This window comes from Alosa pseudoharengus, unplaced genomic scaffold (assembly GCF_046254945.1).
Source record: "Alosa pseudoharengus isolate Yale_2024_CS ecotype anadromous, Long Island Sound unplaced genomic scaffold, YU_APseudo_1.1 YU_APseudo_1.1_scf_1, whole genome shotgun sequence".
NCBI classification, from domain to species: Eukaryota; Metazoa; Chordata; class Actinopteri; order Clupeiformes; family Clupeidae; genus Alosa; species Alosa pseudoharengus.
Window position 1 is genome coordinate 58,584,043 of NW_027468564.1, and position 54,791 is coordinate 58,638,833.

At 39.7% G+C, this 54,791-nt stretch overlaps 6 protein-coding genes across 6 annotated transcripts; 3 read left to right on the top strand and 3 right to left on the bottom strand.

Moving 5' to 3' along the window:
* The first annotated feature begins 2,191 nt into the window (after positions 1-2,191).
* Positions 2,192-3,630, top strand: LOC143119626 (rho-related GTP-binding protein RhoU-like). The gene is made up of 3 exons (XM_076281250.1): positions 2,192-2,435; positions 2,668-2,726; positions 3,160-3,630. The coding sequence occupies exons 1-3, from the start codon at positions 2,192-2,194 to the stop codon at positions 3,628-3,630; spliced, it is 774 nt and encodes a 257-aa protein (XP_076137365.1).
* Positions 3,631-13,495: 9,865 nt separating this feature from the next.
* On the bottom strand, positions 13,496-14,986 carry ccsapa (centriole, cilia and spindle-associated protein a). The gene is made up of 3 exons (XM_076277736.1): positions 14,635-14,986; positions 14,113-14,405; positions 13,496-13,672 (listed from the first exon to the last, which is right to left on the bottom strand). Exons 1-3 carry the CDS (start codon positions 14,984-14,986, stop codon positions 13,496-13,498), a joined length of 822 nt encoding a protein of 273 aa, XP_076133851.1.
* Positions 14,987-16,406: 1,420 nt separating this feature from the next.
* Positions 16,407-19,939, bottom strand: LOC143134913 (actin, alpha skeletal muscle 2). Its single transcript, XM_076295629.1, has 7 exons — positions 19,852-19,939; positions 18,276-18,415; positions 17,818-18,142; positions 17,516-17,677; positions 17,229-17,420; positions 16,944-17,125; positions 16,407-16,843 (listed from the first exon to the last, which is right to left on the bottom strand). The coding sequence occupies exons 2-7, from the start codon at positions 18,402-18,404 to the stop codon at positions 16,700-16,702; spliced, it is 1,134 nt and encodes a 377-aa protein (XP_076151744.1). The 5' UTR covers positions 18,405-18,415; positions 19,852-19,939; the 3' UTR covers positions 16,407-16,699.
* A 1,475-nt stretch (positions 19,940-21,414) lies between these two features.
* Positions 21,415-44,276, bottom strand: nup133 (nucleoporin 133). Its single transcript, XM_076295643.1, has 26 exons — positions 44,071-44,276; positions 43,836-43,951; positions 43,632-43,735; positions 42,721-42,825; positions 42,266-42,397; positions 36,302-36,472; positions 36,018-36,173; positions 35,755-35,825; positions 35,294-35,441; positions 34,727-34,877; positions 34,315-34,472; positions 33,996-34,084; positions 33,663-33,826; positions 33,104-33,198; positions 32,378-32,602; positions 31,839-31,961; positions 31,154-31,253; positions 30,496-30,738; positions 26,218-26,351; positions 25,946-26,104; positions 24,783-24,918; positions 23,326-23,444; positions 23,085-23,165; positions 22,669-22,733; positions 21,798-21,886; positions 21,415-21,642 (listed from the first exon to the last, which is right to left on the bottom strand). The coding sequence occupies exons 1-26, from the start codon at positions 44,193-44,195 to the stop codon at positions 21,512-21,514; spliced, it is 3,390 nt and encodes a 1,129-aa protein (XP_076151758.1). The 5' UTR covers positions 44,196-44,276; the 3' UTR covers positions 21,415-21,511.
* Positions 44,277-44,327: 51 nt separating this feature from the next.
* pigl (phosphatidylinositol glycan anchor biosynthesis, class L) lies at positions 44,328-45,765 on the top strand. The gene has a single exon (XM_076277737.1). The coding sequence runs from the start codon at positions 44,350-44,352 to the stop codon at positions 45,184-45,186; it is 837 nt and encodes a 278-aa protein (XP_076133852.1). The 5' UTR covers positions 44,328-44,349; the 3' UTR covers positions 45,187-45,765.
* A 1,783-nt stretch (positions 45,766-47,548) lies between these two features.
* On the top strand, positions 47,549-54,204 carry soul4 (heme-binding protein soul4). The gene is made up of 6 exons (XM_076295654.1): positions 47,549-47,628; positions 50,688-50,882; positions 51,103-51,194; positions 51,868-52,006; positions 52,258-52,441; positions 52,740-54,204. Exons 2-6 carry the CDS (start codon positions 50,723-50,725, stop codon positions 52,912-52,914), a joined length of 750 nt encoding a protein of 249 aa, XP_076151769.1. The 5' UTR covers positions 47,549-47,628; positions 50,688-50,722; the 3' UTR covers positions 52,915-54,204.
* Positions 54,205-54,791: the final 587 nt, after the last annotated feature.

The window sequence follows — 54,791 nt, forward strand, 5'->3', positions numbered from 1 at the left end:
TGTCACATCCATATTTAGCCTAGTTGGTGTTACGGACGTGACAGTTTTGTGTGGTATTGCCCCCGTATCGTTATATAAAGCTCTGTTCTCGCTGTCTAGCTTCCTCCTCTTTGAGCAATCGATGATAGCCTATAACTTATCGTTAACTTAGATATCCATCTGATTGTTTCTCGTCCCGTCTCCTCTCCTCGCTCGTTTCAGGCTATCAGTCTCTTCCCCATAGTAGGCTACTTTACTCACTGACTCGACTTTATCAGAATTCACAGATTTCACTGGCTGAGTAGCAGCAAGCAAAATGATGGTTCAGCAAGCTCCTGAAGTAAATGCTGTTATCCTAACCAACAAAACATTTAGCGCAGATTTGAAATCTTACGTGAAAATCTAAATTAGGCTATTATGGTCTGGGTCCGTATAGGATCACGTCACGGTCCGGACTCGGACCGCGGTCCGCCATTTGGTGATCCCTGCTCTACACAAACGACTGTACTTTCAAAGACCCAGCTGTTAAACTCTTAAAATTTGCAGTGTCAAATGTGGACTCATTCAAGGTCCTGGGCTCCATCATTTCCCAGGATCTGAAGTGGGAGTCCAACATCAACGCCATCCTTAAAGAGGCTCAGCAGAGGATGTACTTCCTATGGCAGCTGTGAAAGCATGGCCTACCACAAGATCTGCTGGCCATCTTCTACAATGCTGCCATTGAATCCATCCTCTGCACATCCATCACCGTTTGGTTTGGGGCAGCCACAAAACAGGACAAATGCAGATTACAACGCATAATTAGGACAGCTGAAAAAATCTTTGGTGCCCCCCTGTCCTCCCTCCAGGACTTGTACACTGGTAGGACCAGGAAGCGGGTAGAAAACATCATCAAAGACCCCACACACCCTGCACACACCCTCTTTAACCTCCTCCCCTCTAGCAGGCGCTACAGATCCCTGCAAAACAACCCGACACAAGAACAGCTTCTTTCCCTCTGCCATCACTGTACTGAACTGCAGTTAAGTGGGGTCATCCACTCTTTGACCATTCACCCACTTATCCCTCACATTACATACCTATCATCCCAATATGCATCTTGCACACATTACATGCATACATTTGCACTATTACTTCTGCAATTTATATCCACTCCATGTGTACTTGTCTTGATACTATGCTTATTTGTATATTGTATTTTGTATATTATGTATATACGTTGTTATGTGCCTACATGTATATTGTGTCTATATTGTACAGTATGTGTCTTTATTACTATTGTTTATTGAATGTTTACTACTACATGTCTATTTGTACTACTAGATGTCTATTTGTTAAATGTACAGAGAGTTTAACATCTACTGAGCGTCCCCTTAGAATTATAAGGTTCTATCTGACATTTTTGTCAAAATTGAGTTATTTACATAATCTTATTCTGTGACACCTTAAGAAGATGAGGTGAGGTGTTTCTTGTAGTTGTATACATTTTTGGACATTATATCTGAAGAGGTTTGTTCCACTTATCAGTAAAAGTCTATGGAATTCTAAGACTTTGAAGCTCAATATCTCAGAACTACTCAGAACGTAGATAGAACCCTATAATTCTAAGGGGACGTGAGGTCAAATTCCTTGTAAGTATATTTGGCCAATAATAACTGATTCTGATTCTGTAGGCGAACAACCAAAAAATGTATATGAAGTCATTATTCTCTAGTTCATTGGTGCAGTGGTGGAAATGTCCTATAGGGGGCGGTATTGTCAAGCAAACACCCTAAATCGTTGCACGATGACGGTTTCAGAGCGACCAACAGCCCACACGTAAGCGCACAGTTATTGTTTTATTGAGTTAATCTGTATTCTACTACAGCTAGTCTGACTATCACAATTATTTACTGCGTCTGGAAGCACAGCCTAGGCTACATAGCCGACAGTGTTTTTTTTTTTTTTTTTTAATCTTCTTAAGGTCCTCGGGCTCAGCAGATGCATCGGTTGTCAGTCAAGAGTAAACTCGTGAATAGAGAGTGACTTCTAGCAATGGCAACTACTCGCGCAGCAGGTGTTCGGTATCACCTGAAGAGATCATCGCAAATCGGATAGGGACAAGAGCAATCACTGCGCAAGGCTAATAGTTTACGACCAGCGACCTCAGTGAAGACACAGCTGAGTAAAAGTGTTAAGAAACTGTGCCATCTCTGTTTAGCGTGGCATGAAAATGCCGTCGCTCCACGGCAAAGAAGACGATGGGGCATCATTAATTGCGCCTCCGGTACCTCAGCGGCGAGCTTCCCGCCTAGAAATGCAAATGCAAAAGCACAAGTCTTTATTTCTACCTGAGAGGAAGGTGACTTGTGTGTTAGTGGGCGATGGTGCTGTGGGCAAGACAAGCCTTGTCGTGAGTTATACCACAAATGGTTTTCCATCAGAGTACATCCCTACAACTTTGGACAATTTTGCAGGTAAGCTGAAGCATTCGCATTAAGGGTAGCCTTCAATGAGATTTCTTTTGTAATTAGTGTGAAGCCTGGAGTTTGTTGGAAGAGACTAATAGTTAAAAACTCATTGCAGCTCTTAAACATAACCAATAGGTTTTTTCAATGTGCATAGGCCTACTGCAACCTATTTTTTTATATATATATAAGACCCTGAATATCTGACGTTATTTTAATCACGTCTACGTCTTACCTTCAGCATTGGTAGTGGTGGATGGGAAGCCTGTGAGACTGCAGCTCTGTGATGTTTCTGGAGAGGTAGGCCCACTAAGAATGTTCATTCTGATGTTAATTTAGTTTCATTATAATAAAATGTATCTTTTTGTATACAGTAGCTATACTATAATAGATTACATGTATTGCACAATGTTGTTTGTACTGTGAATGCTAATATCTGTGTCCCTCTACTATTTCCGAATGGCAGAGATGGCTTACACCCACTGGAGAGCACAATGTACGTCTGTGTTTATTTGCTTTATTTTCTAAATAGGTCACATTCAGCCAGTTTGATTTCAACTGGTGTTTTGGTATACATTAGACCACTGTGATCATTATGTAAAATATATTTATGTGGATGCACATATTGCAAAGACCATTTCAGCCACATTTTGCAAGTAGTATAAAATATGAAAGTTTTAAAGGTGGATTCCATGGAGGCTTTCCCCTGACTCTGCCTCTGTCCCCCGTGCAGGAGGAGTTTGCCCAGCTGCGCTCTCTCTGCTACAAGAATGCTGACATTTTCCTGCTGTGCTACAGTGTTGTCCTGCCGTCCTCCTTCCATAGCGTGACTTCCAGGTGGGCATCTGAGATCCATCGGCTCTGCCCAGACGCGCCCATCATTCTTGTGGGCACACAATCAGATCTCCGTGAGGACGTTCACGTCCTGATCCAGCTAGCACAGAACCAAGAGCAGCCCATAACAACAGAGGAGGCCCGGGTCTGCGCACAGCAAATAAACGCTGTGACTTTCACTGAATGCTCAGCACTGACCCAAAAGAACTTGAAAGAGGTGTTTGACACAGCGATCTTGGCAAGCATGCAGGACAATGAAATACTTCAACAGAACCACTGCCTAACCAAAACACCCAAGAAGATCCGGAAACTCTCTGAGTCATGGTGGAAGAAGTTCAGCTGCATAGGTGGAACAAACATGCCACAGTAGCAGCCTGTCCTACAGCAGGACAAATCTCAGACATTATTTATGGACAAGCAGCCTACCTTCACACTTATAGGCTACTGCTGCGATACCTCACTCACATCTCATCAAAAAGACGTTGCAGTTCTTTTATGAACAATACAAGAGCATTTTTTAATTTCTAGTTTATCTATAATTGTTAAAAGTAGCTCAATGCTTCCACATGCCACACAATAGCTTCATGCACGAGACACTTTGCATTTTACATTTCATAATTAAATGAGGGCCCTAAATATTTTCCATCAACAGATTTGTTAATTGATCAGAGAAAGAATGATATATATTTTTTTGCATAAAATTTCCTGAATGACACAATGACACTGGATTTTACAATTAAGCAGTAAGGCCTGGTAAACTGATGTTTACAAGCTTTGCGTTTCAGTCAGTGAAGAAGCAGATAGTGTACAGTATGTTGTGAATATTTCCATTGTTTATGTTGTAGCATTTATTTATTAATGGTATTTTTGTACTTGAAATATAAAGTATTGATATTTTAATTACAGAGTTAGTGTAACTACGTCCCATGATTGTCATTGACTGTCAGTGGATTGATATTTAGTATTTGCATAACCTTCTTCCAGTTAAGCCGTAGTTTATATAAAAACAAACATTTAACATCCTGTTCCTCATAATTGTGCTGTGACACTGTAAGTAGTTTAGTTTAAAAACAAAATCCATAACATTGAGTATGATCTAGATTTTACACATTGTGGGACAATGGCTTATCGATTTCTAAAAATACAATTATTATTCTATTTAGTGTATTCCCTTCTCTATTTCCTTTAATTGTGATGTTGTAGAAAATCCAACATTTTAAATTGGTGCACTAAAAATGCTTGAAACAGATAATGCTGAAGAATATTCTTTTCTCAAATGGCCTAGTGACATGTAATTGCATGTTTGATCCACTGGAATTGAAGTATGTTAAGTTTGGAGATCAAGAAATCACATTTGTGTGAATACGGATTGGTTTACCTCTCTCCCACTGATACGGGACAGCTGTCATGGGACTTTATCAAGTGTATTAGCGGAGGTTCGCCACTCTGCAGTGGCACTGCTGATCCGGTAATAGGACAAGACAGGACCACCTGTAATGGATTAGTTCGCAATATGGCGCTTCGTGTTGCTTCTTGTAATGCCATTACACCATGCTTGCTCACAGAAGTCAAGCATTCATGCTCAGTAATGTTCAGCTACTCTTTTTGAAGTGGACAATGATGAGGTGTTACCAAATGTACTGAATCCGTTCAGTCACAATATATAAAATCTGTCCTGTGTAGGCTGCAATGTGGATGTGAACAGAGTTACTAGCCTTGTTGATTCAGGCTGACACCATTTGTTTTTCTAACACTTAGCTAAATGCCTTATACTGCACTCTTTTCTATATTCTGAAATAGTTCATCCAAGTTGGAAATAATTCAACAGTGCCTGCTCTCCAAACAGAGTTAATTGATTTCTCTAAGCCAACATAATGCAAGTAAAGTCTTTCCATGCCGTCACCACTAGGCAGCAACCTTGTCCTCCAGACCAGGCTCACATTTGACCACAGTGGTGAGCTGAGTATGAGAGTAATGTCCCAGTCCCAATACTAATTCACTCATTAACAGACAGACATAGATTCAAGCAATGCATTATCCTGACCCCTCCACTTTTATCACAATGTATTATGTTGCAGCCTCATGCCAAAATAGTTTAAATTAGTTTCCCCCACATCTTAATCTACATTTAAGACCCCATGACAATGCAATTAGAAATGTTTGCAAATGTAGTTCAAAGGTAAAACTAAAATGTTACATTGACACAAGTATTCAGACACTTTACTTAGTACTTACAGTGTAGTTGAGAGACAGCCTTGAGTCTTATAATATGCAAGAAGCATGGCACAATCCAATATTCAGAGATTTTCTGCCAATCTTTTCTACAGATCCTCTCAAGCTCTGTCAGGTTGGATGAATAATCAGATTCACTTTTAGGTCTCTCCAGAAATAGGGTCAGGGCAAGACAAAGAGAAATAAGATTTTCTGGATTGAGCTGTTATTGGGCCGAAATCTAAACATCCCTTCAGCATCCCTCATCATCTGCCCAGTGCCGGCCGTCATCCCAATGGTGAAGGATGGTGGCTGCCTCACGCTGCGGGGGGTCTACAGTGGCAGGAACTAGGTGACTGGTCAGGGTTGAGGAAAAGTTTGATGGAGGAAAATACAAAGATATCCTTAATGACAAGCTAGTCCAGAGTGCACAGGACCTCAGACTTGGCCAAAGGTTCAACTTCCATAGGACATTTAGAGGAGTAGCTTAGGGACGACTCTGTCAATGTCCTTCAGTGCATAAGAATTTTAACAACCTTCCCATGATTTCTTGTGCCTTTAGAAATCATGTCCAATCAGTAAATCAGTTGTGGTGTCAAGGTGCAAAAAAACTGAACAGAATGCTTATGTCAGTGTAATAAATGTACCTAAAAATGTTAAAATCCTGTTTGTCATAATTGGCACGTGTGTAGAATGATGAAAACAACAATAATGATTTCAATGAGTTTGTCATTAAACTACAACATAACAAAATGTATAGAAATGAAGGGGTCTGAATTCTGTCTGAATTCTGTCTGCATGCATCATATTGATCATTTACACAAAAAAGAAACTCAAGTCTGTCTGCTTGGTCTTCAAATGATTATACAGGCAAGACAGATAATTATTATTATAGGCAAGACAGATGATTATTAATATAGGCAAGACAGATCATTATTATTATAGGCAAGACAGATGATTATTAATATAGGCAAGACAGATCATTTATTAATATAGGCAAGACAGATAATTATTAATACAGGCAAGACAGATAATTATTAATAGGCAGAATGTGGTGCCTTTCCAGGCGTAGCCGACCCAAACCAGCCTTGCAACTTGGCTCTGCCCCGACCCAGAGAATCTTGAATTGCTTTACGGCAATTGTGCAATTTTTAATAAAATGCACGTTCCGTGCCCAAGGGGAAGGGGGCAAGCCATGAGTGGTAATTGCGACAATTGTGTAAAATACTAATACTTTGCAACTGGGGAGGAGGGGGAGCCCAAAGAAAGTACCCAAAGAAAAATGAAACTGTATTGGACATTTGCAAGGCTGGTTTGGGTAGGCTGGGAAGGAGCCCCATTCTCCCTATTACAAGTAAGTTTACCTTGAAAATAATTTCAAAGCTGTTAATAATATAACTTGCATAGGATGCTTTCAAATAATACAGTAGCTCAATATGTTTAATACATCCTACTGGATAACATCATAGATAATGGTGCTGAGTGATGAATAACATTCAGTTATACAATGACTGTAATTGTTATTGTATTTTAATTGTTTTATTTAATTTCTCCTTACACAGGAGTCAATGCAATAATGAAACCAGCCATTTAAATAAACTTGTTGAACTTCCTCCTATCTTTGGCAGCTATTCCCCTGGCATAAGACACCACATAACAAGCCACTTTCCACAAGGCAATCAATAGAAACAACCCAGACACAGTGAGAACATGTTACATTCATATTAGTATGAACCTTCAAATATTTATGTGAGACAATTTTAGTCTGATGAGTGTGATTAGTGATTAGTGATCATTCGAAATGTTTTGAAGATGGAAGGGTTGCAATGAGCTGCATGGGTAAATAAAATATATCAACATTGGGTTTATTCTCTTTTGCTGGCAGGAAATGACACTGTACTATCTTAAATGCACGCGAGAGGTCAAAAACATGATACGGACAGAGCTGGCAGCCATCTGTAAATGACTATAAATAGTATGACACATGCACAAGAGTGCATCGTCAGCACCAACACTTTCTTTCTGCAGATTGCTTGGGATGTTGACAGACTCGCATATTAAGGTGATCTATAACACTCTCAAGACATTTCATAATGTGACACTTTTGTATTAGTAATACTTTGGCTAAGTGTTGTAAATGAAACTGAAAAACCATACCATATTTTCATCTCATCTAATTTAAATAGTGTGCCCAAAAGAACACTATAGTAACACTTTTGTGGGGTGCCTACAGGAGATGACTCTGCTTAGATTTGAATTTTTAACAATTATTAGGCTATAATTTATTTTGTTTTGAGGACTTGTTTGCTGCAGACAAAAACAGAAAACATTAAAGGAACTGCCAGAAGAAGATCTTATTACACTAGGTATTCATAGCATGTGGGAGACCAAGACGAGGTCAAAGGATCTGGACACAGATTAAGCGGCTGTGAACGTGCCATAGTAATTTAATGTCACAGCACATCTGAGCTCACAGCTCCACTGGTTGTTAAATCTGTCAGATGAGAAATTCAGCTGGCAGAGAAAAGAAAAAGACAAAAAAAAAAAACTCACTCAACTATATTCTGTTCTAGTCCTGCTTTGTTACTAGGTAGAGGAACCAGGAGAAATTCCTCAATGTTTGGCAGATTTCCCACAAATGGTTATGTAATGCTTCCAGCCTGTGTGGTGGTCAGTGACAGCAACTGCCAAATCGTGTCTTTAAGAGATCACATGTTGTATGTTTTTTGTCTCTTATGTGAATTGCTAATGCAACACTGATATTGCCCTTTGAGGATAAATGAAGAAATGAAGTACTCTATCAATCCATCTACCTATCTATCTATCTATCTATCTATCTATCTATCTATCTATCTATCTATCTATCTATCTATCTATATACATTGTAGGGGTTTATATTTTACAGTTTAAAGTTAGGACAATGTGTTAAATGTGAATAAAAACAGAATCTAATAATCTGCAAATTTCTTTAACTCATATTTAGTTGCAAAAAGGACACAGACAACATATGTTGTAAATGACAAATTTTACATGGAAAATAAATGTTCATTTTGAATTTGATACCAGCAACATGTTTCAAAAAAAGTTGGGACGGGGTAACAAAATGCTAGAAAAGTTGTGTAATGATAAAGAAAACAAAAGGAGGAATTTTTTCATAACTAATTAGGGTAACTGGCAACACGATTGGGTATGAAAAAGAGCATCCTGAGGGGGGCAGGGTCTCTTAGAAGTAAAGATGTAGGGGTATTCATCACTCTGTGTTAATGCTTAATTTTAATGCTTCTTAACATGAAATTGTAAAGTATTTGGGGACATCATCTACAGAACATAATATTATTAAAACATTCAGAGAATCCAGATAAATGTTTGCAAACAAGGGAAAGAGCTGAAAAACAAATTGGATGGCCGTGGTCTTTTGGACCTCAGATGGCACTGCATCAACACCAGACCTGTTTCCAGACCTGTCATTATATGGGCTCAGGAAAACCTCTGATATCCATTGTGTATGTGCACAGTTTGATACTCAATTCAACAACTGCAGCCAAAATTGTAACAGCCAAAACAGCTAAAATTGTATTGAGACAAGATACAGAAAATACCACCGTCTTATGCCTGAGCTTGTTTCAAATGGACAGGTAACATGGAAAAAGGTCCTCTGGTTAGACCAATCAAAATGTGCCATTCTTTTTGCAAGTCATGGATTCATCTGGGCTAAAGAGGAGAGGGCCTATCCAACCTATCCAACTTGTTTTAGTGCTCAGTTCGAAACCCAACATCTATGACGGTGTGGAGGAGCATTAGTGCCTACAGAATGGGAATCTTGCACATTTGGCAAGGCACAATCAATTTGGAATGATGTATACCAGGTTTTGACCAACATATACTGCCATCCAGGCCATGTCTTTTCCAGGGAATACATTGAATATTTCAGGAAAAAAATGGCAAAATGAATTCTGCAAATATTTAAATAGTATTTCTCCATATAGAGTCTAGGTGCTAAAATGGCCTATCTGCAGTATAGATTTGTAAAATTAGGTGCATAATGGAATGAAAATTGTGACTAAGAATACCCCAACTGAAATCCTCTATCGGGGATTAATGGGAGAACATTTCATTCTCAAAACTGTAGCAAATGGTCTCCTCAGTTCCTAAAAATGTATAGAATTTTGTTAAATGAAGAGGTGAAGCAGCACAATGGTAAACATGCTCCCGTCACAACTTTTTTTGAAACATGTTGCTGGCACCAAATTCAAAATTTACATGTTTTCCATGAAATAGTCAACTTTTTAATTTTCAACATTTGATTGTTGTCTATGTCCTTTTTGCTGCTAAATATGGGTTTATGAGACGTCTATATTATCACATTCTGTTTTTATTTGCATTTCACACAACGTCCCAACTTTTTCTGTTTTGGGGTTGTATTCACACAAACTACCAGTCAAAAGCTTGGAGACATTTCCCTTCCACTCCATTATAGACAAAATACCAGTTGAGATCAGTTGCATTGTTTTTTTTAATGATATCAAATTAGTAAACAGAATGTGCCTTTGGAATTGGATAAATGGTTGCTGATAATGGGCAATGTAGATTAAAGATCAGCCATTTCTTTCTACAACAGTCGAGAACCCTTTTGCAATTATGTAAACACATAATGTAATCTGAAAACTCCTGCCCTGATTAAAAAAACAATGCAACTGATCTCAGCAAGTATTCTGTCAATAATGGAGTGGAATGGAAATGTCTAAGTGTCTCCAAACTTTTGACTGGTATATTGGGACACTGAACATTTCTGTTTTGGTGAACAGCTACAGTAAAAGAGCTGATTTCCAAAAGATATGAAGTTAAAGATGATAGATTTCCTTCATCTTTCAACTGTTTGACTGACTTTTTGAGATGACCTTCCATTAAGGTCATATTTATGAAAGTGTCACTGCACAGTATGCAGTGCACGACACTCCAAAATCTACTAAATGTTCCTTAAAATCTTTTGCCTTTTATTAAAATGGTATGCCTTTTATAGCAATCCTACAAGGAGTTCTCAGATCATTTCTGCTTACTGAAAATACTGCTTTGTAGCATTTTTATACTGCTAGTCAGCTGCCTAGAGGAGCCTATGGCTTGTTGGGACATGGAATAGTCATAAACACCTTTCTTTTTCTCACTCTAAAATTTTACAAAACAAAACACTATCCTTCCTTGACATGTATTTTAGATTTTTTTAAAAAGAATTTTGCATCTTTAACTTAATGCCTTTTGCAGATGACAAAACTGAAATTTTGACCACTTTTGCAGGACACTCTTCACACACACACACACACACACACACACACACACCCACACACACACAATGAGTGATCTGACCATTCATTATCCTCAACATGACATTATGGAGCCTGTTTCACTATGATGGCATTGCCATATCATGCTCATCATTAAAGGTAGTGTTTGGGATTCTAATCCAATACACTTTTTGTCAAATTCAGCAAATTGCTTCTCACTATCCTGTTCATTCTGTGTGTGTATTCAAAAAACCTTTGGTGTAAAGGGGTTTGCAAATTGGCTCAGGCCAGTGTATGGTTCAATTTCATTGGCTGCTAAGCTCAAACAACAAAAATGGTTCGCTGGTCCAGAATCAGTGACAGCCTTTAATGGTCTGTCAATTAAACCAAAACTTTCATTGTGATAAAATATTCTAAACTAATAAACTGAAACTTCCACAAATCTACTCAAACAATATTTATTAACAGCAATTAAAGTAGTTTTGTGCTATACCACAGATGAAAATATATTATTGTGCATTTTTCAAATACAAATACAAGGATAAGAAATGTAAACATCATTTTTGAAGACCATGGTTAGTTCATGTATGTTAGTTTACAATAGGACTATAAAGATGTTCATTTAAGTCTTTCAGCATCAGCACTAACATCAAAGAGTGATTCTGGAATAACAAAACTAATTGCATTACTCCTCAATGTACATATACATTCTCCAGATTTACTCGCATTTAGTGAGCTGTCTAAAGGGAGAGAATTAAAGAAACAAGATTGTGCGTGCCATAAAGAGTAAAGACATCTCCATTTGTACATCTGATCAGGGAGTTTGTAAAATGCAACAACTTTACATTCCTGAAGCAGTTCTGAAGCAGTGTCTGCTCTCCTGAGATGTTTCCAATAATCTTTACATGGTTAATTAAAATGAATTTTAAATGCAGAATTATACTATAATAGCTCATGCAAATGAGTTTCACAACAAATTCTCGGCAACACAACAGAGACACCACCTGAAATACAGCCCTCAACGTCTCATCCACCAAATCACACGCGTGAGAGCCCAAACAAAGTGCAAAAATGTGAGTGAAAGAGAATACATTCTGCATTGCTAATAGAAAAATCTAAGAGTGAAATACACAAGTGGCTAACTCCACAGCTAGGCAAGTGAACATACCAAGCGGTTGTAATCCAACTAAAAAGTCATCTAAACGTTTGGAAAGTGGACAAAATGGGAAAGGTGGGTTGTGGCTTTGTGAAGTCTGTGAACATTTTAAAGGGGGCTCTATACGTTTGTTGCAATGAGGCACTGATATTTCATGGTTACAAAAAAATCATTTAAGAAGTGGTAAGGACATCTCTGTTATCAGTGGTGGCTAATTGTGGTTTTGACCAGAACTAGAGTACTCTCAATATATAAAATATCTTACCACACTTCTATATTTTATCCAGTGAGCTGATGGATCACTTGCATGTCCAACTAACATAGATTCATAACCCTAACTGACACAAAATAATTCTGAAGTAGGCTTTGGTCCACAATCAACAAAGTCACTGACATCTGGAATGCACACTATTTTTTCTGATGCATCCTGTGTGTTCCATATAAAAATACTGATCACAGTGTACAATGAAACAGAACAAGTTGTACTCATATTACTGGGAGTCATGGAAATTGTTCTGTTGGAATGTCCTGATTCTCTTTCCCCTAGTTCTGTTCTAACCTGACTCTCGCCAGATGAATTTCGTTCCGCCTAGCTCCGCCTAGCTCCACTCACATCCATCTGGGATCGGTTCAGTTGAGAGTGATTTCAGCACGAGATTGTATGGTAGAGCCAATCAGGACGCAGGGCGGGAGTTTCATAGATGTGACGTAGCGTAGAAGCGACTGTGAGACTGTTCTCAGCGTCATGGGTTGGCTTCGATGTGAGTGGTTGAAGTAGCACGTCAATAGATGACGGACAAGTGGCTTATCCAATCTTATGCAAGGAAGACCCAGCCTTCTGAAGCACCACTCCAATGGATCGATCCCAGATGGATGAGTGGAGCTAGGCGGGACGAAATTCATCTGGCGAGAGTCAGGTTAGTTCTGTTCAGCCAAAATCTACCAAAATGTAGATGTATTTATACTTTAGATTTTTTAAGGTATTTTCTACGATTGTTTGATTAAAATCTATTCACAATCTCAACCAATTTTTCATTAAGGGTAGATTAGTCATTCTGGCAGAAAACTATTAGTCACTATAGGCTACATTACAGAGCCCATACAACGTCCTCAGTGAAGGTGTCTCAACATAGCCTCAAATAGAAAATGCACTTCTAAACATACATCAACAAACAAGTGGGGATTCATGATTGGACTTTGAAACTCGAAGAGAGAATGAAACAAAGCCCACAGACAACTGTAGGCATCTAAAGACAGTAAAAGAAAATCAGAAGTCTAATTTCAGATCCATTACTGCCATTTAGGAGACAGTGCTTTGGTTTTGTAAGTGAATGTGAATTGAAACCAAAGGGTTGCAAAAGTTCTCCACACTTTTAAAAAGCCAATCGATTTGAGTCAAACAAATAATATTGTATTTCCTCATCCATAATGTGTTAGATCAGTCCCAGTACTTTTACAGCTGTAGTGACATTCATGCTTTGAGGGTGAAACTGTGAACAACCTTCCCTTCTCAAATCCACATGGGAACCCTTTTAAGGTAATGAGGAAACTGGATCAGTAGAGGGGATCCTGTGCCGGTGGGGCAGATTTCACCTGAGCCGTGCAGAATAGCAGCGCATGTACTCGGTCATCCAGCGATCATTTGCAACACTCAGCCTTGAGCCGCGGCATTTCTCAAGGTCAGCTGACCGTGCCCTACGCCGGTCCAGTGCGCCGCCACACCTCTGAGCCTCTTGCCGCTTGGCGGCTGCGTCTGAACGATGAATCTGTGAGAGGAAGAAAAGAGATCTGACATCATCTACTTCTGCTGCTCTCAGGAAAAAGTCACACTTTGTGGGTGTTCAATTAACAGGACACAAATACAAGAATAACATAAAATAATCTAAATAAAAAAATAAAATAAAATTGACATATAGTTTGTGCTTCAGGGAATCTCATGTCATTTCCATTTCACTGACACCTAAAAACCCAAAGCAGTGAAAGAGAGAACAGTGCCCATCTCAGTGACAAGGATCGGCTCCATTATTAATGCCCTCCACCTTGTTGCATATCTGGTTCACTCTCAATTCACTGAGGCTTCACCACAATAAAGTGTGCCATGACTCTACAAACAGGAGCAGTGAGACTGAACTCTTTCTCTCTTAAACTAATTCAGCTCTTTTAACTCATTATTTGTATTTTAAGCTCCAGACTGGACTCCACTCACCTCCCCTGCAGAAACTGACGCACGCATACTGGGCGTTCTCCCTCTCGTCTCCACGTGTCGTTCAGCCCAGCTCGAGCGCATGTAGGAACGCTTCTGTTCTCTCTCACTGTGCTTGCCCCTCTCTGGTGGCTGACTCTTTGCTCTGCATGGTTTGGGCGCTGAGGATGGTCGGGACCGGTCAGTGTCACCATCATAACCGGCCTCAGACCGAGGAGCACGGCGTCGCGGGCGTCTCTTTGGTGCAGTCTCTGATGAAGTGTTTGGATTATCAGTCTCATCTGGAACACCATTCTCTGCCAGAAAGCAAAGTGAATTTCAAGATGATTTGATAATGATAATGATGATAATAAGTCAAAGTTTAAAAGCCAAGCATGATAAAAGCTAGAGTCGGAACAGTAACACTGCAAAGGTTTAACTAGACCTACTGATAGATAGATAGATAGATAGATAGATAGATAGATAGATAGACAGACAGATAGATAGATATTGTTTTTCTATCATGACAATAGGAAACTGATTTACCAATGCCCGAAGAATTCTCCATATTGAGGGTGTCTGTTGATTGACCATTCACTACAGTTTCGACCACTTGGGTCTCTTTGTTTTCAGTCCTGGACTCCAGTGTTTGCAGCTTGGCTATTAAAGGGTCCAATCCCTCTCTGAGTTTTGGACTTGACCTTCCACTAGAGTCTGACCCACTGTCCCAGCCATCCCAAAACAAGGGTTTGTGCGTTTGTTCCATAACCCGACGGGTCAATCTGTATTTCACGGAGTCCTCGTAATTTTTGGAAAATGTGTCCCATTTAGGATCCCGGAATTTCTTCATGTATTCCGATCGGATTTTCCTTGTCACCACATTATTATTGGTTGTCATTTTGTGAGATAAAGGGCTACCTGTTGGGAGGGAAACGAAATCTCGATAAGTAGGCTCAACAATTTAATATCATTCTACTGACGGCAGGAGCCCGCGAGCTGATGCATTTCTGTGCGGAGTTGCGTAGGCTTCATCTAAACAGGCAGTCTGCAATAACAAATGTAAACCCAGGACAGATAGTCCAGCCACCATGACAGCCAGGCACCCTTACTGCCTGTCAGACTTGGGCCTACTGCATTGCATCTATTAATATTTTATCACAACTTGATAAGACTAGCCTACTAGCATACTCCCCCTATCCTCCTTCCCCCAACCCCTCATTTCTTTCGATACCAGGTCGAATGTTATTGGGATAATACAACCTCAACATGTTAATGTGCAGGTGTATTTCTGATCCAACGCGCCTGGATTTGTTGCAAAACACATCATATCTGCTTCTGTGCCCTGCGCACCCATTACAAGACGTAGGCTATTTGACCCCATTACGGACCCGATGGATATATTTCTTAGCATAATGCTTATTGCAATTATGACCAACGAGAAACGATGTAAGGCATGCAAGGCTACATAGGATTTCATGACGTCTAATCGGACTTCACCTAAGCACTCAGGATACGAATAGCCTAACACACATCACCGTAGGTTGAATCCTTACCCGCTCGGCTGAGACTAGGCACTGGACTGACGAAAGATATGTTCAACCATAATGTCTGTTGGAATCAATCAGTTGCTGGATGTATCCGACGGATTTTAGGATGGCAGAGCTGGGCTTCAACCAGCAGTGTGTGGCGTATCTTAAACGGCAAGAGCGATGTTTATTCACACAATGTTACAATGCGCATGCTCTCAAGCTTCGGTCCCACCGTGTCTAGTAGGTTGTCCTGAATCCAATTAGGTGGGGCAGTCAAACCTGTGAGTATGTCATCTCTTAACTGGAATAGCTTTGTCGTCTAAGCAGCATTTACAAACCCTGTGTTTATGTGTAGGCTATGTGTGCGTGTATGATATGGCTATAGGCTGTGTGTATGAGTGTGTTTGATTTTAATGTGTGTGAGAGTGTGTTTGAGATTATTAGATTAGGCTATATATATGTGTGATGACTTGGCTATATGTATGTGTATGTGTGAGTGAGAGAGTGTGTGTGTGTGTGTGTGTGTGAGAGAGATGACTAGGTGATGTGTGTGTGTGTGTGTGTGAGAGAGAGAGAGAGTCCACCAGAGCATTTTGGTGTGAGTATGAATCCCTGAATCCCCATTCAAGTCCCAGGTGAATTTGTGTGAGTTGACCAAAACCCTTGTCTTAATGGTTCAGGTTTTCTTTATGTGTGCAGAGGGTAATGACAGAGACAGGTAGACCTAATGATTGATAGATCATGTTTCAAGGATGAAAGAAGTGACAAATTAAGACAAAGACATTTGAAAATAGTTCATAGTTTTATTTCCTGGACCTGTTGATGTTATTGATTGTGGATAGAATAAATTAAAGGTCTACAATTGACCAACTTTAAGAAATCAGACCCTCTACAAGCAAACATTCAAAAGATGACATTTCTTGATGCTTTTCTTTGTGTTTGTAGAGGCTGACATCCTCTTGTCACTGTAACAAATCGTTGGCTGGAAAAAAAAACTTGTACAAAATTGTCCCACAATAACAGCAGCGGCTGCTGGTTCCTGAGCAAGAGATGATCCTTGGGTTTGGGTGATGATGATGAGCTTAGAAGCACTTGCGGTGAACAATGCTGGGGCCTGCCTCATCGTACTCCTGTTTGGTGATCCACATCTGCTGGAAGGTAGACAGGGAAGCCAAGATGGAGCCACCGATCCAGACAGAGTACTTACGCTCAGGTGGGGCAATGATCTGAAGAGAACAAGAGGAGAGAGACAAGTAAGTCAAATGGCCATTTTCCTACTTTCTATAGCAAAGGCAGATTCAGTTGGAATGGGCAAGATATAATCACCTTGATCTTCATAGTGCTGGGGGCCAGAGCAGTGATTTCCTTCTGCATGCGGTCAGCAATACCAGGGTACATGGTGGTACCACCGGAAAGGACATTGTTGGCGTACAGGTCCTTCCTGATGTCAATGTCGCACTTCATGATGCTGTTGTAGGCAGTCTCATGAATACCAGCAGACTCCATACCTGTGGGTGAAGTGTGTGAGTGAGAAAAGTGCCTTTTCAAAGAAAAAAGTATAAAAACTATGATGGGATTAACTTTGCTGCATATGTACTCCTGTATACTCACCAATGAAGGAAGGCTGGAAGAGGGTCTCAGGGCAACGGAAACGCTCATTACCAATGGTAATGACCTGACCGTCGGGCAGCTCGTAGCTCTTCTCCAGGGAGGAGGAGGAGGCAGCGGTGGCCATCTCATTCTCGAAGTCCAGAGCCACATAGCACAGCTTCTCCTTGATGTCACGCACGATCTCACGCTCAGCTGTAAAAGGCATGTTTTTGTTCAAGTTTTGCTCAAGAGGAACCTTGTTGAAACTGTATCAAACTGAAACTTTTATTTGCACATTTCATACTAACCGGTTGTCACGAAAGAGTAACCACGCTCAGTCAGGATCTTCATCAGGTAGTCAGTCAGATCGCGACCGGCCAGATCCAGACGCATGATGGCATGGGGGAGAGCATAACCCTCATAGATGGGGACATTGTGGGAGACACCATCACCAGAATCCAGCACAATACCTGAGTAGAGAAAACAGTGAATAAGTGAATAAGTTCACAAGTAACCGGATGTGGTTGATTATTAATCACCTTGCAATTACTGCCAGTGTTTCTAAAGCAAATGTGCTATGTGTATGGTAGATATATGGATGTTGCCTCACCAGTGGTACGGCCAGAAGCGTACAGGGACAGCACAGCCTGGATGGCCACATACATGGCTGGGACGTTGAAGGTCTCAAACATGATCTGGGTCATCTTCTCCCTGTTGGCCTTGGGGTTGAGAGGGGCCTCAGTGAGCAGGGTGGGGTGCTCCTCAGGGGCCACACGCAGCTCATTGTAGAAGGTGTGGTGCCAGATCTTCTCCATATCGTCCCAGTTGGTAATGATGCCGTGCTCAATGGGGTACTTCAGAGTCAGGATACCTCTCTTGCTCTGAGCCTCATCACCGACGTAGGAGTCCTTCTGACCCATACCCACCATCACACCCTGGAGAGAGAAGAAAGAGACAGATTGTGAGAAGTAGGGTATGTGTCCAGGAGAAAAATGACTTGCATCTCAAAATGTCATGCTTTTCAAAAAAAGGTTAAAACAGTTTGATAAGTTGAGGAGAAAGGCTTACCTGGTGACGAGGGCGACCCACAATGGAGGGGAAGACAGCCCTGGGGGCGTCATCACCGGCGAAGCCGGCCTTCACCAGACCTGAGCCATTGTCGCACACCAGAGCGGTAGTCTCGTCGTCGTCGCACATGTTGATGGATTCTGCCAACAGTTGGAGAAGGGGGTGTCACATTTACATGCCACAATTACCAGCTCAGACTATGCTTGTCACACGGCCAATGCAGATTAACAACCAGCTGTACCTAACTATGTGAATAACTTTCAAACAACTTCTCTGCTTCAATAGGCTTCGTAAAACAGTAACACTGTGACAAAATGTAGAGAAGTTCTTCAAATAAAGGGCTACAGCTGCACACACAGGCATAGCGTCTACTAGATATTTAAGCAATATGACACGAGGCAGAGAGTGGGGTCGGTAAAGAATATCCCCGCAGCTGTTGTTCTGCAAAAGGCAAGGGGCCAGAGGCCGAGAGCCTGGACTTAAAGACGTCTTAGAAGGAAAGACACTCAACATCTACTCACATTGTATCTGATCACAGCTAGTGTCTGTTTCTACCTTTTCCTTGCGCTTATTTATTTATTATTCTGATCATTGCTGGGAAGTTGTATCATAGGAGAAAGCCCAAACCACTGTTTGATGGAGCAGTAGCCAACCCCAGTGCATATCTACTCTCAAACTAGGAGGAAGTTAATTGGACTGAAACTCTCCACAACATTTGCCAGTATGATGCCAATATGACAACTGTCTCCTGCACAAGTAATTACAAGTTTGTCTGAACTTACAATAGAAAAACCTACTGAAAATAGAAGAACCAACATGACAACAGCGACTACTTAATGTATTTTTTGCCAATAATAATTGGTTTATAACTTAATAAATAAAGTAGCCTATGTATCACAATCTTAACTAATAGGCCTAGCCAAATGAATATTAGTATCCATGTAAACATAGCCTATCATCCACATCATTCATTCACTAGCAGGTAGAATGCTCCTGATTTATTTATTTTTGTCAAGAAAAGGTCTAGCTCATTTGCCAATTTCTCTAACAAGCACTTGGTCTCCTAATGTAGCTGATGTTACATTAGGCTATTACATATTAAGAATAAGATAGCCTATTGCTCCAAATAAGATAAATAAGCTTGAATGTTTATGAACTGTTTACCGAGTTTATGAACTGTTTTGCTTTAGCCTGACGTCAAATTATGCCCTCAGACTAGTTGACAGTAATCACAGAGGTTCTCTATGCTCAAATCCTGCAGCTAGATTCGTGATCCTACATGAAGCCTGAGTGGAATAGCCTACAGTTTCCAACGGGTTACTTTTACAAGTCGACATCACACTCTGGTAGCGTCAACCTCAGTCTGACAAACGGCGACCGCGCCAGTTGCACGCCTGTCAAAACTGAATTAACTATTCGTTAAGTTTTATCCGTTCCATATTCCTGGCCATTGTTAAATTCGGATTTCCAATGAAGTCCCTTCATGGTAAAGTATCCAAAGCTTTTCGATGCTCAGTATAATCTTGTTGTAAAATCTTGTTGAGTGAGGTTTTCCAGTCCGGTTTCATTCGCTTACCTGTGGGGGTTTCCTGCTTGGAAGTTCAACCGCTGCTGGATCCAGCTACAGGGATATGAGGACCACCAAGATGCTTATATACTCGTTGAGTCCTAGCCCCCCTCCCCTTTTTTTTCTAAGAGCAACCTTCAGGAATATCAATGTATTACACAGGTATTTGCCCCGACCCCTATCCATATTTGGCTCAGATTGGTGTGAATGGTGGGCACCCTGCTTGCAATCTGCTTAGCTCCACCGCGCGCAGTGCCCGGGACAGTCCTTATATGGAGAGTTAGACCCTAACCCAGACCATGGTGTCCAAGCCGTGTATGGAAGATCAGGGGTTGTAACCCTCTTCCTCTAGAATGACATTTCGAGTAGGGATGGTGTACAAGGCGGGACTGCAAACTCGTTGGCCTATTAATGAAGTAGTTAATTTTGTCATCCCTAGTGGTGGACTACTGTCGTTTACATTAAAATTACAACTCTTAATGCTTTACAATTCTAGTTATGGTCATGTGAATGATGAGAGTACGTTCATCAAGGAGTTTCCCCCACTCCTCCCAAGAAAATAAAATAAGTTTTAACATTTTGGCAAATTCCTTTAGGCAGGTTGACTGTTTGGCTGGGTGCAAATGTAAAATTAACTCAGCTCCTTTGATACTATAATTGTGCTGCTGTTTTGAGAATTGTTTGCTCTCTGCTACTGAATGAATTGCACTCAAACCTTCTTTCTTATTCTTCTTATCATAATGTATGGTTTATTACATAAAAAAATCCAATATTGTTTAATATTATTGTTGATGTTAATGATAATATTTAATACTGGGAAGAAAAAAAATAAAGCACAGTACTATTCCAGCCACAAATACTGTGGCTTCCATATCTGAGTAACTGACGAGAGAATTTTTTTTTTTTTGTGAAGATCAAACTGAAAATCAACCAATAGTTTGTGTATCCATACACAGTAAAATGACACTGATCAGGCTTGTAGCAGTCATTTCAAAAACTGCAGTGTCCACAGTCCTGACTAAGAACAAAAAAGAAACTAACCCCCCCCCCCCCCACCATGAAGAAAAGGGTGTTGCGTTCTCACACAGCCCATATAGGGCCACAAAAGTGCCCAGTAAAAGCTGTGGTTATTAATCGGGGTTGTCCCCCAAATTAACCTCACCCAACTATTTATAGGAGCCTCAAGTCTCTCTGAGACATCTGTTCCTGCCAGTAGTCAAGTAGATCAATTGCACCCCTCAAGATTCCTACTACAGCATGAAGTGTATGTCAGCATCTGTGCCTCAAAGACGTTTGCCTTGGACATGTATATTTAGGGAAGAATATATTGACCAAAAGGATCAGTAGAAGCGAAAGCACTTCTAGGTAGGGAGAGGGAAGGAGAGGGGGCAGAGCCAAGGAGTCCAAGTGAGGAGGAAGTCTGGGGGGTGTGAGTGGGTGGGTTTGTGGCTGAAGGAGGGGGAGCACTCCTCAAGTTATAAATAAACATACATACCCTTCAAGGGTCAGAACGAGACACTCTTAAGATTTGCTATCTGTATTTGGCTTGCAACTTAAAAAAAGAGGCTAGAATATCTTAGAAAATATTTATTTAAAGAAACAGTCTTAATTATGCATATCAAAACATATGATGAGACAACATGAAAACAATATTGCAGGAGGGCAGGGTTCAGATCTGTAGGTAATGCTCATAGTTGGCTCTCAGTACAAACTCAAAATAAGGCTTTGCCTTCAGACTTTCCATCTCTTCCAACTGCATCAGGTCTCTGACGTCAGGCAGGTATGTCTGCAGGGGAACACCTGAGAGAGAGGATAATCCATACACTAGTTATAAGACACAAGAGTTTAAAGGAAAGGAGAAAAACACAAGCTCTTCATTCTCACCAACAGCCTCAAGAATCCAACAATGTCTGAATAAGCCCAATAATGACAGCATGCACACATGCATTTCTTACCCTCTTCAATTAGTTTTGTGATAATTCGGATAAAGATGCTGTCTTTTGCTGCCTCCACTGGGTTATCATTGCCATCGGCTGATGACCAGCTAATAACACAGGCAGAGAAATTTAGTTAGAAAAACAACTTTCAACGAACACCAAACGAATCTGTTGGAAGTGAACAGAGTTCATGGGAACCGTTTTGGAAGTGCGGTTCATGACCAAACCAAACAGCAGTAACACCATGTATATACATCAGGTAAAAGGGATCACATAAGGACCAGATGTACTACTTAGAATCTTGTAAGTGGTTGATTACTGGATTGCTGTGTAATGGTTGGAAGCAAGTGGGCAGGGTTTCAGAATGAATGGAAAGCTGAGTAGGCCTAGAGGAGTCAGTTCGGTCCAGGACCTCACCACGGTAGGAACAGTAATGGAGCCCTTTCATTGAATGTTTTGGTGCTATGTTCAGGGCTTAAAGCAAGTACAATTTGTGTGCATGAAGTTATCAGAAACTTTCAAAGCAGTTAAATAGAATTATCTTTTTTTGCAAAGTGCATGAGAGCTTGAAGCAATGTATTTATATATACACATGTGCTGCTTTTAAAAAAAAAAAAAAAAAAATGCTGCTTATTTGTGGACGTAATTGTGGCAAATGCAACACATGCACCATGTGCTCATGTAGCTGAGCCATCATTTGTTGGAATGTTGGACTGAACCACTGCGGCGTTTCCGACATAAATCCAGACAAATGTACTATTACCAGTGCCGTTTCTTAAGGGGGAGGGGGACAGTATCAGATAGATATCAACAGCTACTCAGAATGAAAGAAATAGGATTTGTGGTCCAGTTAAACATGGGGAAATGGCTGATGTGGAGGTACACTTACTCGTCCCTCTTTAGAGCTTTACAGAGGATCTCACACTTCAGAGCCTCAACATCCACAGCATCGTCCTGAAGACATACAGAGAGGTTCGTTAGCAAACAGAGACTATTGCTAACTACTCAGGAGTGTTGGAACCCCTGAGACATACAATGTGAATACAACGTATTCTTCCTTTAAGGCTTTAAATCATGAAATTATTTTCCAACCACTATCGTTTCAATTCATGCATTTTGTTTTTGGAGATTGATAAAGATTTAGATAGATAGATAGATAGATAGATAGATACTTTATTGATCCCCAAGGGGAAATTCATATTCATATTCAATTTATATATTAAATATTTGTCATATATTATCAGAAATCTTTGCAGGACCACTGTAAATAAAGGATATGTGTGTTAAGAATGAGCAGATTCAAACCTCTTCTATGTAGTCAAGAAGGTCCAAGGCTTTTTTGAAATCATACTCGTTGGCTCGGCGGTTATCATCACAGATGTAGAGCTGGAGGGTGTAGAAAAGATGGTATACAGTGAACAGAAAGCCTTGCCAAGGAATTTTCATTGCAAAACATGTGTGGGAGGTTGGCACCATAGTTTTATGAAAGTATTATTGATAGTGTGTGTGTGTGTGTGTGTGTGTGTGTGTGTGTGCCTCCACTCACATTAATCAGGTTGTGTGCACTGAGAAGAGGCATTGTGTCAGGGTTCAGCTGTTTCTCCTCCAGCAGCTGCTTGGGTAGAGTCTCCTGATGCAGTAGGAACCTTTCCTGCTCTACGATATCTGGAGGAGAAACACATATACCAACAATCAGGCAGTCCTACCATTCAATTCAAAATGAAATTTTGTTGAAATTATGGTAACTCTTAGCAACACACGTTAACCATTAACACATAACTAATATGTGTATGTATGAGTCTAGATTAAATGTCATTACACATTTATTACACCTTTTTTCAACAATTACTTATTCTTACTAAATAGGTGATTCATTCTTGGTAAATCCTTAATAAGCAACTAGTTGGTCTTTGTATTATGTTACTATTATGTCACAGATTCAGACAGTGTATTAGGTGTCTATAAACTCTATTCTGATCCGTGCTATAGAACAGGAACGTTAGATCAAGGCGAACTAGTTGCTTATAAGGACTTACCTAGAATAAATGAGCTATTGAGACAGAAGAAGAATAAGCTACTAAATGCGCACTATGCTTAATACTAATGTGCTTAACATGTACAGGTGTTACCAAAACGACCACAGAATTATAATCCCAGGAATTTCACAGCATAATCTTCTACTGAGAATTGTAATACTAAGTAAGGCACTCGGGACTATGGCTATGGAGCCACTACAGTTATAGCTATATCACTATAGAATTAGATTCTGTATCATTAACTAGAATATTATCGTGCCAGAGTGTTTTTTTCTACTGGACAGTTTTTTTTGTACATTTCTTTCATATGTTTTGTTCCTATTCTATAGCATTAGGGAACATGGTGTTTGCCAGTCCAGAGGGTCAATTGACCAGTTGCTGCCCCCATGGTGGTCAATTGACCAGTTGCTCCCCCCATGGTGGTGAGTTGTGGTGCGCCGCTGAGTCAGCGTAGGGGCCACAGGGCAGCGTTCAGAGCAGCCGCCTCCCTCTGGGGCCGCCCTTAAAGGGCGCACGCCGCCTGTCGGCACGCCTCTGTTACGTCTCACAGTAACTGACCACAACCAATGGAGCACATTCTTAACAAACTATTCACCTGGATACATAGGAATAGTGCCAATCTTACTGCCACAGAAATCCATAGGAATAGTGACTTTGAAAATACAATGAGTAAGGAATTGAAAAAAAAAAAGGATAACACTTTACTTAACAGTATCGACATAAAGAGTGACACTGTAATGAACATATGACACTGTCATGACACATGAACCCTAGCCCTAACCCTAACCCTAATCCTAATCCTAACCTCTAACTCTAATCCTCTAAGAAGCGTTATGTCATAAACGTTTATGACACATTCGTGACAGTGTCATGTCACTCTTATGTCGATACTGTCAAGTAAAGTGTAACCAAAAAAAAAGATATGGTTTGTGTCATTTGGATGCTGGGAACTTCTTTTAGAACATACCATCTAGTTGCTTCTGCATGGTGCTCTCTGCCATGTTTGATGCTAGCGCTGTTAGCTTGCTGAGGGCCAGCAGGGTCCTCTTCTTAACAAAGTACCGAGTCTCCATCTGGGCCTGGCTGTGCAGGGTCTCATGGGCCTGAAGAGAGAGAACACACAAACACAAACAGCTTTAGGGGGTGTGCATGTGCTCGTGAGATTCCTGTAATGCCACATAGCCATCGTGAAGACTGTGTGTGTGTGAGTAAAAAAGAATATTCCTAAAATGACATTCCTGCCTTCTCATTTCAATGTGTTTTCTTTATTTTCATGACTATTTACATTGTACATTCTCACTGAAGGCATCAAAACTATGAATAAATGCAAAGTTATTTGGCCCACAGATGAACATTTGTCAAGTTATGGCTTGCTGAATATGGTATTAAATAATAAAAAAAAGCAACTTTGAAGAAACTAGAATATAAGACATGTTTTCAGTTATTTCACACTTTTTTGTTAAGTACATAATTCCACATGTGTTCATTAATAGTTTTGATGAATCTACAATGTCATGAAAATAAAAGAAAACACATTGAATGAGAAGGTGTGTCCAAACTTTTGGCCTGTACTGTATATTCATAAGTAATACTTTATGTCCTTATCTTTCTTTCAGTCCAAATCAGGGTTGAATAGATTAATTCAACTAAGCCAGCTGTTTCCTTATCATGTGTTCTTCCACCCATGCCATGACTGTTTAAATGTTATGTTATATCTTTGTATTTAATTACGTTTTTAGTTATTGGGGAATATAATGTTTTTACAGTGTGCCACAGTTCTGCATGAGTGCCTCCCCGGTTTTAGAAGTTATCTGTTCTGGATTGCCAGGTTGGCATTAATCAGGGTCTGAGTCGGTGAGATCTACACACACTGGGATGACCGACGCCATTTCTCAGCAACCTGGAAGGATACTTGGGCCCAGACTATTTGCTTGTTTTTAGTTAGGACAGCTGGTGGGTCTCTCCCTCAGTGTATAGCACTGTAAATAAAACAGCTCCTGATATTCCTATTGCCTGACTGGGTCTTCATTCATCAAAATCACCATCAATTTGAGTGTGATTGTGTGTGTGTGTGTGTGTGTGTGTGTGTGTGTGTGTGTGTGCGCATGTGAGAGTTGGAGAAATTCCTACACTCTGGTAGTCGTGCACATGAACGTCATGAAGCCAGCTGAGATGCTCATGGGCCTGCAGGAAGCTGGCCAGCTGTTGGTGCTGTGCGATTGGCTGGGAGAGCAGTTTGCCCCTCTTCCCCTTCTCCATGTACCAACGGAACAGGAAGTCTGCAAAGTTCTGCAGAAAGTGGAGACAACATCTGACAACTCTGGAGAATCCTCCACAAAACATTTATGAACTGCTTGATAAGCCAGTGTGATAAGGGGACATCAGAGGCTGGTGGCTCTTACCTGGTCTGCAAATTTAGTCATGTAGTGCTGTAAACGGCTCTGGTTGTCAGTCTGTTCACACATCTGCACCAGGATGTCAAAGTCCCCATATTTCTCAGCCAGGGCTGACACCCACTGGTACTGACCCAGCTCCACTGGTCAACAAAAACATCAACACAACACAAATCAGTGTCATGGTACACAACACACTGCCTACATCCAGGCAGATGAGGAAAGAAGGGGCTACATTAAGATTTTTCGAGAGACCTGCCCCAATAGGCGGCATTGGACCATTAAATCACACAATGAACCAAAACATACAGCCAAAAAAGGCAAGAAATGGTTAACCGAGAACAATATCAACATGTTAGAGTGACAGAGCAGAGTCCAGACCTCAATCTGTCAAAAAGTGAGCACAAGGCCAGAGTGATGGCAAATAATCGTTCCTGACTCAAAACCCGGATTGTTGTTAAAAAGGTGCGGTCTAGAATCATTGAGGAGACATGAAGAGGCTTGGTCGGTATTATATGAACCATTTTGAGAGCTGTGAATGCAAATAAAGATGTTTCTATTGATTATTTTAAAAGGGTTTGAATAATTTTGGACATGTTATTTTTCATAAAATTTGTTTAACCCTTAGAACCCGATTGACGCAAAGTGCGTCAAAAAACACACCCTTTCTTCTCTGTTACATTGCTCTGAAACTGTTCATCGCAGCGAGATGAAATCTTTATTGCACGACAGAGCAGAAGTGGGGCTTTCCAACGAGACTACACACTTGTCTGTACGATCAAGTATGGAAATTAAAAAAAATCATGAAATTAAATCAAATTGCATCATATTTACAGTCTATACTTCTCTGCGTTCACCTGCACACACATTACTCTAGTTTGAATAACTCGCGAACCCGTGATCGCATCGATATGGCAAGCATATCAGATGAAAGAGGGGGCACAGGGCTATCCATTGGTACCATGTTTATCGATCTTTCTGGCTTATAAAACCAGACGAAGTGACTGCAAAATAATAACGTCATGTACACAAACCAACGCTGCACACTCATTACTCTCGTTTGAATTACTCGCGGACCTGTGATCGCATAGATATGCCACGCATGTCAGATGAAAGAGGAGACTCAGAGCTATCATTTGATACCAAGTACATCCTTCTGGGTTATAAAACAGACGAAGTGACAGCAAAATAATAACTTCATATAGCTGGACTTACCCCACGTTTTTGTCTGTTCTTGTGGCAAAGCATGTTTATAATCCAATGCTATCATGTGTTTCTCTATGGCAAAACATGTTCATATTCCGGTTTTGAGATCTTAGCAAATTCCTGCATGGCATCCAATTCAAGGCTCACATTGCATCCCAATTTGTTCAACAAATAAACACCTTTTTTGCCTTTACTTTGTTCATGGCAATGCAGTAAAAAGTTGAGAATTATTATGACTGCATACACACAGGCACGCAGGCTAACACGCAACCTCGGGTCAAGTCAGGTCAGATCAGTTCGTGTCACCGATATGGAGCAAAGAAAGGTCATTTTTCCTCACTAAATAAAAAATGGCACTTATTTCCGTAAATCACACAGCAAATATTTCTGTAAATTGCTCAGCCCCAGAGTATCCCTCCAACATGGCAATAATATTGCCCGATTCAAGACAGTCTGCCCTACACACACATGAAATGCATGTAGAGCTGTGAGCTTGCTGTGGTGAGATACATGTTGAAATATAATAATTTTTATAATACACTTTTTATATTTTAATTCTTTAAAAATCAAAATAAAATCAATGCTAGTATAATACATGAAATGATGGCAGATCTGAATAGCCTAGACTCTCCTGAAAAAAACAATATATAATATATGTGTGTGGCACTTACAATGACCAGAATAAATCCTTATGAATAAAGGTAGTGAAAATGCCCTAAAAACAGCTTAGGGTTCTAAGGGTTAAAAAGATGAAAACGCGTGGTAGTAACGTGACAATGTCCTGCTTCATGGAAAAATGTACACGGAATAGAACCTAGTTGATTTCAGGGATTAAAGTGAAAAAAAAAAACTTTTTTCAGGCCATAAGTCATACGTTGTTCATATCTACCTATAGAGATAGCACCCCTTTTGCGGTCGCGACCTATTGGTTTTTAATGTACAAAAACATGCACACAGCAAAGTAAAGCACCAAATAAACACCAAAATGAGGCTACAGGGTACTCTTAAGTTACTATATAATTAATGCCACCTACAGGTGAATGCATAGAACATAACAATCCTATGGTTTGTGTACCCTGTAGCCTCGTTTTAGCCGCCAATGGCCGCCATGTGAATAAGGCGAATTGAGAGTGTTCTTGATTGAGATTGAGTTTTCCTGATGAACAAAACAATATTTCAATACCATCCCTGACCATTGCTGATTAGCCATTGCTGTTCTTTTCTACTGCAGCAATATTGTAGCAAGGCTTTAACTTACACTCTTATTTAATTACTTCAGGCCAAAAGTATTTAAAGGGGAGATTTTTTTTCTTAATATGCAATTCAACACCAAGTAAAATCTATAAAATCAAGTTTGTAAGACTTCATATTTCCTCATCAAAGTAATGAATCAGAACAGTCAAGATACTGTTCATTTTTCCATTTGTTGCCTCATCCGCATTTAATGAAAAACATGGTAATTTTGAGTTTCACAGACAACTCAGTTTTCCAATGAGCAGCAATACTGTGTGTGCTCATGCAGGAGGTCTGCGCATCTGATAACGACAATCTGGAGAGGGCGCTTTTGTCTTCAGCAACAGATTGTATAAGGTTGACAAGAGGTTGCGATATGGTGAGGGACAGGTCGTGTTGCGCTATTCAAGAACATGCGTAGCCTACTTAGCGCAAAAACGGTCAGCCATAGATAAACGTACACAAATCATGACGCTAATATGCAAGGTTCTGGTAGGCCTACTGGTTATGGTTTTGTGCTATACATTAATAATAGCAAAGTTTTAAGTTGACTATTTTAATTGCATGGTTATTTTTTGTCAACATACGCTCACAACCTACTGTCGTTAAAAGTGAGGCCTAAGCAAAATAGGCTACAAGGCTGTCTGTACGTCATAAACACGACTGACCCCCTTACTTAACATAAAATAATAATGTCGCGAACTGTTCACGCTCTGAACTGAACACGCTCAGTCAAAACCTTCCGTCGGAAAAACATTGTTGTAAGCCTACATGTCATAACAGACGGGAGGCATAGGCTACGGTTTATATTGCGTCGCTTTACACATAATGTTAGTTGCATTGATTAAAAACTGTAACAATAATAGTAGGCTACATCGGGTGGCATAGCAGGCTATCTGTTCAAGTCATAGGTGACACCCAAAATGAATGACCTCCCCTGACAAGAGTTCGCGATAGTAAGAAATTGTCTACATTGATGCATGGAAAGAACACAGCCTCCGAATTCGCACATAGAGCTCACAAAAGCATATCCAAAAAAGTTAAAGGATTGGGCAACCTCATCAGCTGTCTCGATTGTGTCACTGTAATCCAACTTTTAGACCGTCCTCCAGACGTGTTCTTTTTTTTTTAAGCAACCTCCCCAGGCCAATGAGACAAGCGTGTAGCTACAACATAAACAAAGCGAAACTCATGGCTGACTTATCTTCTTGAGCGATCTCTGATTGAGACACAGAAAGTTCTCAAGAACACTAGGTCTTTAAACATTTACCATCACACACATTCATTCATCGGACATAATATTTGTAGTTGCCTTAAAAAAAGGAAAGGAAAAGAAAAGGTGATAGACCCCCCCCTCCTTTTTTTCTCACAGGATCTGCATCGATCTCAAATATGACATTTCTAAAATCAAATTGACGGAAATCCGTCGTACGACGGAGAACTTTAATCCTTGTGATTTATGCTACGTGAGGATATTAGACTAAATCTACTGATCATTTGAAAAATTAAGACCTCCGTGAAAAAATTCCAGACTTTGAGGTGAAATTCAATACTTTTTAAGGCCTTAATTTAGGAAAATGAAATGTAATACTTTTTAATACTTTTAAGACTCCGCGGGTACCCTGAATAAGCGCCCACGCATGTCTATTTTTTTCATTGTTTTTTAGTCACAAATCTCCAACATTTAAATGCCTCTTGGATATCACCCTTTGTCAGACAAGTCTAAGAGATAAACACCGTTGGTAAATCCCAAGTAATCACAAGATACACACTTTCTCCAGTAGGCCATATTTGGAAGCGTTCATATTGATTATAAATGGCTTGGCGTGCATGAAAGGGTGAACTCACATAGTGGCAGCAGCAGCTCCGAGCGTCTCTGAGTGTACTCCATCTCCAGGGCGCTGTAGCGGTCAGACTTGGTGGCCCTGTCGAGTGACCCCAGCTGGGCCACATAGCCACTCAAGTAGGAGTTGAGCAGTGCCACCAACTGCTCACTGAGGGTATTGCGCAGCTCTGAGTCGGCATGTGGGTACACCGTCTTCAGGATGACCTCGTGCTGCCGCGTGATGACTGACCGAACACCACTAAAGGCTGAAGGGGGGAAATGATCAGGGGAAACATGTTGATTAAGAGCCTGTTATTCATGCCTCCCAGCAGAGCAAGATCTGATTCATCATCTTTTGTGGATGTCAATGGACCCTGAGCAGCAATGATATAACCATAATGGAATAATAATTGTAGAAGCTACATTTACAATTGTCACTACACAACCCCCCTCCTCAAATATGATTGTTTTGACAATGTTACATGAGAATGTTCCAGACATGTTCACCTACAGCACAGGGTATTTAATACTTCTCCTGTGTATTTCTAAAAAAAATGTCCTGTCTTTAGTGAACTGAAATGCAAAAAATATATATTTTAAGAAAATATGTTATTCATCTCTGAATTATTAGAGGAATATTTAGTTAAGGTTGCATATTTTGCAGATGTGGGGGTGTGTTACCTGTCCATGGGATATACTCAGGCTCAGAATCAGCCGTCTCTGAAGCTCGGTAGAACGAGGATTTACTCTCTCTGTACTGGCACGCTGCTTCAAGCATATCCTGTGAAATCCAAACAGTATTGTTTAAGTACACCCCACATGACTTAAGCTGGATTTAATCCAAAACATTCAACTCCTTTCCTAATAATTGATTTTTCAACTAGGTTTTCATAAATACAAGTGGTTATTGAAGGAGGTTACAGATAAGTGTTTGAGAAGGGTGGGCATGAATATTGTGTGGTTTTCTGGTACAGGTACTGGTGATAATGAGGTGGAGTTTCACTAGTTCGCCCATCGGCATGATTGCTATACTGAGTGTATAAGCTAAGCGCGTGTTTGGCATGGTAGCTGGCCGTGGTCATGGAATGCCTGAAGCGGAGATCGCAATAGAGCGATGGCCGCTTGCACCCCCCAATGTAAGGAGGATGCGTAACTGGGCTATCAGTGAAATGGAGGAGTAAGGGGAGGAGGAGGGATAATTTTGCGAGCGCCGCGGCGTGTGACGTATGGATAAGGAGGCCGGCTTAAATACCCTGGCGGCGGAAGACAGGTGAGTTAATTGCTGTCAATCATCCCTAAGGGCTCCTCCCGAACTTTGTTTAGAAAACATCATTAAGTAAGATGCAGAAATGTTGCCTTGACACACCTTGAGGACCACGTTGACCTCAATGACAATCTGGGCCCACTTGAGGGAAGTGATGGGATTCTCCTTCAGAGCCTTCTCTTCTTCATCCAGGAGACACTCAAAGATGGCAGAAATACCAGACACCTGAAGCACAGGTCTTGTGTTTACGAAGATTCAGAAGGAAGAAGTGCACTGACCACTAGTGAATACGGTGATCATCATTTCTCTGATGACCAGTAAAGACATTACTAATACTGTAACTTCAGCCCTTTCATAATAACAACGCATGAAAAAAATACTTTTGAATACAATCATGAATGATTGTATGTATGATGTATGAATTATTATAAATTATGATATATGTTATAAATTATGATATTATTTACTCATTTCAATTTAATACCAACAGGGTGCAAAATCTGCTGCCCAAAATAAATACCCTTTGATAAATGGCTTCTATGTGGTCCATAAATGTTTAAGTACTTGTCTTAATTTCGACTGGGATTCAGAATTAGAGAGAGCAGAATGGACATTGAACAGGTTCTTGAACTGTCCTGCACCTCTCTGAAGAAGACATCTGCAGGTGTGAGGCTGGCAGGCACATCAGCGTTGCTCTTCTTCAGGGCACTGGCGATGGCGGGGTTGACCAGGTCTGGGTGCTTGGCATGGTGGTTCTTCAGCACAATGGCTGCGGTCAGCTTTTCTGCATGCTCACAAAGCAATAGCCTCGTCGCCATGGGAGATGCGCGCACAGTGGTGGAGCTCAAACGCTCCAGCAGGCCCATCTAGGGGAGACCAGAAAGAAAGAAGATGGAAAACAGAGAGTAGATATTAGTGTGAAATCCTACTATAGACAACAAGAGAATGATCCTAATGAGAGAGAAAAGCTGAATACTATGAGTAGTGGGGTCAAGCTGGCACCTTGAAGGTTGTATCAGCGATTTCAGGCCCAAATAAGGCCCTAACATAACTGATCACATTCATCTAATCTTTCCTAATGATCTGCTAGCTGCCTGCCCCATAAGCAGGCCGTCAAAAAAACGCGTCTCTGTAGGCAGCCTAGGCTCCGAGATCTGTACACAAAAACAAATAGCTACCAACAAGGGTTGGCAACCCTTTAAAAGCAAAATAAAGTGTTTCAACCAATAACCGACGAGATGCGCGTTTAGGAGTTTTAATTGCACGGGAGGGAGTAGCGAGCAAGCTCTCTGTTTTGTTTGAACATCAACAGAAGTTACGTATCTCCGCTATCGCTGATACAACCTTTAAGGTGATAATGGCTTTACCTGATTCAGAAAGTCCATCAGGCAGCCGTGGGCCTTCATCTTGTCCTCCAGCTGGTGCAGCAATATAAGGGAGGTCAGTGGAAAGCCAGCACCCTCTGGTCAAAAGAACATCACCATAATGCAACTGTTCACATTTACATTTGTTTTAATTACAGCACATTAAAGAAATGTTCCACCTTTAGACACAGAGTCTTTGTTTAAAAGAGTGTAGATATTTGAACTCAAATTACACCCTCCCTTCCATACTCCTGATGCAACTTTTTGATTGGTTGGAATTGTTTATGGATGTGTACAAACCACTATGTTTCCCATTTACTGACCCAGGATTGTGTATGAATCACATATATTGAGCAGACACTTAAGAGAACCACGAGGAGGGTTTTGATTAAGTGTATTACATAAGAAAAGTGTATTGGATAAGAATGGCGGACCTTTAAACACCATGTTTGGAACAGTGGGATTATCTGGACATAACACAATGATGTCTCACTGCCCTTTAATGGAAGCTTCTCTTAACTGATTTTCCTGTCTATCTCTGAGATGTTCTTTTCCTGCTCACCATCAGGAACGGACTCGGCCCAGCGAGGATCAGAGGCCGGATAATCGTCCACGAGGTCACAGCTGATCTGTGCCACAACCTCGTCCAGCTCTGCCCCCTCGCCTCCATCTCGCTCACTGGGCAGCAGCTCATCAGTCACCGTCTGAGCACCAACCACATCGTGCCTTCGGAAAAGGGAGCGTAGGATGGCACTTAGTCAAAGCACAGTGTAAATGGAGTAAACATGGCTCTGATTTGATTTGATGTCTCTCTACTCACTCAAAAAATAGTCTTAAAAATGAGCACCAATAAGGAAATCCTAACTTTGGTGTACGCGTGTGAGAGGGCACATACCGACAGAACTGCAAGAAAGCGGATTTCAGTAATTTGATTTTGTCCTCCTGTGCAACTTTATCCATTTTAGGCATTTCTGTAACAGCAGCCTATGGACATAGATACAAGGGGAAATTATAGGTGCTGTTGATTCCAAAACAAGTTAACAATCATTTATTATAAAATCATCTTCATCTTGCACTTCAAAAAACAGAGTGCCTAAAAACAAAGAGAATACCTGACAGAATACAAAACAGGCTTTCTGTAAGCTACTATTCTGCTGTAGTGCATGCACAGACGCAGAGTAAGTGCCTGATTTGGGTTTCTATCTGGCCTCTACCTCTGATCCTGCTCCTGCCAGGGAGGAGCAAAGGGAATCCTCCATCATCTCAGGAAGCATGGAAGCACTCTCCCGAGGAACCACGGCAACAAGCCCACTATTCTGGGAGAAAAAAACCGGCAGGTTCGCACATACACCTCCGCCACGGATACGGTCTCCTGTAAAGGCCACATACACATGAGACATAAAAAATACATCAAATTACTGTAACTAATGCTGTTGCTAAATGCAAATCCTTTCAATTTTAATATTGAAAATAAACAATTAATCACCACAACTCTGATGACTGAATGTTTTTTTTTTAATATTATTTTAACGTTAATATCTGATTACACTGACCACAACAACTTAGCTACAAATGATCAGACTCTTCCACCAACACCCACCTCCCCCTAGTCTGTGACTACCCTACCTGGGTCACTAAAGGCAATCCTCTCCTCGGGCAGGGCTCCCCGACCTCTTGACAACGAACAGGTGAACACCATCTCCTCATTGTACAGGTAAGCAGCACTGCGAGAGCCTCTGGGCACAACCAGGTGGGTTGTGTGCATCTCCTCCTCACTCTGCATAACAACAACATATGAACCACACAATCAAGGTTGATTGTGGACATGGATCAATTAAATAATAATTAATAATGCTTATTGTTGATATTTGAGCTCAACTTCCAATCAGGTGTACACCTCCCTTCTGTGTTCTAGAGGCGACAGGCTAATAGGCTGGAGCATTGCATGGTTTGGTCAGGGTGTTTACAAACAGAGCCGAGACTGAGTACAAACACTGGAGTTTATAAAACTAGAATAGATGCAGACTGCACCTTTCATTACACCTACACATACACATTAAAATGCACAGCATGCTCCAATGACTGTACTCTACCATAGCATAATCTAAACTCCACCATAGCATAATCTACACTCTACCATAGCATAATCTAAACTCTACCATAGCATAGTCCATGTCACTGTGAACACTGTACCTGAAAAGCAGGGTTGTGTTTGGTGACCTCCACGGAAATTTCATCTGAGGTGAGGGAGAGGCGGTCAGGCAGCAGCACCAGGCAGTAGTACACCAGGCAGGGTGTGTCTGCAGGGTGCCAGGCTGCAGCCAGCACAACCAAGCCCTCCCTGAAGCAAAACACAACATCAATTACAAGGTACATTTTCTCTACTTTATATCTGCTTCTGAAAAGAAAGATCAATTGAAATTCATCACATAGCTAACAACCGGATTTCTGTTCAGCAGCTTTGGATGTCACCTATATTGTGATCAATAGTAGTTTTCCTCGATTTCTAATATTTGATTATACATATACATACAGTATATATATCAGGAATTCAATACTTCATTCACCATCAGTGAGAGCTAAGTGACTCGAAACTGACCCAAATGTTGTTTGGATTCAAGTCTAAAACCACGTATGACTAATATTTAACTTACTGGCTCAGCTGAAGGTCCAGGTAGGCCACATTCACACCTGCCTTTATCTCACTGTAGTTGGCTTCTGACCCCTACAAAAGAAACAGGAAAATGAATTGATAACGGTGAATTCTTGAAGAGCACAACATCAGTGATTTAGAGAGACATCACATATAAAAAATACTACACTGTGGATTATCAACATTCAATTAACAATGACACTTTGGAAGTATTCTAAAATAGGCCCTACACCACATTATTCTCGTAGCTAAGCATGTGCTAACCCAGATAGCATCAGAGATGCACTCTTCCAGACTGCTGACTGGATTCCAGCTGAGGACTTGCAGCTCGGAGCTCTCGTCCACCTCCCATTTATTCAGTCCTGCTGAGGTCAGTGTGTAGAGACTTCCAGTCTCAGCCACCCAAAGAACGCTGTGGACCTGCACAAGACACACAGGTGGAGGCCGTTAGACACTTATTCTTAGAAGATAAAACCCGAAAGACAGTGACGGTGAATTTTTGTGAATAAATAAAAACGCCAAAAATGAAAAATTGCTGGCAGACTGACTGTGACATCTGTGGGAGGGGCTAACATGCCAAAGAGGCTGGAAACGCGACGTCCAATGCCTGACAGCACCCCCTGACCCTGCTGCAGAGGTCGTAGCTGCAGCTTTCCGGAAACATCCATCGCCACCCTCAGGAGCTGGCCTTTGTAGGAGGAAACAATGAAACTGTTCCCCTGGAATATCAAAAAGCAAAGCACGGTGTCAATATTAACATTAGGGTCATTTCATGCCAATTTTGAAATAGGCAACGTCAGTAAATTATTCTTGACAGTAAGAGGGATTGGTCAAATGTGCTGAGAGTTCAGTTGATGTTTCTACTGAGCTTCATTAAAACACTAAAAGCCATATATTTTTATATTTCAGTTATATTTCAAGTTTTATTTCAGTGTCAAGTTTTATTTCAGTGTAAGTTTATTTTCCTTTTTCAAATTCATGTTAAGTTCTAATTGAATTAGTATATATTATTTGATTGTTATATTATTATGTCTTATTTGCATTTTCATTTATGTTGATATTGTACAGCACTTTGTTGCTATATAAATAAAGATTATTACAGTGCATGAAAATGCACTGTACTGTTCTTCCTAGGCTTCTTCTTATTACAGTGCATGAAAATGCACTGTACTGTTCTTCCTAGGCTTCTTCTTATTCTTCTTCTTCTTCTAACGCATTTAATGCAGCTTCAACCGTTTAACGTAGAAACTTCATTCAAACTTTGTTACGTAGGTCTTACTTGGGATAAGAGTGCTATGTATTTTTCATCTTTGTAACTTTTATACTTTTTAAACTATTAATTAAAAACTATCAAAATTTCCCCATTGACTTAACATTGCCCTTTATGACATCACAGCAATTAGAATCCTGTGGCAGGTGTTCGGGCCACCTGGATCAACTGCCACTTTCAGGCTTTAAGCATACAAACTGGCCCTATTAAGACTACACATCCTGTTCAACTGCTTCCTCTGCCAAAAACTGTTTCAAAATAAAAGTCCTCACTACAATATTTCACTGTTAAACAATTTAACCCTTTAAACTACTGACCTTTTTAACTGTTCAGCCATTGTAACTGTTACTTGTCATCAACTATGACTCCTACCCGCTGTAGCTAGTTAGCTAAGTTAGCTAAGTCACATGGTTAGCATAGTTAGCGTGCTAGCATGTTAGCATGCTAGTTAGCATTTTTTGCAAAACTGATAAAAATGATTAGCTAAGTTAGCTAAGTCACATGGTTAGCATAGTTAGCATGCTAGCATGTTAGCATGTTAGCATGCTAGTTAGCATTTTTTGCAAAACTGATAAAAATGATTAGCTAAGTTAGCTAAGTCACATGGTTAGCATAGTTAGCATGCTAGCATGTTAGCATGTTAGCATGCTAGTTAGCATTTTTTGCAAAACTGATAAAAATGATTAGCTAAGTTAGCTAAGTCACATGGTTAGCATAGTTAGCATGCTAGCATGTTAGCATGTTAGCATGCTAGTTAGCATTTTTTGCAAAACTGATAAAAATGATTAGCTAAGTTAGCTAAGTCACATGGTTAACATAGTTAGCATGCTAGCATGTTAGCATGCTAGTTAGCATTTTTTTGCAAAACTGATAAAAATGATTAGCTAAGTTAGCTAAGTCACATGGTTAGCATAGTTAGCATGCTAGCATGTTAGCATGCTAGTTAGCATTTTTTTTCAAAACTGATAAAAATGATTAGCTAAGTTAGCTAAGTAACATGGTTAGCATGCTAGCATGTTAGCATGCTAGTTAACATTTTTAGCAAAACTGTTAAAAATGATTAGCTACTGTCAGATGATTCCAACTGTCAGTTATCGTCAACTATCTACCTATATAGAGTCCTTAAACTATTTGTCTATCAACACGCATTAAACTATCAGTCTGTCAACAACTTTTAAACTATCTACATATAACTTTTAAACTTTCAACATTCATTAAACTATCTGTCTATTAAACTATCTGTCTATTAACAACTGTTAAACTATGTACATTCAACTTTTAAACTGTCTATGTCTAAACTATCAACTTTTTATCAACCTATGCTATGTCTGTCCTAGCTTCATTTTCATGCACTCGTAATTCCCTGGAATTACATTCTCTAGTTCTTATTCTTCTTCTAACGCGTTTAATGCAGCTTCAACCGTTTAACGTAGAAACTTCATTCAAACTATGTTACGTAGGTCTTACTTATGACATGGGTGCTATGTATTTTTCATTTTTGTAACTTTTATACTTTTTAAACTATTAATTAAAAACTATCAAAATTTCCCCATTGACTTAACATTGCCCTTTATGACATCACAGCAATTAGAATCCTATGGCAGGTGTTCGGGCCACCTGGACCAACTGCCATTCTCAGGCTTTAAGCATACAAACTGGCCCTATTAAGACTACACATCCTGTTCAACTGCTTCCTCTGCCAAAAACTGTTTCAAAATAAAAGTCCTCACTACAATATTTCACTGTTAAATAATTTAACCCTTTAAACTACTGAACTTTTTAACTGTTCAGCCATTGTAACTGTTACTTCTCATCAACTATGACTCCTACTCACTGTAGCTAGTTAGCTAAGTTAGCTAAGTAACTTGTTTAGCATAGTTAGCATGCTAGCATGTTAGCATGCTAGTTAGCATTTTTATCAAAACTGCTAAAAACGATTAGCTAAGTTAGCTAAGTCACATGGTTAGCATAGTTAGCATGCTAGCATGTTAGCATGCTAGTTAGCATTTTTAACAAAACTGCTAAAAATGATTAGCTAAGTTAGCTAAGTCACATGGTTAGCATAGTTAGCATGCTAACATGTTAGCATGCTAGTTAGCATTTTTTGCAAAACTGCTAAAAATGATTAGCTAAGTTAGCTAAGTCTCATGGTTAGCATAGTTAGCATGCTAACATGTTAACATTCTAATTAGCATTTTTTACAAAACTGCTAAAAATGATCAGCTAAGTTAGCTAAGTCACATGGTTAGCATAGTTAGCATGCTAGCATGTTAACATGCTAGTTAGCATTTTTAACAAAACTGCTAAAAATGATTAGCTAAGTTAGCTAAGTCACATGGTTAGCATAGTTAGCATGCTAACATGTTAGCATGCTAGTTAGCATTTTTTGCAAAACTGCTAAAATTGATTAGCTAAGTTAGCTAAGTCTCATGGTTAGCATAGTTAGCATGCTAACATTCTAATTAGCATTTTTTACAAAACTGCTAAAAATGATCAGCTAAGTTAGCTAAGTCACATGGTTAGCATAGTTAGCATGCTAGCATGTTAGCATGCTAGTTAGCATTTTTAGCAAAACTGTTAAAAATGATTAGCTAAGTCACATGGTTAGCATAGTTAGCATGCTAACATGTTAGCATTCTAGTTAGCATTTTTAACATAACTGCTAAAAATGATTAGCTAAGTTAGCTAAGTCACATAGTTAGCATAGTTAGCATGCTAGCATGTTAGCATAACTGCTAAAAATGATTAGTGAAGTTAGCTAAGTCATATGGTTAGCATAGTTAACATTTTAACATTGTTAGCATGCTAGTTAGCATAGTAACTTGGTTAACATTATTATCTTTGTTAACATTAGCATAACTGCTAGCAAAAATTGGAGCCATTCCAACTGTTAGTTATCGTCAACTATCTGCCTAAATAGTTTAACCATTTCAATTATCAACCTATTTAACTGTTCAGTCATTCCAACTATATTAAACCTTATCTACCAAGCAAATAATTTAACCATATGAACTCATCATATTTTTGCATTTTCATGCACTATATTTCCTTCAGGAAATGCTTTTCTAGTTCTTATTATTCCTCTTCTTCTAACGCAGTTAATGCAGCTTCAACCGTTTAACGTAGAAACTTCATTCAAACATTGACGCGTAGGTCTTAATTAGGACATGTGGGCTTTGTATTTTTCAACTTTGTAACTTTTATACTTTTTAAACTATTAATTAAAAACTATCAAAATTTTCCCATTGACTTAACATTGCCCTTTATGACATCACAGCAATTAGAATCTTATGGCAGGTGTTCAGGCCAGCTGGCCCAACTGCCATTCTCAAGCTTTAAGCATACAAACTGGCCCTATTAAGACTACACATCCTGTTCAACTACTTCCTCTGCCAAAAACTGTTTCAAAATAAAATTCCTCACTACAATATTTCACTGTTAAACAATTTAACCCTTTAAACTACTGAACTTTTTAACTGTTCAGCCATTGTAACTGTTACTTGTCATCAACTATGACTCCTACCCACTGTAGCTAGTTAGCATGGTTAACATAGTTAGCATGCTAGCAAGTTAGCATGCTAGTTAGCATTTTTAGCAAAACTGCTAAAAATGATTAGCTAAGTTAGCTAAGTCACATGGTTGCTAGCATGTTAGCATGTTAGCATGCTAGTTAGCATTTTTAGCAAAACTGCTAAAAATGATTAGCTAAGTCACATGGTTAGCATAGTTAGCATGCTAGCATGTTAGCATGCTAGTTAGCATTTTTTACAAAACTGCTAAAAATGATTAACTAAGTTAGCTAAGTCACATAGTTAGCATAGTTAGCATGCTAATATGTTAGCATGCTAGTTAGCATTTTTTATAAAACTGCTAAAAATGATTAGCTAAGTTAGCTAAGTCACATGGTTAGCATAGTTAGCATGCTAGCATGTTAGCATGCTAGTTAGCATTTTTTTCAAAACTGCTAAAAATGATTAGCTAAGTAAAATGGTTAGCATAGTTAGCATGCTAATATGTTAGCATGCTAGTTAGCATAGTTTCAGCTTTGTAACTTTTATACTTTTTAAACTATTAATTAAAAACTATCAAAATTTCCCCATAGACTTAACATGGGCTGATGACATCACAATAGAGCCATTAAGCAATTAGAATCCTATGGCAGGTGTTCGGGCCACCTGGATCAACTGCCACTTTCAGGCTTTAAGCATACAAACTGGCCCTATTAAGACTACACATCCTGTCCAACTGCTTCCTCTGCCAAAAACTGTTCCAAAATAAAAGTCCTCACTACAATATTTCACTGTTAAACAATTTAACCCTTTAAACTACTGAACTTTTTAACTGTTCAGCCATTGTAACTGTTACTTGTCATCAACTATGACTCCTACCCACTGTAGCTAGTTAGCTAAGTTAGCTAAGTAACTTGGTTAGCATAGTTAGCATGCTAGCATGTTAGCATGCTAGTTAGCATTTTTAGCAAAACTGCTAAAAATGATTAGCTAAGTTAGCTAAGTCACATGGTTAGCATAGTTAGCATGCTAGCATGTTAACATGCTAGTTAGCATTTTTAGCAAAACTGCTAAAAATGATTAGCTAAGTTAGCTAAGTCACATGGTTAGCATAGTTAGCTAGTTAGCATTTTTAGCAAAACTGTTAAAAATGATTAGCTAAGTTAGCTAAGTAACATAGTTAACATAGTTAGCATGTTAGCATTGCTAACATGCTAGTTAGCATAACTACTAAAAATGAAAACATTAGCTAAGTTAACTAAGTTAAGTATTATCCACCTATTTAACCGTTCAATCATTCCAACTATATTAAACCTTATCTACCAAGCAAATCATTTAACCATATAAACTATCCACCTATTTAACTGTTCAGTCACTCCAACTATATTAAACCTTATCTACCTAGCAACCAATATAGTTTGTTTTTACTCTGTAATATATTTTACATCATATTTTTTGCATTTTCATGCACTGTATTTCCTTCAGGAAATGCTTTTCTAGTTATTATTATTATTATTATAGATCATTATCAACTGGTTTCAAGCAAATATATCAAATTCAAACAGTGTGTGTGTCTAACTTCTTGAAATGTCTGAGCTATCACTTGTCTGATTGTCTACTACTTAAGTTTTGACTGATCATTTCTAATCTTTGTACACTGTAAGATATCCTTCAACAGGAGGGTGAGTCAGACCGTTCATGTGTTGGTGGTACACACTATCCAAACGGCTCACCTTTACTGCTGTAACAAAGTTGCAGAGGTTCCCCCCAAGGTCTGCGGTCATCTCCACATAGCTCCCCTCATGGGCTAGACTGGCCCAGAAGCGGACTGTTCCTTCAGGTGACACCGCCAGGACGCTTATTGACTGTAGATTCAGAGGAAGTTAATGTTAGTGTATGCTACACATGATGAACTTAGTCGAAAATCATGCAATCATTTTTTGCTTTTTTATGTTACGTAGGAACATTCCCGGGTGACAAATACCGTAAAACTATAACTTTACACATTTTACACACTACTTTTCCAAGATACTTGAAATTTCCATCATTTGCTTTTCCTTAAACCGTTTTGGTAATCAAGGGCACTGCATTTTAAAATGGTAAACTGAAGAAAACAAAGGAAATATGAACTTGTTTTGTTATGTTATGCAATGTCCTCAGAGCTTGAAAAGAGATACACAAACTTAACCTGTATAGGAGCACTGTCCAACGGGTTAGAGGAGGAGATGGAGATGAGGTCAGCACTGTAGGCAAATTCACTTGGGGGTAACTGAAGATCCTTGCACACTGACAACTGCGAATCATTTCAAAAACACAGTAAGACATAACTTTGATCAATTTCAATTCTGCTTTATTTTTTGTACTGCCAAAAACAAATTGGAATCGTCTCAAGGCACTATACAAAGCCCATGCCAGATCAAATATGATACATTCTGTGTGAAATCAAACATAATCCAGGAAATTGGTTGTCAGCACCGTCTAAAATTTTGCTCAAAATGTGTCTACATAATGTTTAGGTCCGAAAAATTAAGACCAAATATTTTTGTTAAATTCCAATGCTTTCATTCATTTCTCATCCTTGATTTTTCATATTTTTTACACTCTCATAATGCCTTATCTTGAAGGCCATGCTTGGACATTAATATCTTAAAGCATTATTCCTAGCTCTGACTTTATAAGATAGAAGACAAACATGGTCTCAGCATGACTGGGCCTTATAGAGTCAGTGGGCTTGCCATACAAACTTTTAATGGTTCAGTCAGTTAGAACATGTTTGTCTTACATCTTAAGTTTGGGCTGGCTATGAATAATATGCATCAACATAATAATGGGCAAACATTGCTACCCAGGTAATGTGCTTTTCAGACTGTAGAACTAAATGGCCTGAAAAAAATATGAACAAATTGGATCTTTACAAGATTTGACTTTCATATGATAAGGTTTGAACAAAATCTGAGACTCTGCAGAAACATCTTCATCTGATTTTACATGACATGACATTTGACCTATATGCGGACTATGCCGTTAGATCAATTGTTCTGCACCATTTCGAAATGTTTGCGGTCCTTAGGTATGGGGTGCCAATACAGGTTACAATACCTTCGCGACCGCTGTCTGACAAATCTTCCAAATGACAAGTCTTTCTCCACACGCCATCCACGCCCAGCCTGTCTCCTCGATATTCACAGAGATCTGATCATCAGCTGGGGAAAACACAAAGAGGGGATGCTGAACCACACTCCTTTCCTAAACATGACACATTTACCACTACAGTTACGACATCAAACCAAACAAAAACCTTACATTCTGCCATGGTAAGTGCCTCCATTACTTTGACTGGCAGCGAGGAGCCAAATGTCTGCACATCAAAGTTGATCGCTTCAATTGTACCATGGCTTTGTACTCGTGTAGGGGTTGATCTGGAGAGAATAAAGTAAAGTTGCTAGGTTATGCTAACTGGTATTTTTAACGTGAGTCTAAACAATATTCGGCCTGGGTGCTCCATTTGTGTTTATGATGAGCCTGGCACTTAGCCTACCTCGCTGGCAATGACGACCTTCGGGGAGAGAATAAAAGTCCTGTCGGAGTACAGCTTAAACTTTTCCGACCACCTGTTCTTGTTTGCCTTCGGCCAGAGCCTAGTGCACCACGGGGTGAAAACATTACCGTGATTTATTCGAATGCCAAAATAAAAAGAAACCGCTCTGGGATGAAATCGTTCACTACCGCGCACGAAGCGTCGCGCTCAAACCTCTAATAGGCGCGGGATATTTACGTCATCAAACACGGCGGGCAAACACGGAAGCTTGAACAGAACATGATTTTGTCGTCCGTGATACTTTTGTTTGCATTTTACGTAGGTTGGATAAAATGGATTTATCATCGATATCACAGGACATCCGTAATGTCAGGTATTTTATCCAATTACCCTGAACATAAAAGGGGTTTCCGAGATGTACAAGAAACTTCTCTCGCACTTGATTCAGGGCGAGCATTGTTTGTAATTGCACATCCTGATGATGAGTGCATGTTTTTCAGTCCTTCAATAATTATGTTGTTGAAGCAGAATGTTTCTGTGCAGTTATTATGCTTGTCATCTGGTAATTACTACAATCAGGGCGTGCAGCGCAAAAAAGAACTCCTCGACAGTGCAGCCGTTTTGGGAATAGCAGCATCCCAAGTCTTCATAATTGAGCACAAAGATCTTCAAGATGATCCTAAAGCAGAATGGAGCATTTCTCTCACATCAAACCTGATTTTGAGACACATCCAGACACATTCCATCAACGTTGTACTGACATTCGACGGAAGTGGAGTAAGTGGCCATGCCAACCACATTGCCATCTACAAGGCCCTCAGTCATCTTGCTGTCACTGGGAAAGTACCACATGACTGTCATGTCCTGGTTTTGAACACCATCAGCATCTTCAGAAAGTATTTCTCCATCTTGGAGCTGCCTATCAGTTGGCTAATTCCCTCTGACCTGTGCTGCATACTTGGTTCAAAAGAATACAAACAAGCCAAAAGGGCCATGTTCTGTCATCGCAGCCAGTTGTTGTGGTTTCGCCACCTCTATATACTCTTTTCTCGCTATATGTTTGTCAACACATTCCAAGACATCCCCCTTTCCAGGAAAGATATCAAAGTCTATTAGTTTGACCTTCCATTTTGTCCACACAACTTGAGGAATGCACTAAATTCACCACTTACAACTAGAGGTATACTGACCAATGCACTGAAATGACTGGTAGCCCCTACTAACCAATGCACTGGAACGATTACGTTGTTACGAGTATGGACACACTGACCAATACACTGGAATGACTGGGCTATGTTTACAAGTATGGACTGGCCTGCATAAAGACACAGTTAAACCGTATGTTACTTTTCACCGACTACGGCTGCTGGTGTATGCACTGACATTTTATTTTAATGTTATTGAGTTGTATCTTCCGATTTTCTTCTTGACCCTTTGTTAAATTGAAGCATATACCGGTAATAGATGCTGTTGAACCATGCTAATTGATGTTGCCTTTGGTTCATGACTCTTCTAAAGAAAACATTCAGTTCAAATGTATCTCAATGGACACTGTTAGGACTGTTCTGTTACTTGGTTTTGTGAAGCTGAATTGTAGGCCTGTTTTTACATTGATGTTGCAGAGCTGGTGCCTTCCTCTTGTAATTAAGGACTTTTATTCCATCACTGTAAAAATAAATATCTTTACTATGTTAATCATGCACTTACGCACACTGCTTTAAAAATAGTCAGTAAACAAAATGAAGCCACATCCAATATACAGCTTTAAGTTGTATTGGCCATAGAACACTGATTCAGAACTCTGCTGTTGTAACCACTAGAAAAGCACCCACTTCCCTCAACTTTCAGATTAACCGTCAGACTCCCTTCCTGCTGGAGTTAGGGTAAAATGGGTAGATTGACTAATCCCTGAAGGGAAACTGCACTGCAAACTCATATAAAATCACCAGAATCCACATAAAACACACACAAGGTAGACAGAAGAAACAACATGTTTATAAATAATATATATACACACATACTAAATGAATGAAATATAATAAATATACTATATAATATGCATCGGTCAGAATATAAGTCTCCTCTCTGCACAAAACGGAAGTCATATTTTGCTGTTGCGATTGGTAGGGAAGACTTTTGTAGCGGAGTTGAAAGAAACCTAACTGAAAACTCTTGTGTGACAGTAGATTATGCAGAGTATGTGTTCATTATGTTAACCGTTTGTGCAATGTCCTTCTCTCAACAACCACCTAGGGGTTCCAGGGCACTCCAGCACAAAGCGAACCTTAAGCTTATTCAGCATCCAATGTCACACGCACTGATGCTCCCACCCCATGGCTGCAAAGAGAATTACACTTGTAACAGACAAGCAAAAAATATCAAGGTGAACTGAAAACCATGTCTCAAAGTGGTCCACCAGTTGAACTCAGGTCAGTGGTGGGGGGCTTGACATCATGGAAATGATGATGCTAATGCAGTCTGGTATGAGCAACAGCTGACAGGAAGCAGATGTATGGCAATCGGCTGCAGCCATGTCCAGGTGAGAGTGCCGGCTGAAGTATATAGCTGAATTCTCAATTCTAATCTCAGGGTCGTAAAATAATGGGCAAGGGAAGTGGCACCTGAGATTAGACATGAAAGACTAGAAGTAATAGTTCTGTAATAATCTGTGATAGTTATAGACTAGTTCTGTAATAATCTGTGATAGTTATAGTAGTTCTGTAATAATCTGTGATAGTTATAGGCTAGTTCTGTAATAATCTGTGATAGTTATAGGCTAGTTCTGTAATAGCAGGAATTTTGAAAAGTATTTCAAGAATACAGTTTTTTGCCTTAAATTCCCTGATAATTCCTAAAAATTGTGACCCTATGATGATCTTGTGGTTTCGTGTGATTGTTGCAGGCAGAAGTTGTTCCAGGAACGGTCAACATATGCAGTTTAAATTAATTCAATCATTGCATGACATGTGAAAACACAACACAGAAGTAGACCACACAGAGCCTGGGGCATGCACATTTATTTTGGAGATAATGTCAGACCATATTCAAACCCTTTTTCAATCTGAATCATCCTACCTGTTCTGCTGTAAACTGGGTCTCACACACTGGAATCATTTGTTTTACCCTTGACCTGCAAGGAGTAAGATAGGCTACCCTACATTTGTCTGACTGCTAGGCTACTTTTCACCCCAGGTGTGAACGTTAACTCCTTTAAATAAAATAAGTAGCCTAAAATAAATGACTTATTTTATTTCACTTGTGAGTTCCACGTGTGATTAATCACAGACAAGCACATCACACGGCATGCTGTATTTTCTAACGAGACCTAAATTTGGGTTGTAAACCCAAGCAAGCGCGTTTTCTTTTAAGATCCTCAAATAACAAACACTTTAGTGCGCGGTTACATTTTTCTCTGAAAGGATAATGCCCTCTAGTGTCGCAAGTGAGTCTTCCTCGGACAACATTTTTACGTGTAGCCTACGTCAACTGACTGACGGACCGACGGGTGACACATAAACACAGATTCTACCTTTTGCTACAATCAACTTCCCCCCGCAGGTAAGTGCTACATTAGGACACAAGCATTGTTACAAACGAAACAATCGAATAGGCTAGCCTAATCGCCAGATTATTAAAAGGGAAGGCTAAAACATAACGTTAGGCAAAGTTTGCTGTGTGCAGTTTCCAGCATAGTGTTTATGGGGAAATATTAGCTTGCTAGCTAGCCTAGATTGTTAAACTGTAAAGATAACCTATTTTAATTCCACCGCTTAATAAAAACACTCGTGTAGTGTAGCTCTAGTGGTTAAACTGTTCGGAGAGGTGATACTACCATAGCCTACTTGTTATTTTAAATGTGTGGTTATTCGAAGCCTCTGTTCAATCAAGCGTTCGATCATGTTTTTTTTTCTGCTTGCCTTGCCTTGCCTTGCCATGTTAGCTTTTTTGTGGTGCTGCTGCTGACCTTACGTTTTATTTGGTGATTCTCCTGCTCGTTCAGTGAATTAATGGGTGTCATGCATGCTATAATGAATATGCCCTTAACTACATCGTGTCGTTTATGTAGACACCTTACGATCCAGTAACTTTTTGATGAAAATCGCCGACCATGATGATGTTAGCTTTAATCCTCAAAGTTCCCTACGGTAGCCTACCAGCTACCCAGTCCATGTTTCCCCTTGACATTCAGTTGGGATATTTGGACATTTTATGGCAGGATTATTTTGAGTGAGCTCAGGCAAGCAATTTTGTTCAAATAATATCCGGGTTGGTCAGTTATAAAGAACATTAGTATTGCATCAGTTATAAAGACACTCTATGCGCAGTTTCATGCAAGTAATTGTTATGGGTAATGGTATAGCAAGTTTCAAGTTTTATTGTCGCATATACTTTGCAATTATAGCGAAATTATTGTGCCACAGTTGCAGTAGTGCAAGGAGGGGTAAATAAACACAGGGGAGGGGGGGGCCTTAAATAAAGGGAGTTGAAGAAGTACCACCTCTACAGTACCACACATAGCCAAACTATCCATGCACACATTATAAAGCCATATACCCCCCACACACCCACTATACTTGCATGCAATGCATAAATAAAACCTCATGGACATGGGACATCTTGACAGCTTGTGGAAAAAAACAGTCTCTGAATCGTGTGGTGTGGGTGGTAATGCTCCGGTAGCACTTGCCAGAGGGAAGCAGAGAGAAGAGGGAGTGAGCTGGATATGGCTGGCATCCTTGATGATGGACTCAGCCCTCCTCTGACAGCGTCTGGAGTAGATCATTTGAAGCTGAGCCCCAACGATTTTGGATGCAGTCCTGACAGTCCTTGACAATACTTTGAGATTGTGAGCAGACAGGTTCCCCAGTCACACTGTGATGCATCCAGTCAGGATGCTGTCAGTAGTGCAACGATAAAAGTTCACCAGGGTTTTTGTTCTCACCCCAAAGCTCTTTAGCCTCCTCAGAAAGAACAGTCTCTGCTGTGCCTTCTTGAGGGTACAGGTGGAGTGTAGGGACAATGAGAGGGAGTCAGTGATCTGTATCCCCAGGAACCGAAAACTAATGTACCAAATAAACCAAATAAGCCTAATTAACCAAAGCGACATACAAATAACAACAATACAGTAGTTAAATTTAACAGTAAACAATTTAAAAAGTTTGTAAGACTACACCAAGGAGAACAGCAATAATAAACAACAATGTCAATTCAATCAATAGCCTAATGAAAAATAAATAAATACTATAATATACAAACCATAATGAATAAGAAACACTTAATAGACGAAGTGCATGTGGAACAGATATCCCTTTAGATCCCTCTTTAAAGCTTAGTTTAATAAGTGTTTTTTTATGCGTTATGGTTTGTATATTATAGTAGTGCATGTTGAACAGATATGGCTTTAGACATCAGCAGGTTGGATGCAACCAATTTAACATGAATTTTTCTTTTTTACTTTTTATTATTTGTTCATTTGTTTGTTGTCTGTATGTCTTAGTGTCAGGGGTACGCTGGCGACTACGCCGCTCCATCCTGCATCTTTTGTCTTGTGTGTAATTTATTATTTTTAAAATTTATTTGTCATGTCTTGGTGTCACGGGTACACTGGCGACTGTGTGTTAATGTCTTGTATGTGGAGCGCTTTGGGTTGCACTCTGTGCATAGAAAAATGCGCTATATAAATGTAAGTTACTTACTTACTTACAAATAACAAAGATTTATATTTATAATAATAGCTAGACTTATGTTAAGGCCTTAAAATCTATAATCTACTGACAAGGGTGACTACGGAACCCTGGAGGGGTCATTGCAAGATATTTTTTGGTGAACATCCAGAAAACGTGCGCTCATTTTACTAAATTGTGCGTGCATTTTATTATCGTGCACATGTTTTACTAAATAGTGTGCTCATTTTACTAAACTGTGCTCTCAATTTATTAAATCATACACACATTTTACTAGATTGTGTGCACGTTTTACTAAATGGTGCGCTCATTTTACTAAATTGTGCTCTCATTTTAATTTTTGTAAAATGAGCGCACAATTTAGTAAATCGTGCACGCAATAAGTAAAATTTGTGCACAATTTAGTAAAATGTACACACAATTTAGTAAAATGAGCACACAATATACCAAATTGTGCGTGTGACCACAATTTAGTCAAAATGAGCGCACATTCTCTCGATATACAAAAATATCTTTTGGAAACCTCTAACTTTCCAAATATCCTGGGCTCTGTAGGTCACAACCTGTGCTTTATGTTACTGTAGGCTACCAAGGCAAGAGAGCATTGTTCTAAAATATCGCCAGAATTGCATAGAATATGTCAGAATTATTTTGTAACTTTTGCTTGAATGTTAAAAGCCTTACTGATTGAAAGATGATGTTGAAAAGATGGACAATCTCTCTCTGACTTAAAGATCCTTGCATGAAAGACCAGTGATGATTTTTCACATGGATATGGCTTTTTATACAAATACGAATGCGCAGTGAAGGTAACAGTAGATTGGTCAGAATATAAGACATTTCTTAGTTTATTGAAACATGGTCAAAAGTAAAGCTCCCTGGTTTCACAACATCTGACCTAGAGGAAACTTTTAAGGTATTTTCTTCCCACAGCTCAGTCCAACTCCAAGAGGCATTAAGCCAGGAAAATGGCATTGATCTCAATTGAAGACCTTGCCGCATTGGATGATGAACAGCTGGATGATGACATCACAGACAGCTCTGAGCCAATGGATGATGAGAATCAAGACAGACTGCTTGCCCATTGGCAGGCTGTGGGTCGGACCCACCATGTGTCTGTTCCACGCGGTACACAGGAACATGCTTGTTTACTATGAGAAATGAATTGAGCAATTATTCTCAGAATTAATTTTCTGTATAATGCATCATTAAGATTTTATAATAACTGATTATACTCCATTTTACTGTTAGAAGAGGATATGTTTGATGGTAAAGCTACTTGTGTTTTACTCAAAATCTGCACCCAATTGTAATAATGCAATATATATATAATGCTCTGTACTGACAGAAATGACCGGACCCATTGCTGAGATGACCCGGAGGAACCAGGAGACTGAAAGGGAGCCGGTGCCCTTTTCTGTTATATCTAGACGTGAAAAGGTATGCCACTGTTCTGTTACTTAATTCCGAACAATTGGGTTACTCAATTGGGGATGCACCGATATATTGGCTTAACATCAGTGTCGGAAAATATTTTTCTTGTTGACTGATATCGGCAAAGATCCGCTCCAACCCTCTCTGGTATCGGCCTATTGGCAAATAATATGACATGTACTGATGGCAGTGGCTGATGTTTATGTGTTATATGTTGATGTCAGTGTAGCCTGTGTTGTGTTTACCGAGCGGTTCAGTCCTGTAATCATCCAGCATCGAACGTGCAAACAACAGCACCTCAGATTGGGTGTGGAGTGTGCTAGCAATCGAGCTAAAGGTCCATGGTGCTAGCTCTCTTACTGGCGCGTCTCTTAGGGCGTTGGAAGGGAGGTTTACCTAACACAGATACTGCACAGCTACGTACCAGCTGGCTACCGTTACATCTGCACTAGATAAATAATGTATTAGCTGTGTTGTCTGACACATTCATAGTGAAGGGCTGAAAGACTTGAAAATGGTTTAGTTATTTTTTTATAATGAATATTTTTTTTTCACTGAACTTGACTTAATAGTCTTAATTGCCATATCTTTGTGTGTGTGTGTGTGTGTGTGTGTGTGTGTGTGTGTGTGTGTGTGTGTGTGTGTTCACACGCGCATACGTGTTGCTGATTGGCTGTAGCTGGGAGAAGTGATTGAGGAGAGGCTATATCCAGCAGGAAAGTGGGCATGCATCACCAAATCAGAGAAAATGTACGAACAAAGCATCTCTCTCGCCTTCATGCAACTCATGCGTTTTATCTGCAAGGAGAGCTCTGCTGGTGGGTAAAACATGCATCCTTGCAATTGTTTAACTTTTTCTTAAGAAATGATGGTATACCTAGAATCATTTTATTTAGGTTAGCAAAATGTTTTTTTTTTTTAAAGAATGTTGAATTCTAGTTGAAAGAGGTTTATTCATTTGGTGCAGAGATGGTGAGAGGGTGGTCTATATGAAATCTTAGAGGGAGGGAACATTTGTGTACAGTTATGTGGTTTGTGTCTGACCTCTCCTGTTTGTTTTATTCTGTAGGCAAGTACTTGGGCATGACTGTACCTGTGCTGGCTGAGTTTCAGTTGTCAGAGAGCGGGACTGACTTTATGAAGGATGTGGTGACCGCTTACTACCTGCCTGGACAGTACCAGACCAACCCACCTCAGTCCAATGACCCTGAAATCACCATTTCTCACAGAGAACCTATGAGAGTTATCACACGGTAAGGAAACAGGTTTCTTAATCTGGAAGCAGAACTTAAGCTTACCTTGGCCATTATGTGTTGTGTGACATGAGCTTTGTCACATACAGTTATACAAGGTACAATATGTAGGGAAATGCTTGTCACTTCCAGTGTGAATTAATGCAAAGTTTATATATACATATTTACGTATACATGTGTGTGTGTGTAATAAACACAGGAATAAATAGAAGATGTGAGTAAAGTGAATTGTTATGTGTCATACCGTAGTAGTAAGTTCATCAAATGTATTGCATTGTAAATGTCTGGTCTCCATCAGAGTGTTTTATGGGACCACCACTGAGGAGACTGTACAGCGGCAAATTCACCTTCTGTGGGAGTTGCTTGGGGAGGTGGAGAACGTCCATCGCCACATGTACATGGTAGCAACCTACGAGAACCCAGGGGTTCCTGGACGCAGAAATGAGATCTGGTTTATCCGTAGAGATCAATAAACTACAGAGACCCCTTCAGTTGTACTGCAATCATTTTGTGGACCCCACACATTTATAACTTGTCATACAACGAGTACCCTTCCCTACTCTCTTCAGAGACCGCATGAATGCATCAGGTGTGTGTTGGTTGGCAGGCGTGTTCATTGCTTTGTAGTGTACATAGTTACTGTGTGCTAAATATTTATTTTAATCAACATCCCTCAAAGCACAATCTAATTGTAAGCCCAGTCTTTCTGTAAGAGCATGATTCTCTTTTAGCTGTGTCTGCTACATGATGCCTGCACTTTGGTAATGTTTTTATCTTTGTCCCAATTCCTGTGATGACTCAGTGGCTACGAGTAATACTTCTGACAAACTAGACTGCAGCTATTATTATTATTATTATTATTATTATTATTATTATTATTATTATTATTATTATTGTTATTATTTACACACCTGATAATTGTCATTTCCTCTCGTTGTCTGTCCAAGAACATTTCTTACCAGTGTCCCCAACAGTAAGACAGTTGTTCTCCTTGTGGAATCTTCCTCCTCTTTATACCTATATCGTCTCTACAGTTTGTCTCGACCAGTTGAAGGCCCTCTCAGACCAAACCACTTTTCAATTGCAGACAGTAAGAGCGATTGCCCATTCTCAATTCACACTACACAGATGGAGTTATTGACATCGACTGATTGAATATCTAACTAATGATTGTTTTCACTATACAAGAGATACACTCTTTCCCAGTACTTTTTAACTAGTACAGTGTCTGTGACTAAAAAAAGTTGTGTGGTAAATAACCATGCTGGCCACTAGGTGGCAGAATGGCCATAACAATAGACTTCTTCGCCTTAATGGCAAATGTACATTTTTTTAAAGAGCAAAAACTAATTTTTGAGCAGCCGAACCGAGAGTTATCTGAGGATTATGTACATTTCTTATACAAATGGGGGGTGGAAGGGGGGTTCTCATATCTTCTTCTTTGTGTCATGTTGTGTTTACAGCCTTTGCATTTTTGTAACAGTAGTTTTTTCCATGTTGTAATAGTGTTTTTAAAATAATATGGTTCAGTGTGACACCCTTTTGCTAGGTTGCTTGTTTTTTTAATGTTGCATCTGCTGTTCAGTGATTTTATGGTTTAACTGACTTTGCAGGACAATTACTGTACAACTATTACAGTTTAATGTAAAATGTGGCATTATGCAATGTACTATTGAGATATGAAATTGAAACAGAGAGCTGTTAATATTTTATATTTTTCTTTTGAGAAACAATAATAAAAGAAAAACTCTTATGAAACTGAATATGTTCTGTAATTTATTTCTAGGGATCCAGTGACCATGCTAGTGTAATGGCTACCTTTAAATGTAAGTTTTAATAGTCACCATGAACTTTCACCATATATGATATTGCCAACTATATTACCCAAAGACACCATCTGTATGCTATATTTCATCAGTGCTGATCCTGGTGTTGTTACAGTGTTGATGTTGGTGTCGGTGAGGTTCAGGATGCTGTGAGGGTAATTAGCTTACCAGTCACCTTACTGCTCCTGTAAAATTAACACCAAAAACTAACGGAAGCATATTTTAACTAATACCTTATTGAATGATGTTTTAGTGTATTACATTGTTATATAAGAGTGTCTGTTTGGTACATCTTGAATATTTTATCCCACGGCTCCTTGCTAAAATATCGAGATTCATCAAATTGTCACAGTCCTTGGCAGATCACCAAAGATTTGGGCTCTAGGTCTTGGCTCCGTCAGGGTCATCCCAACACTCATCTGATGTGAAGCCTCTTGTAGATTGTGGGTGTCTGATCTTTCAAACTGACAAACCACTTTCCCTCATGGTGGGAATATTTTTTTGGTGATGTGCTGTTGATATGC

Coding starts and splice junctions, on each gene's coding strand:
- LOC143119626 (XM_076281250.1), top strand. CDS start 2,192: ATGCCGTCGCTCCACGGCAAAGAAGACGATGGGGCATCATTAATTGCG. Junction 2,436..2,667: donor AACTTTGGACAATTTTGCAG/GTAAGCTGAAGC, acceptor TCTTACCTTCAG/CATTGGTAGTGGTGGATGGG. Junction 2,727..3,159: donor TCTGTGATGTTTCTGGAGAG/GTAGGCCCACTA, acceptor TCCCCCGTGCAG/GAGGAGTTTGCCCAGCTGCG.
- ccsapa (XM_076277736.1), bottom strand. CDS start 14,986: ATGACAACCAATAATAATGTGGTGACAAGGAAAATCCGATCGGAATAC. Junction 14,406..14,634: donor GGAGAATTCTTCGGGCATTG/GTAAATCAGTTT, acceptor GCTTTCTGGCAG/AGAATGGTGTTCCAGATGAG. Junction 13,673..14,112: donor CGTCAGTTTCTGCAGGGGAG/GTGAGTGGAGTC, acceptor TTCCTCTCACAG/ATTCATCGTTCAGACGCAGC.
- LOC143134913 (XM_076295629.1), bottom strand. CDS start 18,404: ATGTGCGACGACGACGAGACTACCGCTCTGGTGTGCGACAATGGCTCA. Junction 17,421..17,515: donor TTACTCTTTCGTGACAACCG/GTTAGTATGAAA, acceptor TGCCTTTTACAG/CTGAGCGTGAGATCGTGCGT. Junction 17,126..17,228: donor CTTCCAGCCTTCCTTCATTG/GTGAGTATACAG, acceptor CTTCACCCACAG/GTATGGAGTCTGCTGGTATT.
- nup133 (XM_076295643.1), bottom strand. CDS start 44,195: ATGTTTTCACCCCGTGGTGCACTAGGCTCTGGCCGAAGGCAAACAAGA. Junction 43,736..43,835: donor GGCACTTACCATGGCAGAAT/GTAAGGTTTTTG, acceptor TGTTTTCCCCAG/CTGATGATCAGATCTCTGTG. Junction 21,643..21,797: donor CACAAAACTAATTGAAGAGG/GTAAGAAATGCA, acceptor CCTCTCTCTCAG/GTGTTCCCCTGCAGACATAC.
- pigl (XM_076277737.1), top strand. CDS start 44,350: ATGATTTTGTCGTCCGTGATACTTTTGTTTGCATTTTACGTAGGTTGG.
- soul4 (XM_076295654.1), top strand. CDS start 50,723: ATGGCATTGATCTCAATTGAAGACCTTGCCGCATTGGATGATGAACAG. Junction 51,195..51,867: donor TTATATCTAGACGTGAAAAG/GTATGCCACTGT, acceptor GATTGGCTGTAG/CTGGGAGAAGTGATTGAGGA. Junction 52,007..52,257: donor CTGCAAGGAGAGCTCTGCTG/GTGGGTAAAACA, acceptor TTTATTCTGTAG/GCAAGTACTTGGGCATGACT.